We start from the raw sequence: 72,089 nt of genomic DNA on the forward strand, positions 1-72,089 counted from the left end.
AGATCCACATATGAGTGAAAACAAATGACATCTGTCCTTCTCTGACTGACTTATTTCACTCAGCATAATACCTTCCAGTTTCATCCACATTGCTGCAAATGGCATGATTTCATTCTTTCTCAAAACAGCATTATTCATGACAGCCAAAGATGGAAACAACCTGTGTCCACTGACAAATGAACGGATAAACACAATGTGGTATATACATACAATGGAATGGAAGGAAGGAAATCCTGACTCCTGCTACAACCTGGATGAACCTTGACATTATGCTGACTAAAATAAGTCAGTCACCAAAGTATAAATACTGTATGATTCCACTTACATGAGATCCTAGAATAGTTAAATTCATAGAGACAAAAAGTAGAATGGTGGTGGTCAGCAGTTAGGGAGAAGAGAAATGAGAAATTGTTCAGTGTATACAGTTTCATTTTGAGAAGATAAAAAAGTTCTGGAAGTAGATGGTGGTGATGTTGTAAATGTACATAATGCCACAGAACTGCACACTTAAAAAATTACTTACATGGTAAATTTTATGTTACGCACATTTCACCAAAATAAAAAAAAAACAACCTTTAAGTTGGAAAATATATCAGGAAGAGTTGATAAATTATTGACTAAAGATAATAGTCAGGGGTGTCTTGCTGGCTCAGTTGGTAGAGAGCATGAGACTCTTGATCTCGAGGTCGTGAGTTCAAACCCCACGTTAGGTGTAGAGATTACTTAAAAATAAAATCTTTTATGAATGAATGAATGAATGGTGACCAAAAAATAAATAAACTCACTGTTTTGGCAGGATGAGTGACCAAGATCACAGGTCAGGAATTAAAGATAACGGAGGTATGAATAGGCCATCAAGCAAAATCAAATAGCTTACTGAAAATGTGTTTACTTCTGTGGTCTCTCTCACACATTCAGGGAAACAGTGAAGGCCCAGACCATGGCCCCTGAAGATTACTTCATCCGCAGCAATTGACTCACTGCATTTTAAATAAATTTTCCAATAAATAACTTCTTCATGTCTGCCATCATCTCTCTCCCCTTTTATCTCCAGTACTTCAAAATGGCTGAGTTCTTTTCTTTTTAAGTTTATTTATTTATTTTGAGAGAGAGAGAACCAGCAGGGAGGGGTAAAGAGAGAGGAGGACACAGGATATGAAGTGGGCTCTGTGCTGACAGTAGAGAGCCCAATGCATAGCTTGATGATCACGACCTGAGCCAAAGTTGGATGCTTAACCAACTGAGCCACCCAGGTGTCCCCAAAATGGCTAAGTTCTAAGCACACAAGCAATGTGAGTGACATGAGAATTTGCCCAATGCTGTGGCCAGAGAATCAAGATATTACAGATGGTATTGGACTGAGGAGTTATATCAGAATTCATAGTCATCTGAGTAACTAGACAAGGTTCCAGAATTAACTACACCATGTTCCCCAAAGTGGAAATTTGGAAATTACTGAAGGTCAATGAAGAAAATTGGGGGCCCTGGAGAAGTTCAGTAGTCTTCAAACCACATGGACAAATTGCCACCAACTTAGCATAAAGAGGACTTTGCTTAGAGCTTCCTGTTTATGTCTAGGGCTGAGACAAGGGGAGACAAGAGCAGACAAGACAAGAGGGCTGAGACAAGACTCTGGGGCTGTTTCCCTAAGTCGAGTGCATACACATATTGCTATGTCCTGCACATATGTGAGTGTGTTAGACACAAAAACAGACACACAGAGTAACACAGAAACAAACCCAAGGTCCTATGCTTTGGCACTCTCTGACCTATACTCATCTCTAGTTCAAAAGTGTAGAAGTTTGCATGGATTCATACTAACTTACATTCCTCCTTAAGATGAAACATTTTGTCACACACAACTTTAAAAAACATGCAGAAGTAACCCTTCTATGTTGTTTGGGGGCTGTAAAATGCTCAGCTGCTATGTAAAACAGAATGGAGTTTCCCTAAAACATTAAAAATAGAATTGCCACATGATCTTGCTATCTCACTTCTGGGTATGTACCAGAAAGGACTGAAATCAGGATCTCAAAGATATATCTCCACTTCCATGTTTACTGCAGTCCTATTCACAATAATTAAGTTATAGAAACAACCCAAATGAGAAGAATGGGTAGAGAAAACGTGGTATAAACATAAAATGGAATATTATTCTGCCTTAAATACGAAGGAAATCCTTCTATCTGTGACAACATGGATGAACCTGGAGGACATTACACTAAATGAAATAAGCCAGTTACAGAAGGACAAATATTGCATGATTTCACTTTTATGAGGTATCTAAAAGGGTCAAACTCATAGAAACAGGGAATAAACAGTAGTTACCAAGGGGAGGGGGAGAAAGGTAGAGCTGTTATTGATATAAAGTTTTGGTTATTCAAGATGAATTAGTTCTAGAGGCCTGCTATACAGCATAGTGCCTGCAGTCCACAGTACTTTATTGTGCACTTCAAAATTCATGAAAAGAGTAGATCTCATTTTAAGCTATTTTAACTTCAAAAAAAGAGGAGGCACAAGGAAATTTTGGGATGTGATGGACATGTCTATTGCCTTGATTGTGGTGATAGCTTCAAATGTATATGCATAGGTCCAAACTCATTAAATTGTATACATTAACTTTATACAGATTTTTGTATCAGTTACACCTCAATAAAGCTGTTTAAAAAAATCATGCACTCAGCATAATACCTTCCAAGTCCATCCACGTTGCTGCAAATGGCAGGATTTCATTCTTTCGCATTGCCAAGTAGTATTCCATTGTACATATAAAGCACATTTTCTTTATCCATTCATCATTTGATGGACATTTAGGCTCTTTCCATAATTTGGCTATTGTTGAAAACACTGCTATAAACATTGTGGCACATGTCCCCTTATGCATCAGCACTCCTGTATCCTTTGAGTAAATGCCTAGTAATGCTATTGCTGGGTCGTAGGGTAGTTCTATTTTTTGAGGAACTGCCACACTGTTTTCCAGAGCGGCTGCACCAGTTTGCATTCCCACCAACAGTGCAAGAGGGTTGGTATTATGCTGAGTGAAAGAAGTCACTCAGAGAAGGACAAATATCATATGTTTTAACCCATATATGTGGATCTTGAGAAACTTAACAGAAGACCATGGGGGAAGGGAAGGGGAAGAAATAGTTACAAACTGAGAGGGAGGGAGGCAAACCACAAGAGACTCTTAAATACAGAAAACAAACTGAGGGTGGATGGTGGGGGGTGGTGGGGAGAGGGGAAAATGGGTGATGGCCATTGAAGAGGGCACTTGTTGGGATGAGCACTGGGTGTTATATGTAAGCCAATTTGACAGTAAATTATATTTTTTAAAAAATCGTATGAACACCACATCCAGTCATCCAGGGAACTCACAAACCACACACACACACACACACACACACACACACACACACACACACACACAAAATCCCCACTACACACAATATGAATCACACATAGTCAAACACAACATACAAGTAACATAAAAAGAAGCAACACGCACACACACACACACACACACACACACACACATAAACACACACAAGCACACATGCACACATTAGCAAAAGATTTCCAGCCCTCCATGGTCTACTATTAGCACTATACATTAGGACTTTCTACCAGGATAGAAATGCTCTGTATCTACATTGTCCACTATAGCAGCACTAGCCCCATGTGACTGAAGACTTGAAATAGAGCTACTGAAACTGAGGAACTAAGATTGTAATTTCAGTTAATTTTAATTAAATTTAACTTTATGACCACATGTGGCTAGCAGCATCATAGAGGTCAGTGTGCAAGTCACTTAGCCTCTAAAAACACAAGCAATGTAAACACCCATTTTCTCTTTCTGTCTCTAGTCCTCACATACACATACATATCTAGGCCAAGTGATGGTTCCTCACCTTCCTCCAATGGATGCCAATTCTTGCTGGTCCGGGCTGTTATCTGAATACTCCTCTCTTATGGCCTAATGGTCTTTAACACCTTTCATTCCTGTTCACAAGCACTGGAATAATGAGCAGGAAGATTCACATTTACCAACAAGAAAAAGACCCAGGGGAACACAACCCCAAGCTTCTGTTAGAGAAGAAGCCAACAGAACTAATTGTGCAATTTCTTGCCTCCCTCTTGAGATGGATCCTATTCAGGGACAAAAGAGTCCCAGAAGAAAGTGTCCCTAAAATCAGTGACACATCAGCCTCCCCTCTGCCTGGTCATGAGAAGGTGGAGGGGCCACGGACACCCTTGACCTCTGAAGAATCCAGCAGTGGAATCTGTCTCTCCATACATCACAAAAAGGCCCAGATAGAGTAGTACTAGCCTTTGTAGACTCCCAAACCACTAACCCCAAACTACATTAAAGCACATATTCCACTGCCACCATTCATTCCATTCTTAGGGAACTGCAAGAGAGCCACAAAAGCCAAAGCAATCTTGAGAAAAATGAACAACGTGGGAGGCATCACACTTCCTGACTTTAAACTATAATACAGACCTATATGTTACTGGCATAAAACCGTGTAGAACATGGAACAGAATACAGAGCCCAGACATAAACCCATGCATATGCCATCAACTAATCCTTGACAAGGGAGCCAAGTGTATACACAATAAGTAAAGGATAGTCTCTTCAATAAATGGTGTCAAGAAACTGGATATCCACATGCAAAAGAATGAAAATGGATCCTAATGATGTAAAAATATCTGTCTGTGACATTCAGCCCCAGGAGCCAAAAATATCCACCACCTCCAGTAGCAGCACCACCACCACCCAGGAGCACATCTCACAGCACATCTGTGTTCAGGTGCACATCTCATGGCAGTTCATGGCCTTGTTCAAATGCAGGGCCTTCCTGCACTGGTACACGAGGGAAGGCATGGATGAGATGGAGCTCACCTAGGCCAAGAGCAGCATGAATGACCTGGTGTCTGAGTACCAGCAATACCAGGTTTCCAGGGTCAAGGAGGAGGGTGAGTTTGAGTAGGAGGTAGAGGAGAAGGTGGCCTAGAACTGTCTGGTACCCGGTTCAGCATCAAAGCCATGTGAACTCTTTATTAACTCACAACCTGTTCTCTGAATGCTACCTCTCACTGTGTCTGCACTGCTCTTCTTCCTGTTCTTCTTCCTGTCTTGACAGCACATGCACTACAGCATGGGATATTTGTGTATGAAGTTTTCTATCTATTCTAAGTGGAGACTGGACCCTCATCATACACATAATTTTCAAATATTTTCTCCTAATCTGTATCTTTCTTTTCAGTTCCTTCCTTCCTTCCTTCCTTCCTTCCTTCCTTCCTTCCTTTCTTCGAGAGAAAGAGAGAGAGAGCACGTGCAAGAGCAGGGCAGTCATACAGAGAGAGGAAATCTCAAGCAGACTCCACGCTGTCAGCACAGAGCCTGATGTGGGGCTTGAACTCACTAACCATGAGATCGTGACCTGAGCAGAAATCAAGAGTCAGATGCTTAACCGATTGAGCCACCCAGGCACCCCTTTGTTTTCATTGTCTTAACGGTTTGTCTCTTGGAGCAGAAGTTTTGAACTTTGATGAAGTCCAATTTCTAATTTTTTTTCTTTTATGAATCATTAAGTAATCTTTGCCTAACCCAAGGAAACACATAATTTCTCTTATTTTTTTCTAAAACCCTTATAGTTCTTATATTTCAGTATGTGACCCAATTTGAGTTAAGTTTTTTTTTTTGTGTATGGTATTAAGTAAGGGTCTAAGTTGAGGGTTTTGCATGGGGATATCCATGTTGCCTAGCACTATGTGTTGAAAAGATTATCCTTTCCCCATTGAATTGCCTTCACACCTGTGTCAAAAACCAGTTGACCACAAAAATAAGGCTTATTCCTTAATGAGGTTTATTTCTGGGCCCTCAATTCTGTTTCATTGTTCTATATGTCTATTATTATGTCAGTGCTACACTTTCTTGATGATTGAAGCTTTACAGTAAGTTTTTAAATCAGGGAGTGAAATACCTCCCACTTTGTTCTCCTTTAAGTTAACTAACAACCTTTATAGTTATAAATATCACCTCTAATTCCTCTGACTAGGTCTTCCAGTACTATGTTAAATAGAAGTGGCAAGAGTGGGCATCCCAGTCTTGTTACTGATCTTAGAAGAAAAGCTTTCAGCTTTTCACTATTAAATATAATATTGGTTGTGGGCTTATCCTATATAAACTTTATCATGTTAAAGTAAATTCCTTGTATGCCTAGTTTTTTGAGAGTTTTTATCATAAAAGTGTGTTGAATTTTGTCAAATCCTTTTTCTTCAACTATTGAGATGATATGTGTTTTTTCTTCTTTACTTTGTTAATGTGGTATATTCCATTAATTGATTTGCATATGTGAACCATCTTTGCATCCCAGGGATAAATCCCACTTGGTCATGGTGTATGATACCTTTAATGTGCTTTTGAATTTGGTCTGCTAGTATTTTGTTCAGGACTTTTGCATTTATGTTCATTAAGATATTGGCTTTATTTTTTTAATACCAGTATAGCTAATATACAGTATTACATTAGTTTCAGGTGTACAATATAGTGATTTAACAGTTCCGTATATCACCCAGTGTTCATCACAACAAGTGTCCTCCTTAATCCCCATCACCTATTTCACCAATTCTTTACCTATCTCCCCTCTGTTAACCATCAGTTTGTTCTCTGTAGTTAAGACTCTCTTTCTTGGTCTCTCTCTCTCTCTCTCTCTCTCTCTCTCTCTCTCCCCCTCTCTCTTTTTTCCCCTTTGCTCATTTGTTTCGTTTCTTAAATTCCACATATGAGTGAAATAATGTGGTATTTGTCTTTCTGTAACTAATTTATTTCCTTAGAATTATACTCTAGCTCCATCCGTGTCACTGCAAATGACAAGATTTCTTTTTTTTTATGGCTGAGCAATATTCCTCTGTGTGTGTGTGTGTGTGTGTGTGTGTGTGTGTGTGTGTGTGTGTTCTCTTTTTTATCCACTTATCTATCAGTGGACACTTGGGCTCTTTCCATAATGTGGCTTTTGTAAATAATGCTGCTCTAAACATAGGAGTGTCTGTATCCCTTTGAATTACTGTTTTTCTATTTTTTGGGTAGATACCCAGTAGTGCTATTACTGGGTCATAGAGGAGTTCTATTTTTAACTTTTTAAGGAAACCACATACTGTTTTTTACAGTGGCTGCACCAGGTTGCATTCCCACCAACAGTGCAAGAGGGTTGCTTTTTCTCCACATCCTCATCAACACTTTTTGTTTCTTGTGTTTTTGATTTTAGCCATTCTGACTGGTGTGAGATGCTATCTCATTGTAGTTTTGATTTGCATTTCCCTGATTATATGTGATGTTGAGTATCTTTTCATGTGTGGGTTGGCCATCTGATGTCTTCTTTGGAGAAATGTCTATTCATATCATCTGTCCATTTTTTTTTCTTATTTGTAAATACTGTCTTTCCTTTTTTTTAAATATAGCTTATTATCAAATTGGCTAACATACAGGGTGTAAAGTATGCTCTTGTTTTTTGGGGTAGATTCCTGTGGTTTGTTGCTTATATAAAACATCCAGTGCTCCTCCCAACAAGTGCCCTCCTCAATGCCCATCACCCCTCTCCACCACCCACTATCCATTTTTTAATTGGATTACTTGTTTTTTGGGTGTTGAGTTTGATATGTTCTTACATATTTTGGATACTAACCCTTTATCATATGTGTCATTTGTAAATATCTTCTCCTATTCCACAGTTTGTCTTTTAGCTTTGTTGACTGTTTCTTCCACTGTGCAAAAGATATTGGCTTTTAGTTTTCTTTTCATATGGTGCTTTTGGCTGGCTTTGATACTGGGGTAATATTTGTCTTCTAAAGTGAGTTTGGAAGTGTTCTGTCTTAATTTTTTGCAAGATTTTAAGAATACTGGTGCTAATTCTTCTTTAAATATTTGATAAAATTCACCAGTGAAACCATCTGGTTCTGGGCTCTTCTATATTGGGAGGTTTATGATCACTGATTCAATCTCCTTATTTGTTATTGGTCTCTTCAAGGTTTCTATTCTTTTGTCATTCAATGTTGGTAGGCTGTATGTTTCTGGGAATTTATCAATTTCATCTAGGTTACAACTCAGTAAACTTATTAAAAATCATTGAGCTGGATTTTACTATATAAAGTTACAAGAACAAAAGATTGTACCAGAAATTTTAACCAGTACATTATGTAGATATAAAGAATAAGGAGTCTAAATATTGAGAGGGTAGAATTCATTTATTGTTCACTGATAATATTATCACTTACCTAAAATACAAAAAACAATATACAAATTATAAGAATAGTGAATTCAGTATAGTTATATATTGACTTTGACATAGAAAAGTCAATTGTATTTCTTTATTGTAGAAAAAAATGAATATGAAAGTTAAATGATTGCAAAAGTTTTAAATTACATACAAATATGAAATATCCAGGGAAAGTTTGAATGAAAAAATGTGTAATTCCTGTATCTTAAAACTAAAAAATGTCTTGAAAGAAAACAAGAAGATAAAAATAACCAAGATATATATACATGTTCCCAGATTAGAGAGTCAATATTTTTGAAATGTTAGTTCTCTTTAAGCTATTTTATATTTTGAATACCATCCTAAATAAAAAACCAAGTTTTGTTTTGTTTTTTAATTGTCAAGCAGAATCTAAAATTCAAATGGAAATTCAAGGAAAAAAAGCCAAGATAACTCATATTCAATCATTTGATTCCTTGAATGGAGAAAGGATGGATTTTTTTTTTCCTCCTCCTCCTCCTATATTTGACTGATAACACTATTCTGAATCTCAGGCACTATTTAAAGATGCTCTTAATACAAGGTTCAGTTCATCACAGTGCATTCAATTTTTTAAAAAATTTAAAATGTTAATACAAATTATATGTTTTAACTTTTAATTTATGTTCTTAACTATTACTCTCTGACTTTAGCAATATCATTTAACCAAGTTTAATTAGGGCTTGGTTTCCAAATCTGTAAAGTGACAAAATGCACTACACGAGAGACAAGAGTATTTTGTATTCAGTAGATATTCAAGAATTAAAAGAATCTATGCCCCTTGGTACCATACAATTTTCATGGACATGATTTATTGTTTGGAAAATTAGTACTTTCAATTGTAATTTTTACTGTTAAGCAAGACAATAAAATTTGAGCAATGATAAAGATCAAGACAATGTATTATTTTATAATAGTATCTTTTATTTAAATATACTAAAAATATTTTATGAATTTTATACATAGGAATTACTGCTTTTACCTTTGAGATGCAACGTGTGTGTAAATCATTTATCCTGACCTTATCTTTTTACCTCATTTTTGTGTCTAGCTGTAAGTATAACTGCTGTACAATAAGTCTTGATTATCTGGGCTGTGATAAGTGAGCTCCAGGACAAAAAATTAAAATTGATTTTCTTGGATAGACTACAGAGAAGTTTGTTATGTTGCAAACTTGATCAACTAAGGAAAGATGGCATTTTTAATAAATTGTAATATGTATCTATTGGATATTCATACAGAATAAAATTAATTTGGGTCTGTGCCTTGAACCACAGGAATCTGCCCCAAAAACCAAGAGCATACTTTACACACTGTATGTTAGCCAATTTGACAATAAATTATATAATAAATAAATAAATAAATAAATAAATAAATAAATATTCCTTAAAAAAAATACACCAAACGTGAACCCAGACAGACTTTAGATACACATATTAAAAGCAAGAGAAGAATCTTTTTAAGATAAAAATTTAGGGGAATATCATCAAGTTCTTTTGGTGGACAAAAATTTCTTAAATAGGGTATAGATAAAGTTAGCCACATAAGGAAAAAATTTAATACATAGGACTAAGTTAGGATACATAAACTCTGTTCCTCAAAAGACCCATAAAGATTATGAAAAAGCAAGCCACATAACAAGAATATATTCTCAATACATATTCCCAGCAAATGGCTTATTTCCAGGAATCTACATATACATGAAGAACTCCTAGAAACCAATAAGAAAAAAACTAGACTACCCAATAAAACAGCACCAAATGACTAAGAACAGACCATTTACAAGAAAGGATACCCAAATTCCTAGTAAGTATGGGAAAAGAAGGTAAAAGTACATGAGTTATCAGAAAAATGCAAATTCAGACCACAACTCATGACTCCTACCAGCCCATAAGAATGTGTACAGTAGAGAAGATGGACAGTATAAACGTTGGTGAGTAAGTATATTACAGGGAGCAGTGGAAACTGAAGCAAACACTTTGTCTAACTTTTTAAAATATTATCTGTTAATTAATTGAAGTATACATATATTTTCTTTCAAAAATTCCATTATGAGGATATACACAAGCCCTGAACTGGGAACTACCCAATGTCAATCAGAACTAGAGTGGATAAATAAATTAAGGAATATAGACACAATTGAAAACGATAAAGCCATGAGAATGAGTTAACCATAACTATACAGAACAAAACAGAATGGGAACACAAAAGAGTATATACTCTATGCTTTATGTATAAAACAGCCAAAGTGTCCAATCATATATGAAATCAGAATAATGGCAATAAAGTAATATGGTTAAACACATGATTTTTTTGAATTCACACATATCTGAAGTTAAGTCTTGCGGGGCAACTGCTTAATTGATATCCCTGGCTTTTAGTTTGATTCTCTGTAAATCTGAAAAATAATGGCACCTTTATAACAGAAATGTTCTGAGGAGTAAATAAATATACATTTAAATGCTTGATTAATGCAATAGCTACTCTCATGTCTTTCAGATATATAGCAGTTTGGTAACTTCTGGATTTCTCACACATGAAATAAGTGAACTTTAATGATACTGTGAAAACTCAGATTAGTCTCTGTTGATATAGGGGCGCCTGGGTGGCTCAGATGGTTAAGCATCTGACTTTGGCTCAGGTCATGATCTTGCAGTTCACAAGTTTGAGCCCCGTCTCAGGCTCTGTGCTGACAGCTCAGTGCCAGGAGCCTGCCTCAGGTTCTGGGTCTCCTTCTCCCTCTGCCCCTCCCCCACGCTCTCTCTCAAAAATAAACAAATACTTTTAAAAAATTAAAAATATGTGTTGATATCAATACCAGCTAGGGTTATAAAGAAAAAAATGAGGATTTTAAAACTTCCTAAAGCCCAGAGAAATGGGTGCCAAAGTTTCACAGTCTTGCAGAGAATTTCATCAGGTTACAGGAGGGCTTGCATTTTCACTGCAGAGCATTAATGCACACAAATCAGATAGCAGGTAAGGAAAAAGAACAATCAGGTGAACATAAATATGAGAGGAAGCGTAACACGAGACCAAGAAAAGAAGGTTAAGAGTTAAAAATATTCTTAATAAGAACTGGCCAAACTACAACTTTTTAAAGAGACATGTTTACAGCCCCCATGAGTACCTCTGACAGCAAGGTTGAACGAACAACACTGAGGTATGTCCTTGGCTCTAAAGATTTTCTGAAGAAAATAAGAAAATCTTATTCTTCGGACTGTAGATGAAGGGGTTTGGCATGGGGGGACCACCATGTACCTCACAGAAGCAATTATGTTGCCTGATGAAGGGAAAAAGTAGATACCAGCAATTGTCCCATAGTACAAAAACACCACAAAGAGGTAGAAGTCACATATAGACAAGGCTCTGGAGACTTTCTCAAATCATTCTTCAGAATGATGCCTGCCATGTAGATATATGAGCCTAAGACACCACTCAGTGGCAGGATGAAGATCAGTCCTCTCTCAGTGAGAATAAGCAGCTTATTGCAGGAGATGTCTGAGCAGGAGGACTGCAGCACAATAGCAAGATCACAAAAGAAGTGGGGGATGACAGCTCCTGCACAGAAGGACAACTGCTCCATGAAGAAGGTGTGCAACAGAGCATGGGTATAAGAGAAAAATGAGGACCTAGCCACTAGGGTGATACAAAGCTCATCCCTCATGATGGTGGTATAATGAAGAGGGTGATAGATGGCCACACACCTGTAATATGCCATCACTGTGAGAAGAAAGCTACAATACAACTAAAATTGATGAAGAAATACATTTGTGAAATGCACCAAGCATAGGGAATGGATTCTTCTGGAATATACATGTTTATCAGCATCTTAGGAATGGTGACAGATGAAAAGGAGACATCCATGAGGGTCAAGTGGCTGAGGAAGAAATACATAGGAATATACTTAGGAGGTGAGAGTCCAGCGTGATGAACAGGCTCCCATAACTGGGGTCAGATACATGCCCAGGAACAGGATGAAAAACACACCCTGTTGCTCCCACCCAATAAGGGAGTGCACGAGAAAGAACTTGGACTTGCTTCTCTGGTTCTTTGCCCTCATAATGCTTTTCTATTTGCTGGGGATGAAGATGTTCTGGGAATCTCAGAAACCTAGAAAGGACTGTCACATCTCAAACTGCAATTTTCTGGGAAAACAATAAATTTTTAACCACACTCATTAATTACTCACACCTGTGGATTCACATATCTTCACTCTGCCGAAAACTGGCTCCAGGAAAACATCTCACCCAAGAGCAGCCAACAAGACTCCATTGCACAGAAACAAGAGAGCATATGCTGTTTTATTCATCCATTGTTCCATTGAACATTGAGTCTGTATCTGGACTTCTACTAAGGGCTGAGAATGTAGCCATAAACAAGAAAGGCAAAGACCCTACCCTCTATGAGTGTAGATCTTGATGAGTGTAGAGAGATAACTCACTACACCAAGAGAGAAACAAATCATAATAGTTCACTGTGGCAGAAATAGTAGATGACTCTTGGAAAACTGGTACCAGCTGTTTCTTCTTTAAAGTGACATGAGACTCCACTGCTGAGGTGGCATTTTTAGGGCATTGTCACTCTCCTCCTGTGAACCTGGCTTCATGATACCAAACTAGTGATTTTATCCTGATCAGTTGGTTAAGGTGGTGTCTTCTAGGTTCTCTACTGTAAAATTACTATTTTAACCTTTGTAATTAATCTGTATCATCTGGATTATAAATATGTAGTATTTTAAAACCATATAATTTTTTCTCATTAAAATCTCACCCACTATGTTTAACATCCATTGGTAAATCTTATATGAAAAATTATTGCAAATGTGGTGGCAAAATGATGATTTTCTAATTCTATCATTTCTTTTACCTTTATTTGTTATATATGAGAAGGAACTTTCTCTTATCCCACATTCATTTGTTTTTTTCATTGATTTATATATATTGTGGACTTATTAATTCTTTTTTATTCTTTGAGTTATAATCACTGCATTTGCTATTCATCTTGAAGCTCAAACTATTCCAGATTTGGTCATTGGGAGCTCCTTCATGCTGGCTCCTGAGTCTCTATGATTCATTGAGCACTTCCTTTCAGGCTCAGCAAAATTTTCTTGGATAATCTTGTCATGTCCTGGCCCCAGTCCTGGAATCAGCCATTTTTCTAGTAACTTTGTCCCTTTTATTTTTATGTTTATGTTTTATTTTTTATTCAAATTCTAGTTAGTTAACATGCAGTTTAATATTAGTTTCAGTGCACAACATTCAGCAATTCCATACAACATCCCATGCTCATTACAACAAGTGCACTCCTTCATACCCATCACCTGTTTAGCCCAATGTCCCACCCACCTCCCCTCTGGTAACCATCAGTTCATTCCCAATAGTTAAGGGTCTGTTTCCTGGTTTGCCCCCTCTTTCTCCCCTCCCCTTTGTTCATTTGTTTGGTTTCTTAAATTCCACATATGAGTAAAGTCATATGGTATTTATTTTTCTCTGACTGACTTATTTCACTTAGGATAATACACTGTAGCTCCACCCATTGCCAATGGCAAGATTTCATTTTTTTATGGCTGAGTAATATTCCATTGTGTGTATAAGTGTGTATGTGTATGTAATGTATATTTATATGTGTAATATATATTGTAATTGTAATATATATATATATATATATATATTGTAATATATATTGTAATTGTATGAGGGTATATGCCTGGTATTCTCAAGTTCAGAGACCTCTCCAGAAGGTTAACTTTGGTCCCTTTTAAAGGAGAATGGTAAAAAACACATTTGGCGTGAGGTGTGTTCATAGCTTACAAAGCTTCTAAATGATCTGAGGATGCAACCAGGAAATATATGTAACAGAAACACAGGAAAGAGAAACTACAAACTAATAAACTAAAGGGATGGTTACCCATAGAAAGTGGGTCAGGGGACAGACGGAAAGAATGGAGAACTGGGAATAGTATGGATACTACTATAATGTAAATTCAATCTATTTATACATATTAAAACCCATGAGTTCAAACTGATATCTCCAATTCCAGTTTGATGCCATAGAATTCTTTCTAGCCTCTCCTTTTCCATGTACATAGCTCCTTTCCCTGATAGTGAGAAGTCATTCCCTTTTCTACAATATGTTTGTTTATTTATTTACTATATATGTGAATGCATGTTAAGTAATTTTAGAATCTTCAACTCATACCACTGTAATAACAAATTAACTGAAGCTTAAAAACTTCGCTTACAGTTTTTTCTTTACTATGGGTATATAGATAAAATTCTGTGTTCAAGAATTACTTAGATTAGGTATTTTATTTTCCCATTTAGTCTAATTATGGTATTAGTTTGAAATATAGCTAGGTTTATTTTTTTTGTTTTATTCTTTTTTGTTTTTTCCACCATATTAATTTTTACTAGGTAAAAGATAACATAGTCAAAACCATACAAATAAATAGACTCATCTCCCATCCTTTCTTGCCCATTGTTGCCTACCTTCTGTAGGTAAGCAATCTCACTAGTTTCTGATTTATTCTTCCTGTGTTTCTTTTTCCTCTAATGGGCAGATACATGATATTTTATTTCCCCTTCATTATTATACAAAAAGTAGTGAGCTACAAAAAAAAGTACTGAGTTATAGATGCTCAGCATATGCTTTATACATTGCTTTTTTCCCACTTAACAATTTATCCTGGCGATCCCTCTACACTGGTTCATAGTTATCTTTGTCATTATTTTTTCATAGCTACAACGTAGGCAACTGCATTGATGTTCCATAGAGTTTCCTTTTGGAGTCCTATAATGAGATGGTGGGGATGAATGTGCTAAATGCCACTGAATTGTATACCTCAAGCAGTTAAAATTATAAATTTCATGTTATCTATATTATACTACATTAAAAAATCTTAAAGAGAAAGCAAGAAGTCATCTCTACATAAAGCACAGGAAAAACATATATTAATAATAAGTATGGTTAATAAGTTAATAGAGGGGGAAATAGAATGACAAAATATATATTTGTTTTTAATTTTAATTCCAGTATAATCAACATACAGTGTTATATTAGTTCCAGGTGTACAATATAGTGATTTAACAATTCTATGCATTACTCAGTGCTCATCATGATAAGTGTACTCTTAATCTCTTCACCTGTTTCATCCATCCCCCCATCCCCGTCCCATCTGGTAGCCATCAATTTGTTCTCTGTAGTTAAGAGTCTGTTTTTTTTGTTTTTATCCTCTTTTCTTTGTTTATAAAATACATATTTAATTAATCAAAAGGGAGAACGAATAAATATGACACAGATGTCTCAAATAGAAAACATATAGTAATATGAAAAATATAAATCCAAATATATTATAATTAAATATTACTAGATCAAATTCTCCATAAATACAATGATTATGAATCTATATAAAAAACAAAACAAAACTTCACAGTGTTAACAAGGGACACCTCACAGATATAAAGACAGAGAACAGTTTAAAGTTATAGAAAATAGGGGCGCCTGGGTGGCGCAGTCGGTTAAGCGTCCGACTTCAGCCAGGTCACGATCTCGCGGTCCGGGAGTTCGAGCCCCGCGTCAGGCTCTGGGCTGATGGCTCAGAGCCTGGAGCCTGCTTCCGATTCTGTGTCTCCCTCTCTCTCTGCCCCTCCCCGTTCATGCTCTGTCTCTCTCTGTCCCAAAAATAAATAAATGTTGAAAAAAAAAAATTAAAAAAAAAAAAAAAAAGTTATAGAAAATAAATACCATGTAAACAGTAACCAAAAGAAATCTGGCATATCTATACTAATATCAGAAGAAGTAGATGAGATATTTAGGCAAGAGCTGCTGCTAGAGATAAAGAGAAATATCTCCTATTTATAAATGCAGTCATATGTTAAATGAATAAAATGGCTCTCTGAGGAGACTTGTTTTGTAGCATTTGCCAATTTCTACAGTGTAATTATTTCCACTATGGCTGATTTCAGTCTACCAACATGATGTCATTGAATATGGAGTCGGAAAGAGACATTCACATTTAGCTTGAAACCAACGCAAGCCAGCCTCAGCACACCACTTTTTAAAAGAGTCAGTACACAGGAGCAGATCATGATGGTAAATCTGCATGTCCTCAATAACATAGTATATAAAATTTACAAGCAATGACTGGGCATGTCTAAAAGGGGAAACAAATCCACAATTATAATTGTGCAACATGTTTTGCATAAGATTTTGTGCACATAAGAGATGATGAACAAGCAGGAAAAAATTAAGGGTAAAGAATACTTAACAATCCAAGTGACAAACTTGACCTAGTTGACAATTGACAACACCTCATACATGACAGAAGAATGTATATTCTTTTTAAGTTACACAGAGTTGCCAATCACACAGTAGTTTTAGTCGATGTATCTCACTGTGCATAACTGCAATAAGAGGATTTAGTGATTGTCACTTAAAAGTTAGCCCTATTGACAAATATTTGTAGGGCCTGTTTTATATCTTTGTTCCTCAGGCTATAGATAAAGGGGTTCAGCATAGGGGTAATTACTGTGTACATGACTGAAGCAATTATGTCTTTGTCATTAAAGTTCCATGATAAGGAGAAAAAGTAAACACCTGCAAGTGTCCCATAGTATACAGACACCACAAAAAGATGGGAGCCACAGGTAGAAAAGGCTTTAAAGAGTCCTTTAGTGGAGGGGACCCTTAGGACAGTTGTCCCTATATGAATATATGAGCCCAAGATACTACTCAAAGGCAGGATGAAAAGAATTCCTCCTTCAGTAAAGATGATCAGCTCATTGAGAGAGATGTCTGAGCAGCTTATCCTCAGGAGCACAGTGAGGTCACAAAAGAAGTGAGGGATGGTATTATCACAGAAGGACAGTTGGACCAAGAGGAGGGTGTGCAACAGGGCATGAATGTAACAGAAGAACCAAGATCCAGCCACTAATGAGATACATAGCTCCTGCCTCATGACAGTAGAGTAGTGGAGTGGCTGACAGATGGCCACATACATGTCATATGCCATCACTGCAAGAAGGAAATTGTCAAGACAACCAAAAAATATTAAGAAATACACCTGTGAAATGCACCCCACATAGGGAATGGATTGTTGCTGAGTCTGCATGTTCATGAGCATCTTTGGAACTGTGACAGATGAAAAGGAAACATCAGTGAAGGCCAAGTGGCTAAGGAAGAAGTACATAGGCGTGTGAAAGCGAGAGTCCAGCCTGACGAGCAGGATGATGAGCAGGTTCCCCAGCACTGTAGTCAGGTACATGCCCAGGAACAGGGTGAAGAATATGCCCTGCTGCTCTGGCTGGATGGGGAGCCCCAGGAGGAGGAACTCGGACAGGCTGCTCTGGTTCTCCCTCCTCATGTTGTTTTTTCTCTGCTGGCAATGGGGAAAAGTGGAGAATGTTCATGAACATGTCATAACATTATAGTGAGGTTCTTTCTATGCAAATTTTTTTAGCTACCTTTCTGTTTATTTTTCACAACTCTTGGTACATGAGTGTGCCCCATTCTGGCTCCAATATACATGAGACCTTCACATTAACCAGGTTTCTTCCTCTCCAAAAAACAAACAGCACTTATTCTTTATTCAACAAATATTTATTGAAAACAGCTTAGTCCCATATTGATAATAGCAGTGAACAAGAAATGGGAAGTCTTTTTTAAATTTTTTTTAATGTTTATTTATTTCTGAGGCAGAGAGAGACAGAGCATGAGTGGGGGAGGGTCAGAGAGAGAGGGAGACACAGAATCAGAAGCAGGCTGCAGGCTCTGAGCTGGCAGCACAGAGCCCAACACGGGGCTCGAACTCACAAACCGTGAGATCATGACCTGAGCCGAAGTCGGTCGCTCAACTGACTGAGCCACCCAGGCGCCAAGAAATGGGAAGTCTTTATGTTCAAGGAGTTGATATCTTAATGTCAAAGCATGTTCAAACGTGAAATGAGTACCAGAAAAGAAATATCAGTCACTTCCTCTTAAAAAGGGGGTGAATCTCCCTAAGTTGGAACAGAATTACTAAGGCTATGTCACAGGCTTTTGGTGTAATTGGCTGAGTCCTGCTTTAAGTCATATAAAATTCCCTGTTACCAAAAGTGTCCAATCCAGGTTTCCAAACCAAAATTAAGAATAGCACCAGGCACTATTCCATGTGTGTTACATGTCCTTTCAAATCAGATCCTCATTATAGTCCTAACAAATGGGTATTATTAGAGTCATTTTAACTATGAGACGACAAAGTGTACATTATCTAAATTGCAAAGGTATGCACAATTAAGTGCAACAGATAGAATCACGACATATGTCTGACAAAATTCCTACTCAACTACTTTGCATAGAAATTACAACGTTATTAGAGTGTCCAAAGAAGCTATTTGTCAACTACCTTTGTCCAAAATGTCATTACCTCCCTCTAAGAAAAATTGACCATTCGCATTTATACATCATACAATTTACAAAGGACTTTCACATGCTTTAACTTCTCTGAAAACAATAAGTATATATTTAGGGACTGTTCAGTACATAAGGCAAACTTCATGTCCTCATTTTATAGATGGGAAAACTGAAGCTAAAGTGATAATTGATACCCACCATGACTTGGCTGTTTGATGGTGGATTCCAGACACAGTATCTATTTGGAAGTTAGACTAGAGGTTAGGATAACCACATAGCCCTGAAGAGGGAATCAAGACTGACATTCTCACTCAAGAGTAGGAGCAGGACAGTGAGTTATCCTCAAGTACCACAAGCTTCCTCAGTGGCACTGGTTTTATCTCTGTTCATGGCTACCAAGGAGGACAGTGCTTGAACCTTATGCAGAGTCCTGGCTGCTCACTGATGTAGGCTGTGTCAGTCCTTACTTAGAAACCAGAAAAAAACAAGAGGGCTGGAACAAACCAGGAACTTTGATTCAGGCAGGACCTCGAGAAGGAGGCAGTTGGGCCATTAGCTGTGGACAGGAGGTCAGACTGTGACCTTGGAGTATGAGAGGGAGCCTTAAGATAAGCCTGTCCTCTCAGAATTCTACTTGTCCTGCTCCAGACAATGGTGAAACAGGAACCTCCACGAGGCAAACATTGGATTTGGGGAAAAATAATAAAAATACCTCCTTTTTGCTGAGCACCAATTGTGCCAGGCATGGGACTGAACAATTTGTGTGCATTGCTTCATTTAATCCTCAAAATAGCATTTTGAAGTAGGAATAGTTGCCTCTCCTTTGCCAGTGAAGAATCTTAACCTCAGAGAGATGAAGTCACTTCCTAAGATCACAAAATATATGAAGGCCAGACTGAGGATTGGGGCCCAGTCTGCCATACTGCAGACACTGAGTTAGTATATGACACCTGCCCAGGAGTGGAAATGCATAGGAACCTGCCTCCTTAATTCAGTAATATATATATGGCTACTATTGAAAGATTGTTAAGGAAATATTTGAGTTCACAGGAAAGAACCAGAGCCCCTAAAACATGTACATGGAAAACAACAACAACAACAACAACAACAACAACAACAACACATTCTAACATTTGGAATCACATATATGCATATAACTTATAAACAAAATGCAATGTCACACATACACACACCATTGAGCTGAGATGTCAAGACTTCTTATGTATTGCTGGTCATGAGTAAATTCAGGAAACTTCTCCCCCAGATTGGTGAAAAGCCTCCCTTCAGACTATGCAATCTCATTTAATTTACTATGATGTCTGTACAAAGATGAAAGAAGGAGTTATAGAAAGAGAGTGGGGCAAATACTTGAGTTCAAAGGGACTGATTAGGAGATCCCAGATCACGTACACAAATGCTCTACACTTGTTTAATGAGGCAGCTCTTATTAGACTTCTATGTTCTTGGTCTAAGAGAGGGAAAAAATAATACTGAGAGCCAATCACACACACACACACACACACACACACACACACACACACAACTCAAGAAGAAAACATACATATGTCCACATTGTGCAAGCAAGGAAACACCAGACAGACCCACATGGAATACATATGCAGACCTCTAGACACAGAGACGCACCTTGCCTGCCTAGAATTCCTAGCTCACTCTGACTTGTGCCACTCCTTAGCAAGCTGAGGTACCTTCTAATACAATTTCCTGCATCCTCAGCTTCTGTTGAGAACACCAGGAACAAAAAGTAAGAAGAAAGCCTCTGTGAGCCCATGACCTCATGAGCTGTCTGTCTGTCCTTGAGCTCCAGAGAAACAGGCAGGAGATACCATTTTACAAGCCTTGGAGAACACTTATGATAAGTCTCTAAGCTCCTGGTTAAGTAAAGAATCAAAACAGACTAATGGCCTCAAATTCCTAAAAGACCTTGGGGAGGAGCCTGTGCAGGGGCAGCAGGGACTGAGCTGCTAGAGCCACCTGAGAGGCTGACCCATATCTCAAGGATACTCTGGGCTCCTCTTTGCCTGTTCATAGTTCCAGGGGGAAATTAGGAATGGCTTAGTCAGCTTCCATCACCAGTGTTGCCAATGCACTGGGTCAGCCTCTCCTGACACCACATTATGGTCCAGGAAGAGTAAGTCTGGCTTTTGCAAACTCCCACACCATTTGCACTTGCTACCATGAGCACACAAATCTAGCTTTAAGTTCGCATCCTGCAGGTCCCCTCCTCCCTTGGGAGAGACTTCAAGTCATAGAGGTGTGCCTTTTCTAAGAGAGTATAGAGGGGGAAAATTGAGTCCTTAGGCTCAGTACTCAGAAGAACTGGGTCTGGGCTATGCCACTCATTAAATGTTGGCCCTGAGCACATATAGCATCCCCTCAGCCCTGTTACATCAGCTGTAAAGTGTGGATAAAAATTACATTGTCCTCAGAAGTTATTATTGAAATTAAATGAGATGATTCATGGTAAAGGACATAATAAATGCACAACAGATATCAACTCTTGTTATCTTTATCTTTTTATCTTCCAAAAAAGATAATGATATCTAAAATCACTGACATTGCCATAGGATTGATATTGAATAAATGAGTGAATTAATTGATTAATTCCATCTTATAGTAACAGCATATTCCCACCTTAAGAGATTAAATGAGTTAAAACACAGAATGAACTTAGAACATTGTCTGGCATTTTGTAAATCCTCAATAAACTTTGGTTATCTTATTGTTATAGATTACAGACTCATTGCATTCAGCTGCTCACACATTTGTTTCATTACCATCTTAGTTACTGATAAGTCCATGTTGTTCAAACCAAAATATAGGAATCCTTGACTCCAACATTTCTTTCACAATTCTCAATTTGTCAGCAACTCTTGTTGGTTCCAACTTACAAGTAAATACAGTATTCATCAAAATTACACAACTTCGTCTGCTATCGTCCCAACGTATCATTTCTTAACTGCATTGTTGCAGTAGTTCCTAGGTGGTCCCCTGCTTCCACACATCCCCTTTCTCCTTCAGTTTATTCTCAATACAGCAGCCAGAGTGATGTTTTTTAAATCTGAATCTTGTTACCGTTCTGCTGAAAAGCTTCCAAGGACTACACAAATAATTCATAACAAAAATCAAATCACAATGCCTAAAGGACATAGCCCCTGTTAGCTTTAAAATTATCTCCTCCTGGGGCCCCTGGATGGCTCAGTCAGTTAAGCATCTGATGTTGGCTCAGGTCGTGATTTCACAGCTCATGAGTTGGAGTCCCGCATTGGGCTCTGTGCTGACAGCTTGGAGCCTGGAGCCTGCTTCAGATTCTGTGTCTCCCTCTCTCTCTGCCCCTACCCCACTATGCTGTGTCTCTCTCAAAAATAAATAAATGTAATAAAAAATAAAAGTTTTAGTAATGTTTTTTGTATTAATGAATAAAGTATAATTATATTTTCCCGTATAGAATATATACATAGTCCCCATTTTTGAATAAATAAATACACAAACATTAATGAAAATAAGTAAATAAAAATAAACAAAAATAAAAATCTTCTGCACTGTGAAGGAAATAATCAACCAAACTAAAAGGCAACCTCAGAATGGGAGAAGCGGGAATGGGTGGCAAGATGGCGGCTTAGGAGGATGCTGGGCTCACCGCACGTCCTGCTGATCACTTAGATTCCACCTACACCTGCCTAAATAACCCAGAAAACTGCCAGAGGATTAGCAGAACGGAGTCGCCGGAGCCAAACGCAGATGAGAGGCCCACGGAAGAGGGTAGGAAGGGCGGCCAGGCGGTGCGCGCTCCACGGACTGGCGGGAGGGAGCCGGGGCGCAGGGGCGGCTCGCTGGCCAAGCAGAGCCCCCGAGTCTGGCTTGCAAAAGCGGAGGGGCCTGACGGACTGTGTTCCCACAACAAGCGCGACTTAGCGTCTGGGAGGTCATAAGTTAACAGCTCTGCTCGGAAAGCGGGAAGGCTGGAGGACAAAGGGAGGGAGAGCTGCTGAGCCCCCGGACGACAGAGCTCAGTTTGGTGGGGAACAAAGGCGCTCGCCAGCGCCATCTCCCCCGCCCATCCCCCAGCCAAAATCCCAAAGAGAACCAGTTCCTGCCGGGGAACTTACTCGCTCTGCGCAAACACCCAACTCTGTGCTTCTGCGGAGCCAAACCTCCAGCAGCGGATCTGACTCCCTCCCGCTGCCACAGGGCCCCTCCTGAAGTGGATCACCTAAGGAGAAGCGATCTAAGCCTGCCCCTCCTGGCCCTGTGCACCTTGCCTACCCACCCCAGCTAATACGCCAGATCCCCAGCATCACAAGCCTGGCAGTGTGCAAATAGCCCAGACGGGCCACACCACCCCACAGTGAATCCCGCCCCTAGGAGAGGGGAAGAGAAGGCACACACCAGTCTGACTGTGGCCCCAGCGGTGGGCTGGGGGCAGACATCAGGTCTGACTGCGGCCCCGCCCACCAACTCCAGCTATACACCACAGCACAGGGGAAGTGCCCTGTAGGTCCTCACCACGCCAGGGACTATCCAAAATGACCAAGCGGAAGAATTCCCCTCAGAAGAATCTCCAGGAAATAACAACAGCTAATGAGCTGATCAAAAAGGATTTAAATAATATAACAGAAAGTGAATTTAGAATAATAGTCATAAAATTAATCGCTGGGCTTGAAAACAGTATACAGGACAGCAGAGAATCTCTTGCTACAGAGATCAAGGGACTAAGGAACAGTCACGAGGAGCTGAAAAACGCTTTAAACGAAATGCATAACAAAATGGAAACCACCACAGCTCGGCTTGAAGAGGCAGAGGAGAGAATAGGTGAACTAGAAGATAAAGTTATGGAAAAAGAGGAAGCTGAGAAAAAGAGAGATAAAAAAATCCAGGAGTATGAGGGGAAAATTAGAGAACTAAGTGATACACTAAAAAGAAATAATATACGCATAATTGGTATCCCAGAGGAGGAAGAGAGAGGGAAAGGTGCTGAAGGGGTACTTGAAGAAATAATAGCTGAGAACTTCCCTGAACTGGGGAAGGAAAAAGGCATTGAAATCCAAGAGGCACAGAGAACTCCCTTCAGACGTAACTTGAATCGATCTTCTGCACGACATATCATAGTGAAACTGGCAAAATACAAGGATAAAGAGAAGATTCTGAAAGCAGCAAGGGGTAAACGTGCCCTCACATATAAAGGGAGACCTATAAGACTCGTGACTGATCTCTCTTTTGAAACTTGGCAGGCCAGAAAGAATTGGCACGAGATTTTCAGGGTGCTAGACAGAAAAAATATGCAGCCAAGAATCCTTTATCCAGCAAGTCTGTCATTTAGAATAGAAGGAGAGATAAAGGTCTTCCCAAACAAACAAAAACTGAAGGAATTTGTCACCACTAAACCAGCCCTACAAGAGATCCTAAGGGGGACCCTGTGAGACAAAGTCCCAGAGACATCACTACAAGCATAAAACATACAGACATCACAATGACTCTAAACCCGTATCTTTCTATAATAACACTGAATGTAAATGGATTAAATGCGCCAACCAAAAGACATAGGGTATCAGAATGGATAAAAAAACAAGACCCATCTATTTGCTGTCTACAAGAGACTCATTTTAGACCTGAGGACACCTTTAGATTGAGAGTGAGGGGATGGAGAACTATTTATCATGCTACTGGAAGCCAAAAGAAAGCTGGAGTAGCCATACTTATATCAGACAAACTAGACTTTAAATTAAAGGCTGTAACAAGAGATGAAGAAGGACATTATATAATAGTTACAGGGTCTATCCATCAGGAAGAGCTAACAATCATAAATGTCTATGCGCCGAATACCGGAGCCCCCAAATATATAAAACAATTACTCATAAACATAAGCAACCTTATCGATAAGAATGTGGTAATTGCAGGGGACTTTAACACCCCACTTACAGAAATGGATAGATCATCTAGACACACGGTCAATAAAGAAACAAGGACCCTGAATGAGACATTGGATCAGATGGACTTCGACAGATATATTTAGAACTCTACATCCCTAGGCAACAGAATATACTTTCTTCTCGAGTGTACATGGAACATTCTCCAAGATAGATCATATACTGAGTCACAAAACAGCCCTTCATAAGTTTACAAGAATTGAAATTATACCATGCATACTTTCAGACCACAATGCTATGAAGCTTGAAATCAACCACAGAAAAAAGTCTGGAAAACCTCCAAAAGCATGGAGGTTAAAGAACACCCTACTAACGAATGAGTGGGTCAACCAGGCAATTAGAGAAGAAATTAAAAAATATATGGAAACAAACGAAAATGAAAATACAACAATCCAAATGCTTTGGGACGCAGCGAAGGCAGTCCTGAGAGGAAAATACATTGCAATCCAGGCCTATCTCAAGAAACAAGAAAAATCCCAAACACAAAATCTAACAGCACACCTAAAGGAACTAGAAGCAGAACAGCAAAGGCAGCCTAAACCCAGCAGAAGAAGAGAAATAATAAAGATCAGAGCAGAAATAAACAATATAGAATCTAAAAAAACTGTAGAGCAGATCAACGACACCAAGAGTTGGTTTTTTGAAAAAATAAACAAAATTGATAAACCTCTAGCCAGGCTTCTCAAAAAGAAAAGGGAGATGACCCAAATAGATAAAATCATGAATAAAAATGGAATTATTACAACCAATCCCTCAGAGATACAAACAATTATCAGGGAATACTATGAAAAATTATATGCCTACAAATTGGACAACCTGGAAGAAATGGACAAATTCCTGAACACCCACACTCTTCCAAAACTCAATCAGGAGGAAATAGAAAGCTTGAACAGACCCATAACCAGCGAAGAAATTGAATCGGTTATCAAAAATCTCTCAACAAATAAGAGTCCAGGACCAGATGGCTTCCCAGGGGAGTTCTACCAGACGTTTAAAGCAGAGATAATACCTATCCTTCTCAAGCTATTCCAAGAAATAGAAAGGGAAGGAAAACGTCCAGACTCATTCTATGAAGCCAGTATTACTTTGATTCCTAAACCAGACAGAGACCCAGTAAAAAAAGAGAACTACAGGCCAATATCCCTGATGAATATGGATGCAAAAATTCTCAATAAGATACTAGCAAATCGAATTCAACGGCATATAAAAAGAATTATTCACCATGATCAAGTGGGATTCATTCCTGGGATGCAGGGCTGGTTCAACATTCGCAAATCAATCAACGTGATACATCACATTAACAAAAAAAAAAAAAAAGAGAAGAACCATATGATCCTGTCAATCGATGCAGAAAAGGCCTTTGACAAAATCCAGCACCCTTTCTTAATAAAAACCCTTGAGAAAGTCGGGATAGAAGGAACATACTTAAAGATCATAAAAGCCATTTATGAAAAGCCCACAGCTAACATCATCCTCAATGGGGAAAAACTGAGAGCTTTTTCCCTGAGATCAGGAACACGACAAGGATGCCCACTCTCACCGCTGCTGTTTAACATAGTACTTGAAGTTCTAGCATCAGCAATCAGACAACAAAAGGAAATCAAAGGCATCAAAATTGGCAAAGATGAAATCAAGCTTTCGCTTTTTGCAGATGACATGATATTATACATGGAAAATCCGATAGACTCCACCAAAAGTCTGCTAGAACTGATACAGGAATTCAGCAAAGTTGCAGGATACAAAATCAATGTACAGAAATCAGTTGCATTCTTATACACTAACAATGAAGCAACAGAAAGACAAATAAAGAAACTGATCCCATTCACAATTGCACCAAGAAGCATAAAATACCTAGGAATAAATCTAACCAAAGATATAAAGGATCTGTATGCTGAAAACTATAGAAAGCTTATGAAGGAAATTGAAGAAGATTTAAAGAAATGGAAAGACATTCCCTGCTCATGGATTGGAAAAATAAATATTGTCAAAATGTCAATATTACCCAAAGCTATCTACACATTCAATGCAATCCCAATCAAAATTGCACTAGCATTCTTCTCGAAACTAGAACAAGCAATCCTAAAATTCATATGGAACCACAAAAGGCCCCGAATAGAAAGGAATTTTGAAGAAGACCAAAGCAGGAGGCATCACAATCCCAGACTTTAGCCTCTACTACAAAGCTGTCATCATCAAGACAGCATGGTATTGGCACAAAAACAGACACATAGACCAATGGAATAGAATAGAAACCCCACAACTAGACCCACAAACGTATGGCCAACTCATCTTTGACAAAGCAGGAAAGAACATTCAATGGAAAAAAGACAGTCTCTTTAACAAATGGTGCTGGGAGAACTGGACAGCAACATGCAGAAGGTTGAAACTAGACCACTTTCTGACACCATTCACAAAAATAAACTCAAAATGGATAAAGGACCTAAATGTGAGACAGGAAACCATCAAAACCTTAGAGGAGAAAGCAGGAAAAGACCTCTCTGACCTCAGCCGTAGCAATCTCTTACTTGACACATCCCCAAAGGCAAGGGAATTAAAAGCAAAAGTAAATTACTGGGACCTTATGAAGATAAAAAGCTTCTGCACAGCAAAGGAAACAACCAACAAAACTAAAAGGCAACCAACGGAATGGGAAAAGATATTCGCAAATGACATATCGGACAAAGGGCTTGTATCCAAAATCTATAAAGAGCTCACCAAACTCCACACCCGAAAAACAAATAACCCAGTGAAGAAATGGGCAGAAAACATGAATAGACACTTTTCTAAAGAAGACTTCCGGATGGCCAACAGGCACATGAAAAGATGTTCAGCGTCGCTCCTTATCAGGGAAATACAAATCAAAACCACACTCAGGTATCACCTCACGCCAGTCAGAGTGGCCAAAATGAACAAATCAGGAGACTATAGATGCTGGAGAGGATGTGGAGAAATGGGAACCCTCTTGCACTGTTGGTGGGAATGCAAATTGGTGCAGCCGCTCTGGAAAGCAGTGTGGAGGTTCCTCAGAAAATTAAAAATAGACCTACCCTATGACCCAGCAATAGCACTGCTAGGAATTTACCCAAGGGATACAGGAGTACTGATGCATAGGGCCACTTGTACCCCAATGTTCATAGCAGCACTCTCAACAATAGCCAAATTATGGAAAGAGCCTAAATGTCCATCAACTGATGAATGGTTAAAGAAACTGTGGTTTATATACACAATGGAATACTACGTGGCAATGAGAAAAAAATGAAATATGGCCTTTTGTAGCAACATGGATGGAACTGGAGAGTGTGATGCTAAGTGAAATAAGCCATACAGAGAAAGACAGATACCATATGGTTTCACTCTTATGTGGATCCTGAGAAACTTAACAGGAACCCATGGGGGAGGGGAAGGAAAAAAAAAAAAAGAGGTTAGAGTGGGAGAGAGCCAAAGCATAAGAGACTGTTAAAAACTGAGAATAAACTGAGGGTTGATGGGGGGTGGGAGGGAGGCGAGGGTGGGTGATGGGTATTGAGGAGGGCACCTTTTGGGGTGAGCACTGGGTGTTGTATGGAAACCAGTTTGTCAATAAATTTCATATATTAAAAAAAAAAGAATGGGAGAAGCTTTGTGCAAATGGCATGTCTGATAAAGGGCTAGTATTCAAGATCTATACAGAACTTATCAACCTTAACACCCAGAAAACAAATAATCCAGTTTTAAAAATGGGCAGAAGACATGAATAGACATTTTTTTCCAAAGAAGACATCCAGGTGACCAATAGACACATGAAAAGAAGCTCAACATCACTCATCATCAGAGAAATACAAATCAAAACTACGATGAGATATCACCAGTCAGACTGGGATACACATCAGTCAGAATGGCTAAAACTAACAACATAGGAAACAAGAGGTGTTGGCAAGTATGCAGAGAAAGAGGAACCCTCTTACATTGTTGGTGAGAATGCAAACTGGTGCAGCACTCTGGAGAACGAAATGAAGGCTCCTCAAAAATTTTAAAATAGAACTACCCTATGACCCAGCAATTGCAATATTAGGTATTTACTCGAAGGATACAAAAATACAGATTCAAAGGTGTACATGCACCTGATGTTTATAGCAGCATTATCAACAATAGCCAAACTATGGAAAGAGCCCATTAGTCCATTGACTAATGGATGGATAAAGAAGATTTGGTGTATATATACAATGAAATATTAGCCACCAAAAAGAATGAAATCTTGCTATTGCAACTCTAGCTGGAACTAGAGCGTATTAGGCTAAGCGAAATAAGTCAGTCAGAGAAAGACAAATACCATAAGATTTCACTCCTATGTGGAATTTAAGAAAAAAACAGGTGGACTTAGGGGGGAACAAAAGAGAGGCAAACAAGGAAACAGACTCCTAACTGTAAAGAACAAATTGAGGGTTGATAGAGGAGAGTTGGATGGAGAAATAGTTTAAATAGATGATGGGGATTATGGAGTTCACTCTTTGTGATGAGCCCTGGATATTGTGTTAAGATGAATCACTAAATTCTATACCTGAAACTAATATTACATTGTACATGAATTAATTGGAATTTAAATAAAAACTTGAAAAAATAAAAATTAATAGTTAAAAAAAATTTAAAAACACAATGAGATATCACCTCACAGCTGGTAGAATGGCTATTATCAAAAAGATAAGAGGGTTGCCTGGGTGGCTCAGTCAGTTAAGCGTCCAACTTCGATTCAGGTCATGATCTCACAGTTTGTGGGTTTGAGCCCCACATTGGACTCTGTGCTGACAGCTCAGAGCCTGGAGCCTGCTTCAGATTCCGTGTCTCCCTCTGTTTCTGCCCCTCCCCTGCTTGTGCACTGCCTCTCTCTCAAAAATAAATAAACATTTTTAAAAAAGATAAGAGACAATAAGTGCTGCTGAGGATGTGAACAAAAGTGACCCATGGCACTGTTGGTGGGAAGGTATACTGGTGAAGCCACTAAGGAAAACAGTCTGGAAGTTCCTTAAAAACTGAAAAATAGAACAACTATATGATCCAGCAATCCCACATCTGGGTATATATATCCAAAGGAACTGAAATCACTATCTTGAAGAGATATCTGAATGTTTATGTTCACTGCAGCTTTATTTAAATAGTCAAGACATGGAAACCACTTAAATATTTACCAATGGATAATGAATATTGATATATATAATGGAATAATATTCATCCACAAAAAGGAAGGAAATTTTGTCATTTACAATATGGATGAACCTGAAGGACATTATGCTAAATGAGATAAGTCTGACCACAATAAAAATAAATACTGTGTGGTCTCACTTATATGTGGAATCTAAGAATATAGAACTCTAAAAAACTGAGAATAGATGGTTGGTTGCCATGAGTGAGGGGTAGGGGGTGAGAGAAATGGACGAGGACCAAGGGTACAAACTTCCAGCTGTAAGATGAATAAGTTCTGGGGATGTAATTTACAGCATGGTGATGATAGTTAGCAAGACTGTATGAAAATTACTAAGGGAGTAGATTATAAAAGTGCTCACCACACTAAAAATGTTGTAACAATGTGAGGTGATGGATGTGTCAACTAATATGATTGTGGTAATTTTGTTTTATATATATATATACATATATATATATATATATATATATGTATATATATATATAATTATTGTGTTTTACACTTATTTTTTAATTTTATTTTTTAAATTTACATCCAAATTAGTTAGCATATAGTGCAACAATGATTTCAGGAGTAGATTCCTTAATGCCCCTTACCCATTTAGCCCATCCCCCCTCCCACAACCCCTCCAGTAACCCTCTGTTATCCATATTTAGGAGTCTCTTATGTTTTGTCCCCCTCCCTGTTTTTATATTATTTTTGCTTCCCTTCCCTTGAGTTCATCTGTCTGTGTCTTAAAGTCCTCATATGAGTGAAGTGATATGATATTTGTCTTTCTCTGGCTAATTTCGCTTAGCATAATACCCTCTAGTTCCATCCACATAATTGAAAAAGACAAGATTTCATTCTTTTTGATTGCCAAGTAATACTACATTGAATATATATACCACATCATCTTTATCCATTCATCCATGGATGGATATTTGGGCTCTTTCCATACTTTGGTTATTGTCGATAGTGCTGCTATAAACATTGGGGTGCATGTATCCCTTCAAAACAGCATACCTGTATCTCTTGGATAAATACCTAGTAGTGCAATTTCCAGGTCATAGGGTAGTTCTATTTTTAATTTTTTGAGGAACATCCACACTGTTTTCCAGAGTGGCTGCACCAGCTTGCATTCCCACCAACAAGGCAAAAGAGATCCTCTTTCTCCACATCCTCGCCAACATCTCTTGTTGCCTGAGTTAATGTTAGCCATTCTGACAGGTGTAAGGTGGTATCTCAGTGTGGTTTTGATTTGTATTTTCTTGATCATGAGTGATGTTGAGCATTTTTTCATGTGTCGGTTGACCATCTGGATGTCTTCCTTGGAGAAGTGTCTATTCATGTCTTTTGCCCATTTCTTCACTGGATTATTAGTTTTTTGGGTTTTGAGTTTGATAAGTTCTTTATAGATTTTGGATACTAGCCCTTTATCTGATATGTCATTTGCAAATATCTTCTCCCATTCTGTCAGTTGCCTTTTAGTTTTGCTGGTTGTTTCCTTCGCTGTGCAGAAGCTCTTTATTTTGATGAGGTCCCAATAGTTCATTTTTGCTTTTGTTTCCCTTGCCTCCAGAAACGTGTTGAGTAAGAAGTTGCTGTGGGCAAGATCAAAGAGGTTTTTGCCTGCTTTCTCCTTGAGGATTTTGATGGCTTCCTGTCTTACATTGAGGTCTTCCATCCATTTTGAGTTTATTTTTGTGTATGGTGTAAGAAAGTGGTCCAGGTTCATTTTTCTGCATGTTGTTGTCCAGTTTTCCCAGCACCACTTGCTGAAGAGACTGTCTTTATTGCACTGGATATTCTTTCCTGCTTTATCAAAGATTAGTTGGCCATACGTTTTTGGGTCCATTTCTGGGTTCTATATTCTGTTCCATTGATCTGAGTGTCTGTTCTTGTGCCAGTACCATACTGTCTTGATGATTACAGCCTTCTAGTATAGCTTGAACTGTGGGATTATGATACCTCCAGATTTGGTTTTCTTTTTCAAGATCGCTTTGGCTATTCAGGGTCTGTTCTGGTTCCATACAAATTTTAGGATTATTTGTTCTAGCTCTGTGAAGAATGCTGGTGTTACTTTGATAGGGATTGCATTGAATATGTAGATTGCTTTGGGTAGTATTGACATTTTAACAATATTTGTTCTTCCTATCCAGGAGCATGGAATCTTTTTCCATTTTTTTGTGTTTTCTTCAATTTCTTTCATAAGATTTCTGTAGTTTTCAGTGTATAGATTTTTCACCTCTGTTATTAGATTTATTCCTAGGTATTTTATGGTTTTTGGTGCAACTGTAAATGGGATCGATTCCTTGATTTCTCTTTCTGTCACTTCATTGATGGTGTGTAGGTGTGCAACTGATTTCTGTGCATTGATTTTACATCCTGCAGCTTTACTGAATTTATAAATCATTTCTAGCAGTTTTCTGGTGGAATCTTTTGGGCTTTCCATATACAGTATCATGTCATCTGTGAAGAGTGCAAGTTTGACCACCTCCTGGCTAATTTGGATGCCTTTTATTTCTTTGTGTTGTCTAATTGCAGAGGCTAAGACTTCCAATACTATGTTGAATAACAGTGGTGAAAGTGGACATCCCTGTCTTGTTCCTGGCCCTAGGGGGAAAGCTCTCAGTTTATCCTGTGTTTTACACTTTAAAGTTATGTTCTGTGTCAATTATATCTCAATAAAGCTAGAAAAAAGGAAGGAAGGAAGGAAGGAAGGAAGGAAGGAAGGAAGGAAGTGAAGGAGGAAAGAAGGAAAGAAAGAGCTAAGTGAATGAATAGAAAGAAAGCCACATGAATAGGCAGGACTCTAACCCAAGGCTTTTTGTCTATGTATTATTTACTCTTAATATGTCGATTCAAATTTAAATATTAAACTAAAGGCTAAAGAAAAAGACACACATATATCGTGTGAGACAGTAGTTTATGCTGAAGGCTGCAGCAGAATGTGTTTCATTCCTTACACTTTGTTATGGATTATGTTCACCATGATACACAATATTCTCTATATAAAACCCACAGGGAAATTTTCTCTCTGATTTCAGTGCCAATAATAGTTGTTATCCTCACTTTTCAGATGAAGAAACTCAGGCTTATAAGCAACTAGCTTAGTGGCAAGGCCAACATTCTATTAGATGTCTTCTTTCCTCAACACTAATCCTCAAAAACTTCCTTGAGTCTAAACTCTAAAAACACATACACTATTTTCCCAAAGTCCCTTTGCTAAATATGACAACAACCATTGCATACCCTGTGCTTTAAACACACATAAACCGACATTAACCTAATCCCACACAGGAAAAAGAAACCAGATCCACATGCCTGCCAAGATACTGGAACACACATACACATCACTGATCTACCCCCACTGAATCCCCTAGAAACTCCCACCTCCCTGCTCTAGAATATACCGCGGTCCACACCTGCATCCCCAAACATAAAAATATTCACCCACATAAATATTTGTCCATTTCTGATAACCCAGAGTTGGGGAAACTAAGGCACACCCTTGAGATGTTGCAATGAGATTAAGTGGCTCTGGGATGAGCCCCACATCAAAACAGAAAGCCTCCAGGCTCCCCTATCCCCTCGAGTCAGCAATGCTGGGTGTTATTTCCAGTCTGCTTCCTCTGCTTACAGCAAGCACAGGATCAGCTCCCTTGAGAGGTCATCACACAACAACTCCTTCAGCCTAACAAGGGCTCCCGAGACCAGCAGAGCAGAGCTCAGACTCAGGAGATAGTCTGGCTTCCACCATCAAGACAGTCCTTGCCCCTTGAGTCAAGACATCTCTGCCTTCTGAGATGGGGAGCTAGGAGAGCAGCAGCATGCTGGGGGCCAGACTTGAGGGATTGGAGGCCAGTGTGGGGAAACGTGCTATCCCTTCCAAGTAGCACATCAACTTCCCCGCCTTTCCTATTCCTCTCCTTGTTAATCAGCCCAGAGTGTCATGGGAGAAACATGAGGGGGCTGTGCTTGGCTGAGAAGCAGACTTGCAGCTGAGTAGCAGATGAAGTGCAGACCAGTTTCTGGAGAAAGTGGGAAGGCGAGAACAGCATCTGGATCTGGAGGTGAGCTTTGGTAAGCTGGCCACCCTCTTGGCCAGCTTCCCTCCAACCTCTGGCACTTACTCTTTCCTCCCTGAGAATTTCAGACATTTTGTGGATTAAGCAGTCATAGTGTCCGACTAAAACCTCCACCCAGCTTTTGGTTTTCAGTCCATCCAGTTTGACCTCTAGACCATCTACACTGTGTGCTTTGCTAGAAGTAAAACACAGGAAGGAAGGAAGGAAGGAAGGAAGGAAGGAAGGAAGGAAGGAAGGAAGGAAAGAAGGAAGGAAGGAAGGAAGGAAGGAAGGAAGGAAGGGGGAGGGAGGGAAGGAAGAAGGAGGGAGGGAAGGAGGGAGGGAGGCAGAGAGGGAAAAGTGAAGAAGAAAACAAAACAAAACAAAACAAAACAAAACAAAACAAAACAAAACAAAACTATTATATTCCCAGCCTCAGCCATTCATCTTGTATTTTGAGAACTGTTCTTCTTGATTCTCAGGATCAAAACCTTTCTTCTTTCTAGTTATCATAGTAGGTGATCCTCACATCTATGACCTGGATCACCCAACATCATTAATTAAACCAAATCTCCACTAATTTCTTATTTCCACAAGCAGCCTTTCACAAATGGCTCATTTTTTAATATTGGCCTGTGTTTGACAAACTGTCTTCCAAACATGGCGTCTCATTTGCTATTCCTAAACATCAGGAATCAGCTGGTGAGCAGGTGACCAAGGACAAATCAAGCCCCCATCTTTTGTCTTAACTCCAGGACACTGTCCAGCACCAACCACAACTCTCCATGCCAGACATGGCCCAGACATGCATGGCCAATTTTTTCCACCTGATGTTGGCCAATTAATCATAGATGTTCAATATTTCAAATCCACCATCTGTGTAACACAGCAAGATCGGTCACCTCTTTAGCCACTACAAGGATAGATTCTGAACATGGGAAAAGAAAGATTGTTAGTTAAGAGGGAAAGAAAGGGAGGTCACTTAGGAAATGACACAGTGAGGAAAACAGTGCCTGTGCGTGATTATGACAGACAGTATATACACCAAAACGTGAGGAGGTGTAGCCTGAGGGTTAAGAGCATGAGCTTCAGAGTGATTCAGCTTGGAGTTCAAATCCTGATTGCTACTCACTTACTTAGTGACCTTGAGCAAACCACTTCACTCTAAGCCTCAGGCTTCTGATAACAACACATACGTTGTGATCCGTCATCGTGGGAATTTGTGAGGTGCTTAGCACAAGCTTGACATGTAGTACATTTTCAGTAATATTGGTTATTGTTTTAACTTTAACTACTGGTTCAGTCAGATCATTCAATGCCTAAACAAATCATCCTTCCATAAGATCTTACAAAATCATGAGGTTAGTCTGACAACTTGGCAGTGAGGGATATGATACTTCAAGCATGTGAGTTAATTGATTTTGAGGACAACCAGTCATAGCAGATAAGGGAAAGCAACAATGGGATTGATGATGATCAAGAGTTTCTGCTGAGTGTTCACAATATGCTTGTCTCTCTCCTGAGTGTAGATGCATTTCTCACTAAATCCTCATGAGCATGCATGTATTTGTGTCCAATATCATACATGGTGAATCTGAGGTGTAAAGATGTTTAGTTAGTTTAGTTAGTAAAGATGATAAAGATGTTTAGTTAGTAAAGATGATAGAGTTGTAAGCACATTTAAGACTTACTGTCTTAGCGAGTTTTGGATATGCGATGCAGTGCTATTACCTATAATTACCCTGATGTACAGGACATCATTTAGTTGTTAATGTAAATACAACATTTAATTGTTAAATGAATTCATATATTAATATATAATAAAATGTTTAATGCATGAAAATTCCAATGCATGGGATTATTCAAAAAGTATGAAAGAATATACTGTTTCCAAGGAAATTATTTTAGGGGTGCCTGGATAGCTCGGTTGGAAGAACATGTGACTCTTGATCTCAGGCTTATGAGTTTGAGGCCCACGTGAGGTGTAGAGATTACTTAAATAAAACTTAAGAAAAAGAAATTATTTTAAAAATTTTGGTGATATATAACAATGATGACTATAGAGATTTTTATGGTAGCAAGGAATATATAAGTAAACAATATCTCAAATTTTTTAAAAATCCCTATGTGATATGTCCATTAAGAAGGTATGGGTAAATATAAGACTCTAAAAAAATGTTTGAAAACACTTTATTTATACAAGATCTCCCATTGCAGAGAGGTTTGTAGTAGCAATAAGTGGAGACCACTTTTTTGTCCATCACCAAAGTGATATTGTCCATAACTCGATATGACTGGAGAAAAAGCATAGATAGATAGATAGATAGATAGATAGATAGATAGATAGATATCTCAACAGTTAATATATGAAAATTAACATATTTCTCATAGATAGTTTTGCATACACATAGGAAAGGTGAATTATAGAGATTCAACAAAAAATTGTTGGATACCCAACGATTCAATAATCCTGTACAAATGGATTCTCATCCTGTACAAATAAGATTCAGAGCATAGAGTTAAAGAAAGGAAAACCAATTTACAAAAAAAGGGGAGACTTACACTGGTGATGATAACATACCATGAACTAAGGAGGATGAACTATTAATCTTATGTCCAGAGAGGGAAAAGCCCGCTTTGTTGAAACAGATTCAACATTCCCATTAGATTTTCCCTGTTGGTTATTTTGGCAAACCCTTATTTTTTTCCAAATCAATGCAAATTTGAACTTTACAATGCCACCACTGGGTTTCCTTTGATAGGAAATGAGTGTCCTGTGACCTCCGGTACCAAAAATACCTCCACTCCATTCCCCATTCATCTTCATCCCTTATATACTGCTTTATGTTGTTTGTTGATGATCTGTCTCCCCAACTAAACACGAGCTACACAATGGCAAGAATTTGCCTGTTTTTATCACTACATGCCCAACAAGAGAACAGGCTTTGCACAGAATAAGAACTAATGAACTGGAATCAACAAGGTCCATCTCTGATGGTTTCTAAAGGTAAATTCTTCTTCTGTCTCTCCAGCCTTCAGTATAAGGCCCTTGTGATGCCCATGGATTTGGGAAGGAAGAAATACATCAAGGACCATGACACTTACAAGCTGTCTCTACAGAACAACTAATTGCAACAAAACAGAAAAAACAGGACTTGCTGGGTTCTGAAGATTTGGATTCTGGACTTGCAGTATGGTAAATAATAAGCCATCTTGTATATAAGTACACCCAAATCAATGGAAAGAGTCAACCAAACCAGCAGTGTTTCCGAGTTCATCCTCCTGGGACTCTCCTCCCGGCCTGGGGACCAGAAACCACTCTTTATCCTCTTCCTCACCATGTACCTGGTCACCATAACAGGGAACCTGCTCATCATCCTCGCCATCCACTCTGACCCCCAGCTCCAAACCCCCATGTATTTCTTCCTGAGTTTCCTGTCCTTCACTGACATTTGCTTTACCACAACCATTGTCCCCAGGATGCTAGTGAGCTTCCTGTCAGAGAAGACCATCTCCTATGCTGGGTGTCTGACACAGATGTATTTTATTTATGCTCTGGGCAACACTGACAGCTGCCTCCTGGCGGTCATGGCCCTTGACCGCTATGTGGCCATCTGTGACCCCTTCCACTATGTCACCACCATGAACCACCACCGCTGTGTCCTGCTGGTGGCCTTTTCCTGCTCACTTCCTCACCTCCACTCACTCCTACACACACTGCTACTGAATCGTCTCACCTTCTGTGACAACAATGTTATCCATCACTTCCTCTGTGACCTCAGTCCCCTGATGAAATTGTCCTGCTCCTCCACATTTCTCAATGAAATTGTGATAATGTCAGAATGTTCAGTTGTTTTGGTGACCCCCTTTGTGTGCATCACCTTCTCTTATATACGAATCCTCATCACAGTTCTCAAGATCCCCTCAGCTGCTGGGAAACGCAAAGCCTTCTCCACCTGTGGCTCTCACCTCACTGTGGTAACCCTCTTTTATGGAAGCATCTTCTATGTCTATTTACAGCCCCTGTCGACCTACACTGCCAGGGACCACATAGCAACACTTGTCTACACAGTTCTTACCTCCATGCTGAACCCTTTTATCTATAGCCTGAGAAACAAAGACCTGAAACAGGGCCTGAGGAAGCTGATGGGCAGGAGGAAATCCCAGGCAGCACCCTCTTGACAAACCCACAAGTGGAATCTGCTTCACTTGAATCTAATATCTGCTAGATCTTGGTGAACAACTGAACTGTTGGAGATGAGCTTTTTTAACCCATGTGAGACAAGGCTGTTGTGGATGCTCACATGCATTGATGACAGCCCACCAATTGTCCCCTTCTCTGCTAAAAATCATGATACTCTTCCTCACCATTCCTCCATTTCCCCATGGAGACTCGTCACCTCATCCTCCAAATACTGCTTGAAACTAATTCTCTTCCCACAAATATTTCCTGAACAAATTGCTCTCCTTTTATTGAGACTTACTCTCCAAAACCCTTCACATGGCAGCCTATTGCTGGAAATGATTACTGAATTTGTAGCTTTTGAATGTCTTTGCAGACATTTCATGTGGAAAAGAATGGAGGCAGAGAAGGAAGGGAAGGAGGAGAATTACATTTTAGCAACTTTTCTCATTGTGAGGATTTTTATAATTCCCCATTTTTCTCTTTCAAAAAACGTTTCCTTCCTTAAAAATTTTTACCCTTACTCCTCTCTTAAATTTTTTTAAATCTTTATTTATTTTCAAGAGAGAGACAGAGTGTGAGCAGGGGAGGAGCAGAGAGAGAGGGAGACACAGAATCTGAAGCAGCCTCCAGGCACCGAGCTGTCAGCACAGAGCCTGAAGTGGGGCTTGAACTCATGAACCATGAGATCATGACGTGAGCCAAAGTCGGACAATCAACCGACTGAACACCCAGGTGCCCCACTTTTACTCCTCTCTTAAATTTATATCCTTATTAAATTGTTGTGCTTTTGTTCTGTTTAGTTTCCTGGGTTTTTTTTTTTTTTACCATACAGTTTAAAAAATGGGAATGGCCAGAAAGAACAAGAACCAAGAGAAATTACTTGAAAGTTATCCATTCCACAGCGGGGAGATTGGGACATTTCTTATTCCCATTTATCTTCGAAGATATATGTTTAAAAATATGTGATTGAATGCTTCATTCTAGAAATTCCCAATCTGAGGAGTCTAATCCATGGAAATATTGTCATAAATATATATTGGGTATTGAGATTTTTTCAGTCATTCCCAGATTATAACAGATAAAAATTCAGAACAACCTAAAATCCTACCAATAAAGAATAGAGAAATTAATTATGGTTAATCACATAGAATGTAAGAATATGCAGCAGGTTGAAAGAATAAAATGGATGTCTATTACTTCTTTTTTTTTTTACTTTTTTCAGTATATGAAATTTATTGTCACATTGGTTACCATACATACAAAAGTGCTCATCCCAAAAGGTGCCCTCCTCAATACCCATCACCCACCCTCGCCTCCCTCCCACCCCCCATCAACCCTCAGTTTGTTCTCAGTTTTTAACAGTCTCTTATGCTTTGGCTCTCTCCCATTCTAACCTCTTTTTTTTTTCCTTCGCCTCCCCCATGGATTTTTGTTAAGTTTCTCAGGATCCACATAAGAGTGAAAACATATGGTATCTGTCTTTCTCTGTATGGCTTATTTCACTTAGCATCACACTCTCCAGTTCCATCCACGTTGCTACAAAGGGCCATATTTCATTCTTTCTCATTGCCACGTAGTACTCCATTGTGTATATAAACCACAATTTCTTTATCCATTCATCAGTTGATGGACATTTAGGCTCTTTCCATAATTTGGCTATTGTTGAGAGTGCTGCTATAAACATTGGGGTACAAGTGGCCCTATGCATCAGTACTCCTGTATCCCTTGGGTAAATTCCTAGCAGTGCTATTGCTGGGTCATAGGGTAGATACTATTTTTAATTTTGGGGGGAACCTCCACACTGTTTTCCAGAGTGGCTGCACCAGTTTGCATTCCCACCAACAGTGCAAGAGGGTTCCCGTTTCTCCACATCCTCTCCAGCATCTATAGTCTCCTGATTTGTTCATTTTGGCCACTCTGACTGGCGTGAGGTGATATCCTAGTGTGGTGTTGATTTGTATTACCCTGATGAGAGGCGACGTTGAGCATCTTTTCATGTGCCTGTTGGCCATCCAGATGTCTTCTTTAGAGAAGTGTCTATTCATGTTTTCTGCCCATTTCTTCACTGGGTTATTTGTTTTTCAGGTGTGGAGTTTGGTGGGCTCTTTATAGGTTTTGGATACTAGTCCTTTTTCCGATATGTCATTTTCAAAATCTTTTCCCATTCCGTTGGTTGCCTATTAGTTTTGTTGGTTGTTTCTTTTGCTCTGCAGAAGCTTTATATCTTCATAAGGTCCCAGTAGTTCATTTTTGCTTTTAATTCCCTTGCCTTTGGGGATGTGTCAAGTAAGAGATTGCTAACACTGAGGTCAGAGAGTTCTTTTCCTGCTTTCTCCTCTAGGGTTTTTGATGGTTTCCTGTCTCACATTCAGGTCCTTTATCCATTTTGAGTTTATTTTTGTGAATGGTGTCAGAAAGTGGTCTGGTTTCAACCGTCTGCATGTTGCTGTCCAGTTCTCCCAGCACCATTTGTTAAAGAGACTGTCTTTTTTCCATTGGATGTTCTTTCCTGCTTTGTCAAAGATGAGTTGGCCATATGTTTGTGGGTCTAGTTGTGGGGTTTCTATTCTATTCCATTGGTCTATGTGTCTGTTTTTGTGCCAATACCATGCTGTCTTGATGATGACAGCTTTGTAGTAGAGGCTAAAGTCTGGGATTGTGATGCCTCCCGCTTTGGTCTTCTTCTTCAAAATTCCTTTGGCTATTCGGGGCCTTTTGTGGTTCCATATGAATTTTAGGATTGCTTGTTCTAGTTTCGAGAAGAATGCTGGTGCAATTTTGATTGGGATTGCATTGAATGTGTAGATAGCTTTGGGTAGTATTGACATTTTGACAATATTTATTCTTCCAGTCCATGAGCATGGAATGTTTTTCCATTTCTTTAAATCTTCTTCAATTACCTTCATAAGCTTTCTATAGTTTTCAGCATACAGATCTTTTACATCTTTGGTTAGATTTATTCCTAGGTATTTTATGCTTCTTGTTGCAGTTGTGAATGGGATCAGTTTCTTTATTTGTCTTTGTGTTGCTTTATTATTAGTGTATAAGAATGCAACTGATTTCTGTACATTGATTTTGTATCCTGCAACTTTGCTGAATTCCTGTATCAGTTCTAGCAGACTTTTGGTAGAGGTTATTGGGTTTTCCATGTATAATATCATGTCATCTGCAAAAAGTGAAAGCTTGACTTCATCTTTGCCAATTTTGATGCCTTTAATTTCCTTCTGTTATCTGATTGCTGATGCTAGAACTTCCAACACTATGTTAAACAACAGCGGTGAGAGTGGACATCCCTGTCCTGTTCCTGATCTCAGGGAAAAAGCTCTCAGATTTTCCTCATTGAGGATGATGTTAGCTGTGGGCTTTTCATAAATGGCTTTTATGATCTTTAAGTATGTTCCTTCTATCCCGACTTTCTTAAGGGTTTTTATTAAGTAGGTTGCTGAATTTTGTCAAATGCTTTTTCTGCATCGATAGACAGGATCATATGGTTCTTTTCTTTTCTTTTGTTAATGTGATGTATCACGTTGATTGATTTGTGAATGTTGAACCAGCTCTGCATCCCAGGAATGAATCCCACTTGATCATGGTGAATAATTATTTTTATATGCTGTTGAATATGATTTGCTAGTATCTTATTGAGAATTTTTGCATCCATATTCGTCAGGGATATAGGCCTGTAGTTCTCTTTTTTTACTGGGTCTCTGTCTGGTTTAGGAATCAAAGTAATACTGACTTCATAGAATGAGTCTGGAAGTTTTCCTTCCCTTTCTATTTTTTTGAATCGCTTGAGAAGGATAGGTATTATTTCTGCTTTAAACGTCTGGTAGAACTCCCCTGGGAAGCCATCTGGTCCTGGACTCCAATTTGTTGGGAAATTTTTGATAACTGATTCAATTTCTTCGCTGGTTATGGGTCTGTTCAAGCTTTCTATTTCCTCCTGATTGAGTTTTGGAAGCGTGTGGGTGTTTAGGAATTTGTCCATTTCTTCCTGGTTGTCCAGTTTGTTGGCATTTAATTTTTCATAGTATTCCCTGATAATTGCTTGTATCTCTGAGGGATTGGTTGTAATAATTCCATTTTCATTCATGATTTTATCTATTTGGGTCATCTCCCTTTTCTTTTTGAGAAGCCTGGATAGAGGTTTGTCAATTTTGTTTATTTTTTCAAAAAACCAACTCTTGGTTTTGTTGATCTGCTCTCGTTTTTTTAGATTCTATATTGTTTATTTCCGCTCTGATCTTTATTATTTCTCTTCTTCTGCTGGATTTAGGCTGTCTTTGCTGTTCTCGTTCTATTTCCTTTAGGTGTGCTGTTAGATTTTGTATTTGGGATTTTTCTTTTTCTTGAGATAGGCCTGGATTGCAGTGTATTTTCCTCTCAGGACTGCCTTCGCTGCATCCCAAAGCATTTGGATTGTTGTATTTTCGTTTTCGTTTGTTTCCATATATTTTTTAATTTTTTCTCTAATTGCCTGATTGACCCATTCATTTTTTAGTAGGGTGTTCTTTAACCTCCATGCTTTTGGAGGTTTTCCAGACTTTTTCCTGTGGTTGATTTCAAGCTTCATAGCATTGTGGTCTGAAAGTATGCATGGTATGATTTCAATTCTTGTATACTTATGAAGGGCTGTTTTGTGACCCAGTATGTGATCTATCTTGGAGAATGTTCCATATGCACTCGAGAAGAAAGTATATTCTGTTGCTTTGGGATGCAGAATTCTAAATATATCTGTCAAGTCCATCTGATCCAATGTATCATTCAGGGCCCTTGTTTCTTTATTGACTGTGTGTCTAGATGATCTATCCATTTCTGTAAGTGGAGTGTTAAAGTCCCCTGCAATTACCACATTCTTATCAATAAGGTTGCTTATGTTTGTGATTAATTGTTTTATATATTTGGGGGCTCCCGTATTCGGCACGTAGACATTTATAATTGTTAGCTCTTCCTGATGGATAGACCCTGTAATTATTATATAATTCCCTTCTTCATCTCTTGTTACAGCCTTTAATTTAAAGTCTAGTTTGTCTGATATAAGTATGGCTACTCCAGCTTTCTTTTGACTTCCAGTAGCATGATAAATAGTTCTCCATCCCCTCACTCTCAATCTGAAGGTGTCCTTAAGTCTAAAATGAGTCTCTTATAGACAACAAATAGATAGGTCTTGATTTTTTTATCCATTCTGATACCCTATGTCTTTTGGTTGGCGCATTTAGTCCATTTACATTCAGTGTTATTTTAGAAAGATATGGGTTTAGAGTCATTGTGATGCCTTTATGTGTTATGCTTGTAGCGATGTCTCTGGTACTTTGTCTCACAGGATCCCCCTTAGGATCTCTTGTAGGGCTTGTTTAGTGGTGATCAATTCCTTCAGTTTTTGTTTGTTTCGGAAGACCTTTATCTCTCCTTCTATTCTAAATGACAGACTTGCTGGATAAAGGATTCTTGGCTGCATATTTTTCCTGTTCATCACATTGAAGATCTCCTGCCGTTCCTTTCTGGCCTGCCAAGTTTCAGTAGAGAGATCGGTCATGAGTCTTATAGGTCTCCCTTTATAAGTTAGAGCACGTTTATCCCTCACTGCTTTCAGAATTTTCTCTTTATCCTTGTATTTTGCCAGTTTCACTATGATATGTCGTGCAGAAGATCGATTCAAGTTACGTCTGAAGGGAGTTCTCTGTGCCTCTTGGATTTCAATGCCTTTTTCCTTCCCCAGATCAGGGAAGTTCTCAGCTATTATTTCTTCAAGTACACCTTCAGCACCTTTCCCTCTCTCTTCCTCCTCTGGAATACCAATTATGCGTATATTATTTCTCTTTAGTGCATCACTTAGTTCTCTAATTTTCCCTCATACTCCTGGATTTTTTTATCTCTCTTTTTCTCAGCTTCTTTTTTTTCCATAATTTTATCTTCTAGTTCGCCTATTCTCTCCTCTGCCTCTTTAATCCGAGCCGTGGTCTTTTCCATTGTATTTTGCAGCTCGTTTATCGCATTTTTTAGCTCCTCCTGACTGTTCTTTAGTCCCTTGATCTCTGTAGCAATAGATTCTCTGCTGTCCTGTATACTGTTTTCAAGCCCAGAGATTAATTTTATGACTATTATTCTAAATTCACTTTCTGTTATATTATTTAAATCCTTTTTGATAAGTTCGATAGCTCTTGTTATTTCCTGGAGATTCCTTTGAGGGGAATTCTTCCATTTGGTCGTTTTGGATAGTCCCTGGAGTGCGGGACTGCAGGGCACTTCCCCTGTGCTGTCTTGACAAACTCGCATTGGTGGGTGGGGCCACAATCAGACCTGATGTCTGCCCGCAGCCCACAGCTTGGGCCGTGGTCAGACTGGTGTGTGCCTTCTTCTTCCCTCTCCTAGGGGTGGGATTCACTGTGGGCTGGCATGGCCCGTCTGGGCTATTTGCACACTGCCAGGCTTGTGGTGCTGGGGATCTGGCGTATTAGCTAGGGTGGATATGCAAGGTGCATGGGGGCGGGAGGGGCAGGCTCAGCTCACTTCTCCTTTGGTGAACCACTCTGGGAGGGTCCCCGCGACCAGCAGGAGGGAGTCAGACCCACCACCTGAGGTGTGGCTCTGCAGAAACAGTGTTGGGTGTTTGTGCGGTGCAAGCAAGTTCCCTGGCAGGAACTGGTTCCCTTTGTGATTTTGGCTGGGGGATGGTCGAGGGAGATGACACTGGCAAGCGCCTTTGTTCTCCGCCAACTGAGTTCTGTCATCCCGGTGCTCAACAACTCTCCGTCCAGTTGTCCTCCAGCCCTCCCGTTCTCCGAGCAGAGCTGTTAGCTTATAACCTTCCTGATGTCAAGTCCCACTTGCTGTCAGAACACACTCCATCCGGCCCCTCCACTTTTGCAAGCCAGACTCCGGGGATCTGCTTGGCGGGCGGGCCGCCCCTCCTCCCTGGCTCCCTCCCGCCAGTCCCTGGAGGGCGCACCGCCTCTCCGCCCTTCCTACCCTCTTCTGTGGGCCTCTCGTCTGAGCTTGGCTCTGGAGACTCCGTTCTGCTAGTCTTCTGGTGGTTTTATGGGTTATTTAGGCAGGTGTAGGTGGAATCTCAGTGATCAGCAGGACGCGGTGAGCCCAGCGTCCTCCTACGCCGCCATCTTCTGTCTATACTTCTTTGAAAAGCCATTAGGTAGGAAAATCAAGATGTGGCACAAGTAAAAAAGTATGAATTCATTTTTTTTTAATTGTACAAATCTGTGTATGTGTATAGTCACTAAAGTAAGAATGAAAGTTCAGTGAGGGAGAGAGGGAGAGAATTGCCAATTAATACATGGTTGTAACATCTGAATTTCTTTAAATTAATATATATAGCTCATATAAACCTATTAATATATTAGATTACCAAATAAATAAATAATAAAACAGCGTAAGAAATAGAGAACCCAAAATAAATCCTTATTTATATAATCAAATGATTTTTGCCCAAGTGGAAATGCAATTTAATGCAGAAAGAAGCAGCCATTTGATAACTTATGCTGGAACAACTAGATATGCACGTAGGAAATAATCAGCCTTGACCCCTTACTCACACCATACACAATAGGCTCATAGACCAATAGGCTCATAGACCTAAATGAGAGGGATAAAACTAAAATTTATCAAAGAAAACAGAATACACACACACACACATATGTACATATATATAAATGTATGTATGTATTTGTGACCTTCAGATGAGTGAATATTTCCTTTTTTCTTTTATTTAAATCCAAGTTAGTTAACATATAGTGTAATAGGTTTCAGGAGTAGAATTTAGTGATTCATCACATATATAACACCCAGTGCTCATCCCAGCAAGTGCCCCCTTTAATGCCCATCCACCATTTAGCCCATCAACCCCACCCAATACCCCCCAGCAACCCTCAGTGTGTTCCCCGTATTTAAGAGTTTCTTATATTTTACCTCCCCCTCTATTTTCATCTTACTTTTTCCTCCTTTCCCTATGTTCATTTGTTTTGTTTCTTAAATTCCACATGAGTGAAATCATATATTTATTGTTCTTTGACTGACTTATTTCATTCAGCATAATGTATTCTAGTTCCATCCACATTGTTGCAAATGACAAGATTTCATTCTTTTTCATTGCTGAATAATATTCCATTATATATGTATGTATACACACACATTCCATTATATATATGTAATATATACATTATATTACATATGTATATAATATATATATTGCATATATATGTGTGTATATATATATACAATATTCCATTATACACACACACACACACACACACACACACACACCACATCTTTATCCATTTATCAGGCAATGGACATTTGGGCTCTTTCCATGCTTTGGCTATTATTGCTAGTGCTGCTGTAAACATTGGGGTGCATGTACCTCCCCTTCAAATCAGCATTTTTGTATCCTTTCAATAAATACCAGTAGTGCAATTGCTGGCTTGTAGGTTAGCTCTATTTTTAATTTTTTGAGGAACTTCCATACTGTTTTCCAGAGTGGCTACACCAGTTCGCATTTCCACCAGCAGTGCAAAACGGTTCCCCTTTCTCCTCATCCTTGCCAACATCTGTTGTTCCTGAGTTGTTAATTTTAGCCACTCTGACTGGTGTGAGGTGCTATCTCACTGTGGTTTTGATTTGTATTTCCCTGATGATAGTGATGGTGACATCTTTTCATGTGTCTGTTAGCCATCTGGATGTCTTCTTTGGAAAATTGTCTATTCATGTTTTCTGCCCATTTCTTCACTGGATTACTTGTTTTTTGGGGTGTTGAGTTTGGTAAGTTCCTTATAGATTTTGAATATTAACCCTTTATTCAATGTATCGTATGCAGATATCTTCTCCCATTCCATTTGTTGCCTCTTAGTTTTATTGATGGTTTCCTTCTTTGTACAAAAGCTTTTTATCTTGATGAGGTCCCAATAGTTCATTTTTGCTTTTATTTCCCTTACCTCCGCACATATGTCAAGTACGAAGTTGCTGCAGCCTAAGTCAAAAAGGTTGCTATCTGTTTTCTCCTATAGGACTTTGATAGTTTTCCTTCTCACATTTAGATCTTCCCTCCATTTTGAATTTATTTTTGTGTATAAGATACCTAGGACTAAACCTAACCAAAGAGGTAAAAGATCTGTATGCTGAAAACTATAGAATACTTATGAAAGAAATTGAGGAAGACACAAAAGAATGGAAAAACATTCCATGCTCTGGGGAGCCTCGGTGGTTCAGTTGGTTAAGCACCCAACTTCAGCTCAGGTCATGATTTCATGGTCTGTGAGTTTGACCCCTGTGTCGGGCTCTATGTTGACAGCCCAGAGCCTGGAGCCTGCTTCAGATTCTGTGTCTCGCTCTCTCTCTGCCCCTCCCCTGCTCATGCTCTCTCTCTCAAAAATAAAGATTAAAACATTTTTAAAAAAACATTCCATGCTTATGGATTGGGAGAAAAAATATTGTTAAGATGTTGATAATACCCAAAGCAATCTACACATTCAATGCAACCCTTATCAAAATAACACCAGCATTCTTCATAGAGCTAGAACAAACAATCCTAAAATTTGTATGGAACCAGAAAAGACCCTGAATAGCCAAAGTAATGTTGAAAAAGAAAACCAAAGCTGGAGGCATCGCAATCCCAGAATTTAAGCTGTATTACAAAGCTGTAATCATGAAGACAGTAAGGTATTGGCACAAAACCAGACACATAGATCAATGGAATAGAATAGAGAACCCAGTATTGGACCCACAAATATATGACCAACTAATCCTCGACAAAGCAGGAAAGAATATCCAATGGAAAAAGACAGTCTCTTTAGCAAATGGTGCTGGGAGAACCAGACAGCAACATTCAGAAGAATGAAACTGGACCACCTTCCTTCTGCTCTTCTACATGCTCACTCCTCTTCAGTGACCAGTCTCCTTTTTGTTCCTGGAACATAGCTGACATTGTCACATTTCAGAGCATTGCAGCTGCTGTACCTGCTCCCTGACATGCTTTTCCTGCAAATATCCCTGTAGCTCCGTTCTCTGATGCCTTCAATTCCTTGCTCAAATAGCACCTTCTTGGTGAGACCAATCTTCATCACACTATTTAAAATAGCAGCCTAGGCCCTGGATTCCTGATTTCTTCACAGTGTTGCATTTTGTGGCACTTAAAACCATGAAGTTTACTTACATATTATGTTTATTTTCATTGTCATCCTCTACTAGAATATAAGCTCTACAAAAGGAATATATATCTGCCTGATTTGTTCTCCTCTAGAAATTTCCATAAGCCCAGGAAACACGTCCTAAATACCTGTCAAAAAAATCAATTATTTTTATATACATTTATAGTTTTCTTTTCTAGAAATCAGGTCATGCTGTTTGTGGAGCAAAAGATAACCCATTTTCATAACCTAGAATTAAGAAGGCATAAGTAAATAAGCTGTCCCCACAAAGAAACTTCGAGTTAAAAAAAAATACATCCTACATTGGTTTAGAGAATTTGGGAATGAGATTTAATGCACTGTGCCTCTCTGCTGACTTTTTGGCACAGGCAAAAACTAACTTAAGGATACTAAAGCCAACATATTTGCAAATGTTTCACTTTTAGACACAATATGTAACTAGCAAATACATTACAAATGCAGTCTCAACTTCATACTTTAAACACTAGAGCAATACTTACTTTTTATAACTATAGACATGATAGACAAAAGGACAAAAACACTAAATTGTTTATTGTTATCATTTACATAAATTTATACACACTATGAATTATCATTAAATTTCATATTAGTCATTTTTTATACAAACAATAGCATTTATTTACCATTTTTAGTTTTAATTACAGTATAGTTAACATACAATGTTATCTTAGTTTCAGGTGTTCAATATAGTGATTCAATAATTCTATTCATTATTCGGGGTCATATTAACTATTTTTATGCCTTTTTGTTTATCAAAAATATATTGCACAAACCTTAATACTAACTCAGCTATAATGGCCCAGATATTGGTTTTGTTCTATAAACAAGTAGCATATCACATTTAAGAAGTCCTCTTTTAAAAACTTTTTATAGTTTATTAATTTTTTTTAATTAAAAAAAAATTTTTTTTAACATCTATTTATGTTTGATACAGAGCGAGACCGAGCATGAATGGGGGAGGGGCAGAGAGAGAGGGAGACACAAAATCGGAAGCAAGCTCCAGGCTCTGAGCCATCAGTCCAGAGCCTGACGTGGGGCTCGAACTCACGGACTGTGAATTCGTGACCTGAGCTGAAGTCGGACTCTTAATCGACTGCGCCATACAGGTGCCCCAATATTTTTTTAATTTTTTGAGAAAGAGAGTGCAGGGAGGGGTAGGGAGCAAGGGAGAGAGAGAGAGAATCCCAAGGAGGCTCCACACTGTCAGCGAAGAGCCCAATGTGGGACTCAAACTCACAAACCATGAGATTGTAACCTGAGCTGAAATCAAGAGTCAGACACTTAACTGAGCCACATAGGCGCCCCTCACATTTGAGAATTTTTATCTCTTTAACTTGGCATCAGTAATGTAAGGGGTCAGAAGGTATAACTTACACAAAATGCAATATAATTTAGACCACAAATCTTAGTCTAAGATTGTTTCTCTTCAAGAAGAAACAGAACGTGTAACCTTCCTTCAGAAAAAGAAGTTCATGTGTTTTGATATCACAGCAATTCATTTATTTCTCTTCAGATAGATAAGGCCATACCTTAAAATGTTGACTTGACAAGAATGAGAGTTGCTGATAATGCCATATAGCAAGGCTTATGGGAGAATAATGAGGACAAGAAAAGGTACCTAAGGCTAAGGCAATAGGTTATGGAGATCATAACCTGAAAAATAGGCAGGGAATACAATCCAAGTAGGGATCCAAAAAGGGGGGAGAGACCATTGAAATCAAGGAAAACAAGGAAACAAAGGCAGTCAGTGTATCAGTTAGCTTTTGCTGCATAACAAACCATCCCCAAATTTAGTGGCTTAACAACAACCACTTGTTTATATGACAATTCCATGCACTTGCAATTTGAGCAGGGAATGTGCTAGCTGGATAGGGCTTCTCATCTGGGTTTGGTTCAACTGATCACAACAAGGGCTCACTCATGCTTCTGCTGTCACCTACCAGATCACCAGGGAGCTGGTGGATTGTTAGCTGGAGCATCTTGGTCCTCCCTCACATGGCCCCCATCTTCACACACCCTAGCTTGGACTATTTCACATGGTGGTGTCAAGGTTCCAAGAGGAGAAGGAACAGAGTCTACATAGGCTTTGAAATCTCACACCAATTTCACTGAATCTATTAGTCAAAGTCAGTCAGAAGTCCTGTCCCGATTCAGTGGTTAAGGAAACAAACCACATTTATAAGAGGGGCAGTGAAGTAATTTGGCCATTTTTGCTATCTACAACAGTCACCTACACAATTTCTCAAGGAGGTGTCTCTAGAAACATCACTAGGACAACTAAGAATATGAGTGAGTAACTGTTACTTAGAAAAAATAATTTTCCTCCTATAAAGTATCCCCAGAGCCAGTTTCATGTCCCTGTTCCTCAGGCTATAGATAAAGGGGTTTAACATGGGTGTCACCACTGTATATATAACTGAAGCAATTATATCTTTGACTTTGGAATTGTTTGATGAAGGAATGAAGTAAATCATTGCAAGAGTCCCATAGTACAAAAACACCACAAGGAGGTGGGAGCCACAGGTGGACAAGCCTTTGCAGATCCTCTTGATGGAGGGAACCCCTAGGATGGTGGCCCCAATGCGAATATAAGAGCCGAAAATAGCACACAATGGCAGGAAGGCAAACAACCCCCCCTCGGTGAAGATAACTAGCTCATTGAGGGAGGTTTCTGAGCAGATCAACTTCAAAAGGGCAGTGAGATCACAAAATAAATGAGGGATGGTATTGTCAGCACAGAAGGACAGGCGGGACAGAAGGAGAGTATGCAATAGGGCATGGGCACACGAGAAGAACCAGGATCCAGCCACCAGTAAGATACACAGCTCCTCCCTCATGACAGTGGTGTAGTGGAGTGGTTGACAGATGGCCACATACCTGTCATATGCCATCACTGCAAGAAGGAAATTGTCAAGACAGACAAAAAATATGAAAAAATACATCTGGGAAATGCATGCCACATAGGGGATGGATAAGTGCTGAGTCTGCATGTTCATCAGCATCTTTGGGACGGTGACAGATGAGAAAGAGATATCAGAGAAGGCCAAGTGGCTGAGGAAGAAGTACATGGGTGTGTGGAGGCGAGAGTCCAGCCTGATGAGCAGGATGATGAGCAGGTTCCCCAGCACCGTGGTCAGGTACATGCCCAGGAACATGGTGAAGAACATGCCCTGCTGCTCTGGCCTCATGGGGAGCCCCAGGAGTAGGAACTCGGACATGCTGCTCTGGTTCTTAGGCCTCATGTTGTTCTTATCTCTGCTGGGGATGGAAGGAGTACGGAGTGTCAGGGACTGAGATATGGTGGTTATCATCACTATGTGTACATTACAGCCACGTGCTGTTTCTCCTGGAAACTGTATCAAAATTCAGACACACCACACATTTTGCTGTCTGAATCTTCCATCTGCCCCATTGTGGTCACAGAGTACATCGGATTTCCAACAGCAAACAAGATTTCCTTCAAAGGAGGCCAGCATAAATTTCTTCACTTACTTGACCATGTTCCAGATACTTTGTTGGCACTGAGAATAAAACAGAAAATAAAATATGCAATCCTCTTCCTCCTTAGAGCTCACAATTATTGAGCACAATGTAGAGTACTGATCAGGAGCTAGGGCCCTGTAGCTAAAAATCTTGAATTGGACTCCAACCTCAATAATTTACTCCCTGAATGACCCTGGGGACTTTCTCTTTGTCACCATAATCAGAGATCCTACTCTTCAGCATTCTGCTGTTCCTGCCCTTCATTCATTTGGCAGAATATTCTAGTCCATGTTTGGAATGGTTTCAGGGCTTCAAAATTACCCCAGCCACCTGCTTGATTACCTACTTACACTCATACATATGATGACCCTATATTATCTTATCCAATCCAGTATGCTTTAAGAGTGAGAAGAGGGGCACCTGGCTGGCTCAGTTGGTTGAACATCCAACTCTTGATTTCGGCTCAGGTCATGATCCCAGGGTCATGGGGTCAAGCCCTACGTCAGGATCTGCACTGAGCATGCAGCCTGCTTAAGATTTCTCTCTCTCTCCCTCTGCCCAGGCACTCTCCCTATCCCTCTAAAAATAATTTTTAGAAAAGATTGAGGAGAGAAGTTATATAATAATTATACCAGAACAATAGGTCTACACCAAGATTTTCCTAGGCAAGCCAGAATGTATGGTCACCTACTTACACCACACTTTACAATTTTCAAAGGTCTTTCACATGCACTTAATTACATTAATTAGTAAACATTTATTGAGTGCCTGTAAAGCAGAAATTCCAGCAGTTAATTCTTTCATCTTAGTATAGTGGAAACAGGTGTGAAGTCACATACTCCATGGCATGTAGTGCTTGATAGACTCTGATATAAAGCATAGAGATTCTGATAGTCTTCACACTAAAGGCCAGGCTCCCTTGCTGGGAATTAAATCAGACTTAGAGGCCACATACAGAAGCCCTACGATGGAACCCAGTGAGACAGCATCATTCTAACGATAGGGATCTGATAGAAGAGTCTCTTCAAAGAACACAGATGAGCTCAGCCATTTCTGAGCTCATCTCAGTCAGTGGGACCAGATGGAGGGCAGTGACTTAAGCCTTCTGCTGATCCGTGGCTGCCCAGTGACATTCATTGGATAAAACTTCTCTTTGGAATTCAAGCATTTTGGGGGTGAAATCCAGAAGTTTTGTGTCAAGAAGAATCTTCACCTTCAACGATTGGACCAGGAAGATAGAACCCTGATGCAAGCCAACCCTGTGTGAAAGAAACAGCTGGATACATGCCTCACGAAGAGGAAGGGAAGCTGTCTGCTGGAGTTTGAAAGAGACTGTTTGGATGTTTCCCCTGCCTTTGCACAAAATACTCTGAACAGTCAAGAAGTGACTAGCAAGTTTAAAATCTCATGCCTTTAGGGAATAATCATGATGCTAGCACCCATTTAGTGCATGCTTATCACATGCCACATACTGGGTGGAATATTCCTATCACTTTACAGTTCAGCCTTCTTAGCCTCACAGAGGTTGAGCCCACAGTCCAAAATGAAGTGTCAAAATAAGAATTTGAAATAAAATCTGTGTGACACCAGAGCCTAAGCACTTAACCACTACCATGTTCTCAAGAGTAGAAATATGGTTTGGGGCACCTGGAGGCTCAGTCGGTTGGGCAGCCGACTTTGGCTCAGGCCATGGTCTCACATCTTGTGTCATGATCTTGCGGTTTGTGGGTTCGAGCCCTGAGCTGGGCTCTGTGCTGACAGCTCAGAGCCTGGAGCCTGCTTCAGATTCTGTGTCTCCCTCTCTGCCCCTCCACCACTCATGCTCTCTCTCTCAAAAAAAAAATAGGTAAACATTGAAACAAAATTTTTCAAAGAGTAGAAATATGGCGTTTTGGAAGGCCAATGAAGAAAAGTGCCCTCAGTGCACTGTGGGGTCTTCAAATCACATGGACAAATGGCTTACAACCTGGCTTGAGAATGACTCTTCTTGGAGCTGGATATCTCTGTCTGAAATAAAAGAAGATAAGACATAAGAGGAGAATGTAGCTATCAGACTGTTTATCCAACACATACACATACACACACACATCCATACACAAACACACCCATGCACATACACACACCCATGGACATACACACAAAACTATGCACACACACACATGTTGCCTTATCATGGTTTTAGTTCTCTCCCTTCTATACCCATTCTTGTTTAAAATAGTCAGAGTGTGAGTGTTTTATACGTAAAAACACACATGTAGTCACACACACATGCACACCATCACAGACCTCAGATCTATGCATTCTCTTCATGACATAAACTCATTCTAGGTAAAACACAATCAGGGTTTGTGTTACTTTTACATGAATTTACACACAACGGATAAATAAAACACTGTTGCACACAACACAATACATAAACATCACAGTCATCCAAACAAAGCACAACCCACACAAAAAAGCACTTACTATCTACAGATAGGTACATATGCAGCAATGCAAATACACCACATACAAACATAAGCATAAACAGCACACGAATACACACACACACACACACACACACACACACACACACAACCAAGAAGAGTTTTCCTTCCATAATCTATTGAAACCCTGTCTACATGAACAGAGTTGGTACATGAGTCAGTTAACCACTAAGTGCACCGGGTTACACAAACAACACACAAAAATACACATCCAGTGCCAGGTGGTAATTCTCCATCTTCCTCTGACCTGCAACATTCCTTGGTGAGCTCAGACACTTCTGGTCGAGGTTGTTCCTTGGGCCTTCACTTTTTGTTCAGGACACCTGGTATCCAAGGAACAATTTCTCACGACCTAGGGACCTTGTGAAGGTGTCATCCCTGTTTTCCAGCAGCAGAAAAATGGGCAAGAAGATCCTCATTCACCAACAAGATTAATACCCCGGGGGAACAGCCCAAGCTTCTGATGAGAGCAGAAGCCTATATAGGCTAATTGCCCAATTTCTGGCCTTTCCCTTGGGAGGTAACCTGTGAAGGAACTAGAGGAGCTGAGTCACAAGTCCCAGGAGAAGGTATCCTTGATGTTGGTGTCATGAAGAGCAGAAGTGACCATGGCCACCTTGGCTTCTGAATAGCTATGGGGGCAGCCTTTCCATACCTTACAGAATGGCCAAAACAGCATAAGACCTGGCCCTTGCAGACTCCCAAATTTAAGACCTGGCTTCCCTCAGAGCAAGCATTCCACTGCCACCTGAGAGCTTGCAGGTCTCCTCACTCCCCTGAGATACTCTGCAGGGCAGGAGCTGAGGCTTGATCAGGAAAGAGTCAAATGGTGAGATTGATCCCAGGGCATTAGACACAGACTGACCTGAGATCAGTACAAGCTCTGCCACTGGGTCATCTAAGCAAGGGACTTATGTTCTGCTCCCTCAGACCTATGGCAGGTGGTAACAGTTCCTTGACTGCAAGGTTATTGTCAGCATTAAATGAGATACTGGTGCTAAAGCACTAAACCCAGCCAGTTTCCTAAAGACAAGCTGGCCTAAGGGACAAACATCCTAATGAATTTGCCAAATGAAGCATTCACTTTAATAACTGTTCAAGTTTGTGACATACCAACCCAAGTCTTCATTTAATTTTAAGTTATGCTTGTAGCAGACTGTGGATGGGAAACAGGAACACAAGACTTTATTTTCCATTTTATGCTTTTGATAATGGGTCTTCTTTCTTCTGAAAGTCAGAATAATGGTAATATATGCCATCACAGAAATGTATATATGACAGAGAGAGGAAGAGAGATAGAGATTTTAAGAATTGGCCTATGCCATTGTGGGAGCTGACAAGTCCAAAATCCACAGAGCAGACAGATCTGCAGGCTGGAAATTCAGGCTGTCTTGAGGCACAGTCTCTTCTCCAAGAAATCTCATTTTTTGATTGTACTCTTAAGGCCTTCAGCTGATTAAATAAGAGTAATCTCCTTTACTTAACATTATTCTACTTTACTTACATATATTTACTTTATAAAATATTTTACTTCATTTACTTAAATTATATTCCTTTACTTAAAGTAACTGATTGTAGATGTTAATCACATCAACACAATACCTCCATGGCAACACCTGAATTACTATCTGCTTAAGTAACTGGGTACCATACACCAGCCAACTTCACAAAGAAAATTAACCATCACAAGTGGTGAGGTCAGAGTGCCAGTCAAGGAATCCTCACCTGGGAAAAATATGGAGATAGGGTTGCTATGAGAAAATAGATCAGCAACCAGTAAAGGGTACTGTTCCATCTCTATGAACAAAGAAAATCAAGGATGAATGAGGAGACTGAGTGTACTCAATAAAACATTCTAGTCCCTTGCTCGATTTTTAGACCTGAGCCACTTTTCAGACCCAGAATCCACTGACAGATGGAGAGACCACGTCCCAAGAAGGAAAAGCCATGCAACACCACAGAGAGTGCGCTCATGATGATTCTCCCTGTCCTTCCCCAGAGGTACCTATGGCTATTTACTTGGGCAAATTTATATGGGGGAAAATTCATCATGGTGTCATTGTTAGAGAGGATGCAAATGGGGACAAGGTATTAAATGGAGTGCTGGCCAAATCGGTTATACAGTGGGTCCACTTAATCTGCAGACTCACTGTGTGACTTCAGTAGTCTCCTTAAATATAATTACAAAGAATGCTTGGCAGTTGGCACATCCCCAACATTGAATCCCTGACCTTTGGGGATCCTCTGAAATTGCCCATCACCAAGTCAGGGCAATAAATCAAAAATAATAATCCGAGGGGAATGGCAGAGAAAGCATGCCAGAGAGGATAGCCATCATTTCTCTCCTTCATTCACCATTTGAGTCCCTACAAAAGACAGACCCTGGAAGGTGATAGTGGACTATTGCAAACTCAACCAAGGAGTAGCCTCAATCTCAGCCATCTTCCCAGATGTGGTATATTTGCTACTGAGGACTAGTATGTGGTCTTAGCTACATGGTTTGCAGCCACTGATCTGGTGGATGCATTCTTTTCCACCTCTAATACACAAAAGGATCAGAAACAGCTTGTGTGTACTTTGAATGGAAATGGTATATGGTTTTCCCCAGGGTTCTGCTAACTCTCTTGAATTCTGTCATAATATCGTTGTAAAACATGCAGACAATCTAGATATCCCACAGAACATCACACTGGTCCACTGTATCAATGACACCATGGTAAATGGATCAGATAACCAAGAAGTTACTAGCAAGTTGGAGCCTTAGAAAGACATGTACAGTCTTGAGGGTGAAAGATAATCACTGCAAAAATGCAGGGGACCCATTATACCAGTATCATTTATAGAAACCCAGTGATCTAGGAGAGGGATCAGAAAGCTATGGCTGCACAGAATATCCCCTATAACCAGCTGACAGGAAGAAAACTCCTGAGCATGGTTCATAAATAGATCAGCTCACTGTGTAATTGCAGGTCAAAAATGAATAATGACTCCACTATAATTCATCAAGGTTTGCCTCGTAAGGTAGCCCTCAGCTTTAAGCTCTTTTTGGGGATAGCCTTGACTGAAAGAAACTGCTTCACATAAACATTCTTCCATCCTAGGGCAGCCTACACCCAGTGATCAACATGAGGATATAAAGAGCCATCCCCCTCAATGTCCTAGCTCCAGAGCTCCCAGGATGGTCAGCTGAGACCTTCATGAGGACTGGATCACAACCCAACTTCTCCCTCTGCCCAACTCTGCTTTCTTCCTCTCCCTTCCTCAGACATGGGTCCCTACAGCCCTCTCTAATAAATGCCCCACAGGCTAATCTCCATCTGAAAGTCAGGTTCCTGCAGAACCCAAACTGTAACACTCCCTACTCAACCAAACACACACATACACACACACACACACACACACACACACACACACACTCGTCCTCCCCTTTGATTACTCTATACTTGAGGACACTAAAGCATGCCCTGGAGATGTTATGGTAAGTTTGAAAGGCTTGGAAATAACCTCTATCTTCAGAAGGTGGCCTCAGGAGTTTGTTGTTCCCCTAAGGGCAGCTCTGCTCAATTCGGTTGCCATTGTGATTTCTGTATTGAGAGAGAGGTCACAGTGCAAACTCTCTTGAGGGGTCCAGTTGGAATGAACACACTGTAGCTTCCTCAGCCCAGCAAGGACCCAAAGGAGTCCAGGAGAGCAGAGGCAAACTCATGAGAAGCCAACAGAATTTCCCCGACGAGGGGGGTTCCTGCTACAGTGAATCTGGGCATCTCTGCCTTCTGCAGAACAGAGAACAACTGAAGGATGCTGACAGACAGAGGGTGAGGAATAGGGATGTGAGGCAATATCAGAAAACTTTTTCCCTCTGGAATCTAGAGCAATCTGCCTATCTGCTTTTTCCTCCTTCCTCCCAACCCGTCTTGCTATCTCTGGCTAGAAGGTCAAAGATCAGCTTTGATGGATATATAAATTTAACCAATTTGAAAAAAGGGGTTCAGGAGGGAGAAAAGATTTTTTTTTAACCGGAAAGGGTGAAAAGATATCTGGATATGGACAGTGAACACCAGCATGCTGGCTGCCCACCTGACCATCCACCTGACCTAGGTACTTATTTGAGCCTCCTTTTAGCTCCTTTAGCTCCAAAAATCACATGGACACAGTATATGAGAGTTCAGCCTAACATTTAAGTCTGGCTTTGTATTTTATGATCACCCTATTTGATCCCTATGCCAGTATGTCATTATACCATGATTTGGGAGGAGGGTATTTATTTATTTATTTATTTATTTTGAGAGGGAGAGGGAGAGAAGGAGAGAGAGAGAGAGAGAGAGAGAGAGAGAGAGAGAGAGAGAATGAGCAGAGGTGAGGCAGAAAGAGAAGGAGAGAGAGAGAATCTCAAACAGGCTCCATGCTCAGCACAGAGCTCAAAGTGGGGCTCGATCCCAAGTCAGTGAGATTATGACTGAGCTATGATCAAGAGCTGGACACTCAACCATCTGAGCCACCCAGGTGCCGTATACCATGGTTTTTAAGGAATCAGATTCCCAGTAAGTACATATGGGGAGTTTAGTGGAAAAGCTACATACATACACAAAAGTCCCCCTCCCTAACACATCCCACGCTTTGAGAATGATTCCCTCAGATTCTCACTTCCAAAGCTTCTTTCTAGTTTGCCACGTACTCAGCCCAGATGAGACACAGTGGTACCCAACCTTACTTGATCCCTTTAAATCTTCATCTCACTCTCTCCAGGTATCCCCTTCATAAATAACTTATTTTTGCTGATGTATATTTTACAAACTGCACTTATATGTTCTATTTGCTCTTTAGAATATCTAAAATCACTCAATGCACAAGTAATAGAGGTCAAGTACACCCCCCACCTGTGCTTCCAAGTCCATTGCACTTTCTACCACACCCTTGACTTAATATACACACAGTGCCCCAGCCATTCAAGACCAAATTCCCCATTTTTGTTGCCAATCACACATATGAGAATTTTCAAATTCTGCAATCTGTTTAACACAGAAAAAAAAGATATCCCACCATAACAGCAAAGGTCTGTTTTTAACATGGGGTGAGAAACATTTAAGGAAACAAAATGTGTGGGATGTGTATGTGTTAAAATAGAAAATGATGAAATTGGAAAAAAAATTGATCCTGTGCATGATTGTTTCAGACATATTTTATAGCTTTATAAAAATATGAGAAGATGAAAAGTGGTTAATACTTAAATCTTGAGAATCAGAGTTAATTCGGAATTTGAAACCTATTTTTGGACATTTACTTGATGTATGAGTTTAGCAAATTATTTTATCTTTGAATCTGCTTCCTCATTAGAAAAAGGAAATAAGAATAATAATACCCTATGCCAGGGCACCTGGGTGGCTCATTTGGTTGAGTGTCCAACTCTTAATTTTGGCTCAGGTCATGATCCCTGCATTGTGAGATCGAGCCCTGCATCAGGCTCTGCGTTAAACATGGAGCCTGCTTGAGATTCTCTCCCCCTCTCATTCTGCCTCTCCCCTACTTGCATGCTCTATCTTTCTCACTCAGTCAAATAAAAAAAAAATAGCTTATGCCTCACAAGTTTGCAGTGAGGATTAAACAAAATTCTACCTGTATGAGATAAGTATTTAATTACTGATTCACTCTCAGATTATTCAAGATATGGACAAATACACCATCTAAGAAAGCTTTGTAAATTCATATTAAGGTTAATCTGGCCATAAAAGAATTAACGTGTGGGGACTGGTGTTGTTTTAGTATTCATATTCATTACTTCTGAGAAAATGTACAAATACCTAGTTAGAGAAAAAGTCATTGGCACCAACAGTGATGGGAAAAAGACAGTGGTATCATATATTTACTCTGTCCCTGGAATCATTCTACATGCTTTAAGCACATGTTTTAAATGTAAACATCATAAAAATATTATGGGGAAAAATATTAGTATAGCTATTTACAGATAAGAAAACTGAAATGTAAAGATACTTAATTATTTGCCTGATACTAACCAGCTGCAAAGTGGGCATTTAATTGTTGTATGAACAAATGAATAAACAAACGGTGGTTCTTTAAACTGCTATTTAAAAAATGCCTATCCAATGTGTCCATTCTCAATGTCTTGATGAATAATTTAAAACACTTTGTAGGTAGGGGAAACTGTGTGGCTCAGTCAGTTAAGTGTCCAACTTCACCTCAGGTCATGATCTCGCTCTCCATGAGTTCAAGCCCCACATCGGGCTCTGTGCTGACAGTTCAGAGCCTGAAGCCTCCTTCAGGTTCTGTGCCTCCTTCTCTCTCTACCCCTCCCCTGCTATCAATCTGTCTCTCTCTCTCTCTGTAAAAAATAAATAAACATTAAAAAATGTTTTTAAATAAATGAATAAATAAATAAAACACTTTGTAGGCATGAGGATATGTGAGTTTATGTTGTTCATGGTAACAAAGATTTAGAGGACATTTAGGGAAACATAGTAAGTGTGCTGCTTGCATACAATGGAAAGAGTCAGAAGTAAAGGGCCAGAACATTGGTAGATCTCCAAAATTATACATAGATAGAAAAAGAAAGAATGAGATATATGCCACAGTATTATTGAAGTAATTGTTGAAGTAAGTGGAAGGAAAAATACCTAGACAAAGCAATAATAGATATTTTATAAGGCTATCGATATAACTAAATAAATGGATTCTGGCATAGAAGGATATATGCTTGCTTACTGGTTGGATGTCCAGGATATGGGAACATGATCAGATTTAAGAAACTAGAAGAAAAAGGTAAAAAGTAAATTTAAAAATAAGGATTTGGGGGCGCCTGGGTGGCTCAGTCGTTTAAGCGGCCGACTTCAGCTCAGGTCATGATCTCGCGGTCCGTGAGTTCAAGCCCCGCGTCAGTCACTGTGCTGACAGCTCAGAGCCTGGAGCCGGTTTCAGATTCTGTGTCTCCCTCTCTCTGACCCTCCCCCGTTCATGCTCTGTCTCTCTCTATTTCAAAAATAAATAAACGTTAAAAAAATTTTTTAATAAATAAATAAATAAATAAATAAATAAATAAATAAATAAGGATTTGTATGGACTGATAGTGATAGCTTGACATTCACTAAGGAACATGAGCTTCTAAATAAGTACTGCTAAAGATAAACGAAGCACAACAACAAAACTTTGTTGACCTAGGTTCATTATTCCTCCGATTTCCCTGGTGAACATTTCATCAACCCCCTTTTTTTGGCAAGTAGTTTCAAAGGTAAAGCTCAGAATGACATAACTGAGCATTTGTTTTGATACAGAGAAAAATAAAACCATATAATCTAAAATAATCGAACTCTACTTTTGTCAGTCTCTATCCCCTTATGTGGTTTATTTTTCTTCATAGAATGTAGAACTATCTGATGATATTGATAGATGATAGTTGATGATGATGATGATGATGATGATGATGAAGATAGATAGATAGATAGATAGATAGATAGATAGATAGATTCTTTATTAAAATGGAAGATCTAAAAGCCAGGCTGTCTCTGCCTTTTTCACAGTGGTGTCCCTACTCCCAGAAGAGCACTTTACACAAAGTAGGTGCTCAATAGGCAAATATGTTTAAGATTTAATATTAAGCTGAATTAGGAAAGTTAAACTCTGTTCCCGAAAGAAAATTCTTGTTCCCAACGTCCATGCTATCAATACAGGAGTGTGTCAAATCTGAAAGCTGACAGGGGAGGACAGCATCAGGGACCACAAAGTTGACAAGTTGCCAACATGGTAGCTAATCATGACCTTATGGGTGAAAAGTAAGCATAGGAAGAAACATACTTACTGGCTTGTTATGAAAGCAATTTGTGTGAAATGGTAAGATGTTCTTTGTTTTAGCTGGCTTCATGATCATGGAAAGAGTCAACCAAACCAGCAGTGTTTCTGAGTTCATCCTCCTGGGACTCTCCTCCCAGCCTCAAGACCAGAAGCCACTCTTTATCCTCTTCCTCACCATGTACCTGGTCACCATAACAGGGAACCTGCTCATCATCCTCGCCATCCACTCTGACCCCCAGCTCCAGACCCCCATGTATTTCTTCCTGAGTTTCCTGTCCTTCACTGACATTTGCTTTACAACAACCATTGTCCCCAGGATGCTAGTGAGCTTCCTGTCAGAAAAGACCATCTCCTATGCTGGGTGTCTGACACAGATGTATTTTATTTACGTTCTGGGCAACACTGACAGCTTCCTCCTGGTGGTCATGGCCTTTGACCGCTATGTGGCCATCTGTGACCCCTTCCACTATGTCACCACCATGAACCACCACCGCTGTGTCCTGCTGGTGGCCTTTTCCTGCTCATTTCCTCACTTCCACTCACTCCTACACACACTGCTACTGAATCGTCTCACCTTCTGTGACAACAATGTTATCCATCACTTCCTCTGTGACATCAACCCTCTGCTGAAATTGTCCTGCTCCTCCACATTTCTCAATGAAATTGTGATAATGTCAGAAGGTTCTGTTGTTTTGGTGACCCCCTTTGTGTGCATCACCTTCTCTTATATACGAATCCTCATCACAGTTCTCAAGATCCCCTCAGCTGCTGGGAAACGCAAAGCCTTCTCCACCTGTGGCTCTCACCTCACTGTGGTAACCCTCTTTTATGGAAGCATCTTCTATGTCTATTTACAGCCCCTGTCCAACTACACTGTGAGAGATCGTGTGGCAACACTTGTCTACACACTTCTTACCTCCATGCTGAACCCTTTTATCTATAGCCTGAGAAACAAAGACCTGAAACAGGGCCTGAGGAAACTGATGGGCAGGAGGAAGTCCTAGCCAGAACCTCTGGGAGCATGTTCATGAGTGTCTCTTCTCCTTTGGACCCTGTTTCTGCTGGTCAGCAGGGATAATTCATATGTGTCGTGGATGTTGGATTGTATCCATTTCTTTGCATATGCAACCATCTTCCACTGAGATCATTATGATTCAATAATTGGCTCAAAGTCTACCAAAATCTTCGCTTCCAGTTTTCACATTTCTACCTCTCTCTACTTCCTTTTCTCCAGGAAACAATATCTTTTTTAATTCGCTTTAAGTACAGTTGAAACCTGTTTCCACATATATTCCTGGAACTAATTCATATTGGTTCAAGGACTTTGATTCCCTTAGTATCCTTCTTATTTAATGAACTTCTGTAATCACTTTTGCTAGCTTTTTGAAAATAATTACAGTAATTTAGGGAGAGAAAGAGAGAGAGATACAGAGATAGATTGAAAATTTCATCAATTGGAAACTTTCACCAAAGCAAAGAATGTGTCTGGCCCATCAGTTTATGCAGGGATTTTGCTCTTCCTTCTTCTCTATCATTGACAGCAGGATATTCCAGAATATTCTGGGCACTGTAGGAACACAGGCCCATCTCTTAGCCCTGATTAGCTAAATGACTTAGTAGTTCAGCACACAACTGAACCAATGATCAGGCCAGCATGCAGCGGGGAGTTGCCTCTGGGTCTTTACCCTGGTCATCTGTTGTCTGTCCCTCATAGGCACTCACTCCCCTTGAGCCCTCTCTTAGCTTCAACTCCTCTTACAGACCCCTCTATTTCTACCATCACTACCCCTCTGAAATCTGCCTGGTTCTCAAGGAAAGATTTGTTGTATGTACTTAGAATTATCTTCCATATTTTTTGAAGAGAGAGTTAAAACCCGTATATGAACGTTGAAGGCAGATATATAACTAGGAGATTCCAGAACCAAACATAGAGGCTCTGGGATGTAGAGTCATCCAGTGCTACAGGCAATGACTTGATTCTGTTTACTTTTCCTTTCATTCTTTATTCTCTATTATTCTTTCAGGGATTGTAGACTCTGCAGTATTTTGTATCTTAATATTTTTGCCACTTACTGTTCTATATCATTTCCAAAGATATTACTCAGCAGGTCTCACATGGGAGCCTGTGAACCTGGATTTTAGTAAGCACCCCATAGAGAAAACTAACTTGACCTTAGGTGAGCAGCTGAATGTTTGAAAATTTCTGATCTTTCATTGTCTCGATGTTTGTATTTCTAAGACTCATGTCTGATAGTACACGACACTCATTGATTACAGCATTGTTTGTAATAGTGAAAAATTAGAAACAACCTAAATGCCCATCAATAGGAGAATAGACAAATAATGGTTCAATTTTCCCATAGAAAGAAATAATATATAGTAATTATAAATAATAAGGTGTATCTCTACCACTGCCCTGAATAGCCATTATGAGTGAAGTTGCAAAATAAAATGCTTAAGAATAAACCCAATTGGGGGTCCTGGGTGACTCGGTCGGCTAAGCATCTAACTTTGGTTCAGGTCACGATCACACAGTGTGTGACTTTGAGCCCCGCGTCGAGCTTTGTGTTGACAGCTCAGAGCCTGGAGCCTGTTTTGAATTCTGTGTTTCCCTCTCTCTTTCTGCCCCTCCCCAGCTTGTGCTATCTCTCTCTCTCTCTCTCTCTCTCTCTCTCTCTCTCTCTCAAAAATAAATAAGTTAACATTTAAAAACAAGAATAAACCCATTTTAAAAAAGAATAAGCCTAATAATAAATAAAATGCTGAATCATAAATCTCTATTTTAAATGTGTATGTGTATATGATGAATAAGTGAGATTATATATTCAGTAAGAAAATCTTCCACTGAAAATTGTTAATTCCTGCTTTAGATTCTGTGTCTCCTTCTGTCTCTGCTCCTCCCCTGCTTGTGCTGTCTCTCTCTATCAAAAATAAATGAACATTAAAAAAAATTTTTTTAAAGGGGCACCTGGGCTGCTCAGCCGGTTAAGTATCTGATTAGCTCAGGTCATGATCTCACTGCTCGTGAGTTAGAGCCCCACATCAGGCTCTATGCTGACAGCTCAGAGCCTGGAGCCTGCTTCAGATTCTGTGTCTCCTCTCTCTGCTCCTCTTCTGGTTCTCTCTCTCTTTCTCTCTCTCTTAAAAATAAATAAACATTTAAAAAATTTAAAGAAATTTGTTAATTCTAGGAGAGCACATGGAGTAGGGAAGCAAGAGATAATGTTTGCTTTTTAGTTTGTATATATCTGTAATATTGGAAGTTGTTAAAATGGCACACATACTTTTTGTAGATTAAAACTACTAATCAGTAAGGAAAATGTAACATAATCTATTGCTCTGTTTTCCATAGCATTTACTTTTGTTTAAACAGAAATAATATCATGCCATGGTAGGAAAGGGTTGATATAAAGGAGGTCAGATCGCCCTCCATTCAATGTCCTAATTCTTATGTTGGAGAAGCCGATAAAGGGGAACATTCCACGTGTGCAGCAATCTCACCTCCACACAACCATAGTTGTCTTTTATTACTATCAACACTTTGGTGTTGGAGGAGAAAATTCTGATCATTTTTCTCCAAGAATGGGCATAGCCATAGATAGGCTTTTGACCATGGTCCTTTGTCCCTTGAATAAGTCTGGGTGAGGTCCAATGATTTGCATTTCTAACAAGTCCCCAGCTAATGCTGATGTGTGGATTTAGAAACAATACTTTGAGAATCACTTGGCTACCAGATATCAAGACCTCCTATAGATCTATGGTAACTAAAACTATATGGATATTTGTAAAAGTCTAGATGAACAAGACAAATGCCGTAAATCGAGAGCCCAGAAACATATCCATAGATTAGTGTATACTTGATTTAGGAATGAGGCATTGGAGAGCATATTCTCATAAATGGAGCTAAGACAGTTAGGAATTCACACAGAAAAATGAAATTGGATCCCTATTACACACCATATGCAAAAACTAAACTTACCTGTGAATTGAATTCTAAACTTAAATATAAAAATTAAAAATATACCTTTACATAAAAGAATTAGGAGAATATCTTTGTCTTCTTGAAGTGGAAAAATATTTCTTAAACAAGACGTAGACAGAAAGCACTAACCATAAAAGAAAGAATAGCAAATTGGACGTGTTAAAGTTAAATACTAATTTATGTCTGTTTGTCAGAAGACATTATAGAGTAAAAAGACAAAATGGTAAAAGATATTTGAAATTCATAAAACCAACAAAACACCCAAACTAAGAATACATAAAGATCCCGGGCAATCAAGAAGGAAATGAAAGTGATGGAGGAAACTATGGAAAAGAATTAAGCTTTTCACACACACACACACACACACACACACACACACACACACCAAAATGGCCAATAATTACATGAAAAGATGCTGAGTTTCATTCAAATTCAAATTGAATCATAATGGGAACCCACTGCACACCTACCAGATAAACAAAATTAGAATTCAGAAGTTAAATATCAAGGGTTAGAGAAAAAAAGTGGAAGAGTAGATCATTATTCTGCTAGTGGGAGTATTAATTGGTACAACCAATTTGGAAAACAATTTGTTGTTACATAACATAGTAAAGATACACAATTTGTTAATTCCATTCTTGGGTATATATTCCAGAGAAACACATGTACATGTCCAACAAGAGACATGAATAAAAACATTTAATACAGGTATTAAACTTATGAAGCCCTAGAGGTGCCTAGGTGTCTCAGTTAGTTAAGCGTCCAACTTTGGCTCAGGTCATGATCTCACAGTTTGTGAGTTTGAGCCCCACTTCGGGAATTGCAATGAAAGATAAAAATCATAAGATCCTCTCAATAGTCACAAAAATATCATTTGACAAAATGCAAACCCCTTCATGACAAAAACTCAATAAATTGTATATAAAATAAATATACATCAACATAATAAAGGCCATATATGACAAGCCTACAGCTAACATCATATTCAGTGGTCAAAGGTTGAAATCTTTTCCACCAGAAACAGCAACGCTACAGGAAACACAATGACACTAAATTCATGTCTTTCAATAATCACTCTAAATGTAAGTGGACTAAATGCTCCAATCAAAATGCATGGGGTTTCAGAATGGATTTAAAAAAAAAAAATCTATATACTGCCTACAAGAGACTCATTTTAGACCTAAAGACACCTGCAGATTGAAAGTAAGGAGATGGAGAACCATCTAACATGCTAATGGATGTCAAAAGAAAGCTGGAGTAGCCATACTTATATCAGAAAAACTAGCTTTTAAAACAAAGGTTGTAACAAGAAAGGAGGGCATTATATCATAATTAAGGGGTCTATCCACCAAGAAGATCTAAAAATTGTAAATATTTTGAGTGCCTGTGTGGCTCAGTCTGTTAATTGTCCAAATTTGGCCCAGGTCATGATCTCACAGTTTGTGGGTTCAAGCCCTATATCGGTCTGTGATGATAGGTCAAAGCCTGGAGCCTGCTTCAGATTCTGTGTCTTCCTCTCTCTGCCTCTCCCCCGCTCACACTCTGTCTCTCTTTCAAAAATAAATAAACATTTAAAAAATATTTAAAATTTTTTTAATTGTAAATATTTATGCCCCCAACTTGAAAGAGCCCAAATATATAAATAAATTAATCACAAATATAAAGAAACTCATTGATAATAATGCCATAATAGTAGGGGACTTCAACACCCACTCAGCAATGGACAGATCATCTAAGCAGAAAATCAACAAGGAAACAATGGCTTTGAATGACACTGGACCACATGGACTTAACAGATATAGTGAGAACATTTCATCCTAAAACAGCAGAACACACATTCTTCTCATGGGCACATGGGTCATTCTCCAAAATAGATGACATACGGGCCACAAATCAGCCCTCAACAGGTACAAAAAGATCAATATCAGACCATGCATATTTTCAGACCACAACGCTATGAAACTTGAAATAAACTACAAAGAAAAATTTGGAAAGACCACGAATACTTGGAAATTAAAGAACATCCTATGAAAATAATTAATGGGTTAACCAAGAAATTAAAGGAGAAATTAAACAATACATGGGAGCCAATGAAAATGAAAACACAACAGTCCAAACCCTCTGAAATGCAGCAAACACAGTCATAAGAGGGAAGTATATAGCAATCCAGGCCTTTCTAAAGAAGGAAGAAAGGTCTCAAATACACAACCTAATCTTACACCTAAAGGAGCTGGAAAAAGAGCAACAAATAAAACCTAAAACCAGAAGAAGAAGGGAAATAATGAATATTAGAGCAGAAATCAATGATATCCAAACAAAACAAACAGAACAGATCAATGAAACCAGAAATTTATTCTTTGAAACAATTAACAAAATTGATTGATTTTGTTAGATTGATCAAAGAGAATAAAGAAAGGACCCAAATAAATGAAATCAAGAATGAAAGAGGTGAGATCACACCCGACACTGCAGAAACACAAACAATTATAAGAGAAAATTATGAGCAATTATATTGCAACAAATTGGGCAATCTGGAAGAAATGGACACATTCCTTGAAATATATAAGCTACCAAAATTGAAACAGGAAGAAATAGAAAATGTTAACAGACCCATAACCAGTAAAGAAATTAAATCAATAAATTGATTCAAAAAACCCCCAACAAACATGATTCCATGGCCAGATGACTTTCCAGGGGAATTATACCAAACAGTTAAAGATAAGTTAGTATTTATTCTTTTGGAGCTGTTCCAAAAAATGGAAATGGAAAGACAACTTCCAAACTCATTCTATGAGGCCAGCATTACCTTGATTCCAAAACCAGCTAGAGACCCCACTAACAAGGAGAATTACAGATCAATCCCCCTGATGAACATGGATGCAAAAATTCTCAACTAGATACTAGCAAACCAAATCCAACAATGCATTAAAAGAATTATTCACCACAATCAAGTGGGATTTATTCCTGGGCTTCAGGGGTGGTTCAATATCCACAAATCAATCAATGTAATACATCACATTAATAAAAGGGTAAGACCTATATGATCCTCTCAATAGATGAAGAAAAATATTTGACAAAACGTAGTATCCTTTCTTCATAAAAACCCTCAAGAAAGTAGGGATAGAAGGAATATACCTCAAGATCATAAAGGCCATATACAAAAGACCCACAGCTAATATTGTCCTCAATGGGGAAACACTGAGAGCTTTCCCCTTAAGATCAGGAACATGACAGGGATGTCCACTCTTACCACTGTTGTTCAACATGGTGCTGGAAGTCCTAGCCTCAACAATCAGACAACAAAAAGAAATAAAAGGCATCCAAAATGGAAAGGAAGAAGCCAAACTTTCACTGTTTGCAGACAACATGATACTCTATGGGGAAAAGCCAAAAGACTCCACCAAAAACAGCTAGAACTCAAACATTAATTCACCAAAGTCACAGGATATGAAATCAGTGTACAGAAATCAGTTGCATTTCTATACACCAATAATAAAGAAGCAGAAAAAGAAATCAAGGAATTGATCCCATTTACAATTGTATCAACAACTATAAAATACCTAGGAATAAAACCTAACCAAAGAGGTAAAAGATCTGTACACTGAAAACTATAGAAAGCTCATGAAAGAAATTGAAGAAGACAGAAAGAAATGGAGAAGCATTCAATACTCGTGGATTGGAAGAACAAATATTGTTAAAATGTCAATACTACCCAAGTAATCTACACATACATTGTAATCCTATCAAAACAACAACAGCATTCTTCACAGGGCTTGAACAAATAATTCTACAATTTGTATGGAATCAGAAAAGATCCCAAAGAGCCAAAGTAATGTTGAAAAAGAAAACCAAAGCTGGAGGCATCACATTTCTGGACGTCAAGCTGTATTACAAAGCTGTAATCATCAAGACAGTATGGTACTGACACAAAAACAGCTGAAAGCAAATGGTGTTGGGAAAACTGGACAGCAACATGCAGAAGAATGAAACTGGGCCACTTTCTTACACCATACACAAAAATAAATTCAAAATGGATGAAAGACCTAAATGTGAGACAGGAAACCATCAAAATCCTAGAGGAGACCACAGGCAGTAACCTTGGCCACAGCAACTTCTTACTAGACATGTCTCTGGAGGCAAGAGAAATAAAAACAAAAATGAACTATTGAGACACCATTAAGATAAAAAGCTTCTGCAGAGAGAAGGAAACAACCAGCAAAACTAAAAGGCAACTGACAGAATGGGAGAAGATATTTGCAAACAACATATTAGATAAAATGTTGTATCTAAAATCTATAAAGAACTTACCAAATACAACATCCCCCCCAAAAAATAATAATATAGTGAAGAAATGGGCAGAAGACATGAATAGACACTTGTCCGAAGAAGACATCCCAATGGCCAACAGACACATGTAAAGATGCTCCACATCACTCACCATCAGAGAAATACAAATCAAAACCACAACGAGATACCAAGTTGCACCTGTCAGAATGGCTAAAATTAATAACTGTAGATAAACAGATGTTGGCGAGGATGCAGAGAAAGGGGAACCCTCTTGCACTGTTGGTGGGAATGCAAACTGGTGAAGCCATTCTGGAGAGCAGTATGGAGGCGCCTCAAAAAACTAAAAATAGAACTACCCTACAACCCAGCAATTGCATTACTAGGTATTTACCCATTGGATACAAAAATACAAACTCCAAGAGGTACATGCACCCCAATGTTTATAGCAACATTATCAACAATAGCCAAACTATGGAGAGAGCCCAAATGTCCATTGACTGAAGAATGGATAAAGAAGATGTGGTATATACATATAATGGAATATTACTCAGCCATCAAAAAAATAAATCTTGCCATTTGCAATGACGTGGATGGAGCTAGAATCTATTATGCTAAGTGAAATAAATCAATCATAAATACAAATATATGATTTCAATCATATACATAATTTAAGAATTAAAACAGATGAATATATGGGAGGGGGGAAAGATAAGAAAAGGAAATAAACCACAAGAGACTCTTTTTTAATTTTTTTATGTTTATTTATTTTTGAGAGAGAGAGAGCACAATCAGGGGAGGGGCAGAGAGAAGGAGACACAGAATCCAGCAGGTTCCAGGCCCTACACTGACAGCAGCTATCCCAATGCAGGGTTCAAAGTCATGAACTGTGAGATCATGACCTGAAGCAAAGTGACACACTTTACTGACTGAGCCACCCAGGTGCCCCCACAAGAGACTCTTAATACAGAACAAACTGAAGGTTGGTGGAGGGAGGTGGGTGAGGGAGGGGTGGGCTGGATGAGTGATGGGTATTAAGAAGGTCACTTGTGATGAGCACTGGGTGTTGTATGTAAGTGATGAATCACTGAATTCTACTCCTGAAACTAACATTGCACTGTATGCTAACTAAAATATAAAGAAGAAGGAGGAGAAGGAGGAGGGGGGGAGGAGAAGAAGAAGAAGAAAAGGAACTGAAATGGAGGGAAGGAGGGAGGAAGGGAGGGAAGAAGGAAAGGAGGAAGGAAGGAAAGGGAGGGAGAGAGGGAGGAATGGGGAGGGAGAGGGAGGGAGAGAGGGAGGGAGGGAGGAAGAAGAAAGAATGAGAAAAAGTTGAATGAATGATTAGAAAGGACAGCCACATGACTAGTAAGAGGAGGAGACAGGAGTAAAAATCCAGGACTTTCTATCTCTGTAGTACCTACTCTAATACATAGATTAAAGCTGAAAAATTAACCTTGAGGCTAAGGAAGCAGACACACACATGTATTGCGACAACAGCAAAATGTGTTTCATTTCCTACATCTTGTTATGGATAGTGTTCACCATGATATACAATATTCTGTCTATAAAATTCCAAAGGAAATTTTCTATCTGGTTTCAATGCCAGGATGAGTCATTATCCTCATTTTTCAGATGAAAACTGAGGCTCTATTATGCAGGCTAAGTAATTTGTTAAAAGCAACTAACTTACTGGCAAGGCCAGCAATCTGTTAAAATCTTCTTTCTTCTGGGGCGCCTGGGTGGCTCAGTCAGTTGAGCCTCCGGCTTTGGCTCAGGTCATGATCTTGCAGTTCATGGGTTTGAGCTCCACATCCGGCTCTGTGCTGACAGTTCA

The 72,089-nt window shown here is 39.2% G+C and overlaps 4 protein-coding genes, 1 non-coding gene and 1 pseudogene across 5 annotated transcripts; 3 read left to right on the forward strand and 3 right to left on the reverse strand.

Annotated features, from left to right (window-relative positions):
- Positions 1–638: 638 nt before the first annotated feature.
- TRNAK-CUU (transfer RNA lysine (anticodon CUU)) lies at positions 639–713 on the forward strand. The gene has a single exon. It is a non-coding gene; the product is annotated as a tRNA-Lys (tRNA).
- Positions 714–11,471: 10,758 nt separating this feature from the next.
- LOC125150481 (olfactory receptor 1J4-like) lies at positions 11,472–12,357 on the reverse strand (annotated as a pseudogene).
- A 4,371-nt stretch (positions 12,358–16,728) lies between these two features.
- Positions 16,729–17,661, reverse strand: LOC125150482 (olfactory receptor 1J4-like). Its single transcript, XM_047830428.1, has one exon. The coding sequence runs from the start codon at positions 17,656–17,658 to the stop codon at positions 16,729–16,731; it is 930 nt and encodes a 309-aa protein (XP_047686384.1). The 5' UTR covers positions 17,659–17,661.
- Positions 17,662–37,093: 19,432 nt separating this feature from the next.
- On the forward strand, positions 37,094–38,038 carry LOC125150634 (olfactory receptor 1L8-like). Its single transcript, XM_047830765.1, has one exon. The coding sequence runs from the start codon at positions 37,094–37,096 to the stop codon at positions 38,036–38,038; it is 945 nt and encodes a 314-aa protein (XP_047686721.1).
- Positions 38,039–50,517: 12,479 nt separating this feature from the next.
- Positions 50,518–51,528, reverse strand: LOC125150633 (olfactory receptor 1J2-like). Its single transcript, XM_047830764.1, has one exon. The coding sequence runs from the start codon at positions 51,526–51,528 to the stop codon at positions 50,518–50,520; it is 1,011 nt and encodes a 336-aa protein (XP_047686720.1).
- A 10,502-nt stretch (positions 51,529–62,030) lies between these two features.
- Positions 62,031–62,990, forward strand: LOC125150613 (olfactory receptor 1L8-like). The gene has a single exon (XM_047830732.1). It carries the CDS (start codon positions 62,031–62,033, stop codon positions 62,988–62,990), a length of 960 nt encoding a protein of 319 aa, XP_047686688.1.
- Positions 62,991–72,089: the final 9,099 nt, after the last annotated feature.

Source organism: Prionailurus viverrinus, chromosome D4, assembly GCF_022837055.1.
Source record: "Prionailurus viverrinus isolate Anna chromosome D4, UM_Priviv_1.0, whole genome shotgun sequence".
Classification (NCBI taxonomy): Eukaryota; Metazoa; Chordata; class Mammalia; order Carnivora; family Felidae; genus Prionailurus; species Prionailurus viverrinus.

What these genes read in the sequence shown, in the direction of transcription:
- LOC125150482 (XM_047830428.1), bottom strand. Translation starts at nt 17,658, where the DNA reads ATGAGGAGGGAGAACCAGAGCAGCCTGTCCGAGTTCCTCCTCCTGGGG.
- LOC125150634 (XM_047830765.1), top strand. Translation starts at nt 37,094, where the DNA reads ATGGAAAGAGTCAACCAAACCAGCAGTGTTTCCGAGTTCATCCTCCTG.
- LOC125150633 (XM_047830764.1), bottom strand. Translation starts at nt 51,528, where the DNA reads ATGATAACCACCATATCTCAGTCCCTGACACTCCGTACTCCTTCCATC.
- LOC125150613 (XM_047830732.1), top strand. Translation starts at nt 62,031, where the DNA reads ATGTTCTTTGTTTTAGCTGGCTTCATGATCATGGAAAGAGTCAACCAA.